This window comes from Rutidosis leptorrhynchoides, chromosome 11, assembly GCF_046630445.1.
Source record: "Rutidosis leptorrhynchoides isolate AG116_Rl617_1_P2 chromosome 11, CSIRO_AGI_Rlap_v1, whole genome shotgun sequence".
Classification (NCBI taxonomy): domain Eukaryota; kingdom Viridiplantae; phylum Streptophyta; class Magnoliopsida; order Asterales; family Asteraceae; genus Rutidosis; species Rutidosis leptorrhynchoides.
This window is the reverse complement of record NC_092343.1, coordinates 172515553-172587641: the sequence shown is the minus strand read 5'-3', so window position 1 is coordinate 172587641 and position 72089 is coordinate 172515553. Positions and strand designations below refer to the sequence as shown.

At 32.8% G+C, this 72089-nt stretch overlaps 2 protein-coding genes and 1 pseudogene across 2 annotated transcripts; 1 reads left to right on the top strand and 2 right to left on the bottom strand.

Annotated features, from left to right (window-relative positions):
* Positions 1 to 9722: 9722 nt before the first annotated feature.
* LOC139876721 (uncharacterized) lies at positions 9723 to 11563 on the bottom strand. Its single transcript, XM_071864096.1, has 2 exons — positions 11403 to 11563; positions 9723 to 11091 (listed from the first exon to the last, which is right to left on the bottom strand). The coding sequence occupies exon 2, from the start codon at positions 11084 to 11086 to the stop codon at positions 9785 to 9787; it is 1302 nt and encodes a 433-aa protein (XP_071720197.1). The 5' UTR covers positions 11087 to 11091; positions 11403 to 11563; the 3' UTR covers positions 9723 to 9784.
* Positions 11564 to 35806: 24243 nt separating this feature from the next.
* LOC139875250 (probable protein phosphatase 2C 43) lies at positions 35807 to 36963 on the bottom strand. The gene is made up of 4 exons (XM_071862593.1): positions 36586 to 36963; positions 36483 to 36539; positions 35937 to 36155; positions 35807 to 35836 (listed from the first exon to the last, which is right to left on the bottom strand). The coding sequence occupies exons 1-4, from the start codon at positions 36961 to 36963 to the stop codon at positions 35807 to 35809; spliced, it is 684 nt and encodes a 227-aa protein (XP_071718694.1).
* A 464-nt stretch (positions 36964 to 37427) lies between these two features.
* On the top strand, positions 37428 to 44596 carry LOC139876415 (uncharacterized; annotated as a pseudogene).
* Positions 44597 to 72089: the final 27493 nt, after the last annotated feature.

Here is a 72089-nt window from a genome sequence, read left to right as displayed (position 1 = left end):
GCTAATATAGCTGTGTCGAGTGTTTAGTATGCTGCCTAGTCTATCAGCACAAGGTAGAAATGTATTCTTCGAATCAGCACAGGATGTGCACCCAGCAAATCAAGAATATCAAGTGACTCAGCATATGAAGGACCAGTAAGTCTGGATATTAGCATACAACACAAGACAGCCATGCTCCATTACAAGCATGGTAGTTTCCCAGAGTGGTCTACATCAACGCACTATTCAACAGAAGTCGAAGACAAAGTTGAACAGAAAAGGACAGGAGTCGGCGGTTGACAAGTGACCTTACAAGACCACGTGGGAATGCAGAAGTGGAACGCATGTGCAGACATGTGTTATACTTTATTCATACCTAGGGAACACAACATTCCATTTGTTTAAATCAAATGGTAGTGCCAAACCGAATGGGTGTGTTCCAGCAAATAGCTACCTAAGAGGAAAGAAGGAAAGCACGCCTTCTGACACAATTGTCCCCACAAGTACAAGGCATCCAATGTACTAGTGGACAATAGACTAATTACACAGTTAATAGAACTACTATATATATTGTTGTATCCACTATTGTAAAAAGTAGTGGTGTGGGTTTATCTGTTAGAGTCAAAACCGTGTAATAGCTTTAGTTTATCTCTTAGCTATAATCTAGGTAATCTGTATCAACCAACTATCATTTCCGCCAAGGATAGTTGTGATTCTTTCTGATTTAATCAATAAAGAATAACAGTTGAAAATTACCTGTGACTCTATCTTATTTACTACAGAATACTAAACGTGATTAACTGACTAGTTAATTAAGAAAAGAATTGTATTCACCCCCCCTCTACAATACTCCTGTTGTTATTAAGGGACCAACAGTTTTACTACTTTATTAACAATTACACCAATTACCCTTGAATGTAATCCACCCCTGTTTCAACAAGTCTATTAACTATTAATCCAATCCCGTGTCCGGTATAATGAACAATTATTGGTATTTATAGATATCCCGCCCACCGTACCCAGTCAAGCGTATGTGGTTATATATAAATACGTCAAATTATAAGTCTATATATTAAATTAACGAGGTATCATTTAGTTAATATAAAACCCATTAATAGCCCATAGTCTAATTTCCACAAGTGTCGTTCTTTTGTCCAAACTCCAATTATGGTCCAAAGCCCAATTACCCAATTTTAATATTTAGTCCAACATCACGATTAATTCGGCATTAAATAAGCATAATAATATCTTAGCTACGAGACATTAATTTAAAAATAACATTAACCATAACTTACAGTGATTAAAAATAGCGTAGCGTTACACGGACAGAATTTCGACTTACACCCTTACAACATTCGCTAACATACCCTTATTATTAGAATTTAAAATTAAAATTAAAATTAAAATATATATATATATATATATATATATATATATATATATATATATATATATATATATATATATATATATACGTTTGATAGATAGAGAGATAGGATGGATATATGATAAAAATTGAGCCAAAACACGCGAATTTATAGCATGTGGCATGGATTTCAGGGCCATGCGATCGCATGGAAAATAAGCCTACAGGCCATGCGATCGCATGGTGGTAGGTATCAGCTCACACTCCTTTGTTTTCTTGTTTGCCGACGTTTATAATATATAATATAATATATAAATAATTTATATAAATATTTAAATATTATATTATATTCTTGTGCATAGTTGACTCATAATTTTTAGTCCGTTGCGTCAAGCGTTGAGAGTTGACTTTGGTCCCAGTTCCGGATTTTCGAACGTCCTTGCGTACAATTTAATATCTTGTACTTTGCTTTTCGCGTCTTGTACTCTTGTAATTTTGAGACGTTTCTCATCAATAATTGGAACCACTTTGATTGTATTTTGTACTTTTGAGATTTTTGGTCGTTTGCGTCTTCAATTCGTCGAATCTGTCTTTTGTCTTCACCTTTTATTATTTAAACGAATATCACTTGTAAATAGAACAATTGCAACTAAAAGCTTGTCTTTCTTGAGGGATAATGCTATGAAATATATGATCATTTTTAGCATTATCAAATATTCCCATACTTGAGCGTTGCTTGTCCTCAAGCAATATAGTTTTGAAATAAAAATACTAGAATCACTTCTTTATTCTTCACACTTTGTACATCAGTGATTTCTATACGGTGGTATGAACAATGGTAGTAACGATGTGGTTTACAGTCCCACATAACTATAAAAATTTAGATCCTTAAGGAAATTGGATCTTTATGAAAACATTTGATCTTTTAAAAATTCAATCTAGTTTTTACCCTAGATAAGTTTTCCGGAATAACCCTTCACCGGTGTTTTGCTAATTGTTTGGTGGGTTTCATATTTGAAAATTTTAGCTCAAAACTTGCGGTTTTGTGTCACCCACTTGCTAACCTTGTATTAGGAAAGCAACACGTCCAGTATACTTGCTCCGTATATTACCTTTCGGTAAACTACCGTCCAGTTGTAAAGGAAAGCGTTGAACAAGCAACTGTTAAGGCAATGTCCCCTGACATGCTTTTAATTATGGTCTATAACGTGTCGGATGCAATTACTATCCTTTGTAAGAGCAATAGTAAAGTTCACCCTATAATTTTTCGGTCTTGCACAAGGTCCTGTCTTTGACCATCCTATGCAACCACCGTTCTTACGGTTGACACCCGATTTGGTTCAGGTGACCTAATGAATTCCAGGTGAATTCCTAGGATTTTACGTTCAATGGTAATGAACGCTTTGAAAATGGGTTTTCAGAAAACAAATCGGTTTGTAATTTTGATCAAAATATTTTCTCGTTCAAGCTCGAGTTTAGATATCATCGAATTCCATGAGTTTGTAATTCTCAATCTTTAAGGTCAATCTCAAGGATTGAGTAATATCAGTCTTAAAAGCTGATTTTTGATCTTTTAAGGAGATTATCCTTTCTGGGGATCTGATTCATTAGTCTTATTAAGCTAATTTGCACGGTGCCCTCCCCATTTTACGAGACAGATCCTCTCATGGTTAGGATAAGTCTGACCCTTCTTTCATCTGTGCTATGCAAGCTGCATTATCTTCATAGATAATTGTTGGACTTTTATCGCGTTCTAGTCCACAAGAATCAGTAATGATTTGTGTCATTGATCTCAACCAAAAACATTCCCGAGTAGCTTCATGTAATGCAATCACTTCGGCATGATTTGATGATGTAGCAACAAGTGTTTGTTTTTGAGAACGCCATGATATTGCAGTACCTCCATTTAGGAATACATATCCAGTTTGAGATTTAGCTTTATGTGGATCAGATAAATAACCTGCATCAGCATAACCAACCAAATCTTGTTTTGATTCGTTAGAATAAAATAATCCTAAATCAGTAGTTCCTCGAAGGTATCGAAATATGTGTTTGATCCCATTCCAGTGTCTTTTGGTAGGAGCAGAGCTGAACCTTGCCAACAAATTAACTGCAAAAGAAATGTCAGGTCTTGTACAATTTGTAAGATACATAAGAGCTCCAATTACACTAAGATATGGTACTTCTGGTCCAAGAATATCTTCATGATCTTCACATGGACGAAATGGATCAGTTTCAACATTGAGTGATCTAACAACCATAGGAGTACTTAATGGTTTTGCCTTGTCCATATTGAAACGTTTCAGAATCTTTTCAGTATATGTTGTTTGATGTACAAGTAAACCATTAGGCATATGCTCAATTTGTAAACCAAGGCAATACTTGATTTTTCCGAGATCTTTCATTTCAAATTCTTTCTTTAGAAGTTGAATGGCTTCATGGATCTCTTTATTTGTACCTATGATGTTAAGATCATCAACATAAACAGCTATGATCACATATCCGGATGTTGTTTTCTTAATGAAAACACAAGGACAAGTAAGGTTATTTGTATACCCTTTGCTTATCAAGTAATCACTTAATCGGTTATACCACATACGTCCCGATTGTTTTAACCCATATAAAGATCTTTGTAATTTAATCGAATACATTTCTTTGGGTTTTGCATTTGATGCTTCTGGTACCTTAAATCCTTCAGGTATCTTCATATATATATCATTATCAAGTGATCAATATAGATAAGCAGTCACAACATCCATGAGATGCATTTCTAAATTTTTAGAAACTGCCAGGCTGATTAAGTACCTAAAAGTAATTGCATCCATAACAGGGGAATAAGTTTCTTCATAATCAATTCCCGGTCTTTGAGAAAAACCTTGAGCTACAAGTCTAGCTTTATACCTTGTAACTTCATTTTTCTCATTTCTTTTTCGGACAAAAATCCATCTGTATCCTACAGGTTTCACATCTTTAGGAGTGAGAATGATGGATCCGAAAACTTTTCTTTTATTGAGTGATTCTAATTCAGCTCGTATTGCTTCTTTCCATTGAGCCCAATCATGTCTATTTTGACATTCAACCATAGATGTTGGTTCTGGATCATCATCATTATTCATGATGTCATATGCAACATTAAATGAAAATTTCTCATCAAGATTTTTCATTTCATTTCGATTCCATAATATTTTTGAATATGCATAATTGATTGCAATTTCTGTATTGACATCATCAATCTCCTCTGCAGTAGGAGTACTGATTTGTGGTTCTTCTTGAACACTTTCTTTTACTTCATTATCAGCTGATTTTCTTTTTCGAGGATTTTTATCCTTTGAACCAATTGGTCTTCCACGTTTCTGACGTGGCAAAGATTCATGAGTGACGTTATTGCCAGCTTTTGGAATTTCAATTCGAGCTGGAGTATTTACTGCTGGTATATATGATTTTGTCACCGTTTTTGTATCTGTAAATGCATCAGGCAATTGATTTGCAAGTTCTTGTATATGCATTATCTTTTGAACTTTTGTCTCGCATTCTTTTGTGCGAGGATCAAGATACTTTAATTGAGGTTCACACCATGAAACATCATTTTCTTTATTTTTTATTTCTCCCCCTAATCTAGGGAACAATGTTTCATTAAAATGACAATCAGCAAAACGTGCTGTAAAAACGTCACCTGTCATAGGTTCAATATACCTTAATATTGAAGATGTTTCATATCCAACATATATTCCCAACCTCCTTTGAGGACCCATTTTTGTACGTTGTGGTGTCGCAATTGGAACATACACTGCACAACCAAATGTTCTAAGATGGGAAATATTTGGCTCTTGACCAAAAGCAAGTTGTAGGGGGGAATATTTATGACTTGCACTTGGTCTGATGCGAATCAATGCAGCAGCATGTAAAATTGCATGACCCCATATAGATACAGGGAGTTTTGTTCTCATTATCAATTGTCTAGCGATTAACTTTAAACGTTTAATCAATGACTCGGCTAAACCATTTTGTGTATGCACATGAGCAACAGAATGTTCAACAACAATTCCTATAGACATGCAATAGTCATTAAATGCTTGAGATGTAAATTCACCAGCATTATCAAGTCTCACCCTTTTAATGGTGTAATCAGGAAAATGAGCTCTCAATTTAATAATTTGGGCAAGAAATTTTTGCAAATGCCACATTACGGCTTGATAACAGACAAACATGAGACCATCTGCTAGATGCGTCTATTAGAACCATGAAATATCTAAATGGTCCACATGGTGGATGAATTGGTCCACATATATCACCTTGAATTCTTTCAAGAAACATTGGTGATTCTTTCTCAACCTTAAGTGGTGAGGGTCTAGTTATCAATTTTCCAAGAGAGCAAGATGTACATGGAACCATTGTATCATGATGGATTTTTCTATCCTTTAGTGGATGTCCATGAGTACATTCAATAATCCTTTTCATCATTGTTGATCCTGGATGGCCTAATCTGTTATGCCATAAACTGAATACACCAGGATCAATATATTTTTCGTTAACTACCATATGTATTTCTGGTACATTTATATGTGTATAATGTAATCCAGAACTAAGTCTTGGCAGTTTTTCAACCACATGACTCTTGTCAGTGATACTTAAATATTTCTCATTTTCTGTTGTCACTGACTGATAATCATACCCGTTAAGGTATATGTCGGAGAAACTCAATAAATTTCTGCTTGACTTGGGAGAAAATAAGGCATCATTTATTAAAAATTTTGTACCATTTGATAGTATGAAATTTGCCTTTCCTATCCCTTTTATCAAGTTAGCAGGTCCTGATATTGTATGTATAGTTCCTTCCGTTGGTTTTAGATCAATAAAATATTTCTCGGATTTAAGTATAGTGTGTGCAGTTCCACTGTCTGCTATACAGAGATCTCCACCACTTGATTGATGTTGTATTCCAGCAAAATTCATATTGAACTTCATATATAAGAAATAAATAGTGAGTACATTAATATTACACAATGTTTTACACGCAAATAGATAGTACTGAAACATTTAGCAAACATAATGACAAAGACAGACGATATTAAATCGTTTATTTTTCGAAAGACACACAACTTAAACATTCAAGAAATCTTCATATAAATCAGATGGTTTCTCAGTGACTGTTGGATCGACGTTATCCACAAAGTTTACTTCCTTTTCTTTATCTTTCAGCGAATCCTGATACATCTTAACAAGATGTTTAGATGTTCGGCAAGTATTAGCCCAGTGGCCCATTCTACCACATCTGTAGCAAGATTCTTGAGAATTTTTAGAAGAATTTTCTTCAACATCTTGTTTAATGGGCTTGTTTTGTGGTTGATATTTATATTTTTGTGGATTATTATTTCTTTGACCACCACGGCCACGACCACGGCCACGTCCACGCCCATTCCCATTACCATAAGGATGGTTTCTACCATAGTTATGGCTTTTGGCATGATGATGGCGATGGTTATTATAACCACGACCTTGCCCGCGTCCTTGTCCCTGTTTATAATTATTTGCAGTATTTGCTTCAGGGATTGCAAGTGTACCAGTAGGACGGGATTGCTGATTTTTCATTAATAGCTCATCATTTTGCTCTGCAACTAAGAGATATGAATTAAGTTCAGGATATGTTTTGAACTTTAGCATTCTCAAATTTCTTTGCACTGTGATGTTTGCAGCATTCATTGTGGAGAAAGTTTTCTCCATCATGTCTGCATCACTTATTTCATGTCCACAGAATTTAAGTTGTGAACATGTATTATACAGAGCTGAGCTATATTCATTTACTTTCTTAAAGTCTTGGAACCTTAATGTTCTCCATTGTTCCATAGCAGCTGGAAGTAAAATTTCTCTTTGATTATTGAATCTGCTTTTGAGACCTTCCCATAAAACATGGGGATCTTCTACAGTCACATAATTATTTTGTAAGCATTCATCAATATGTTGATGAATAAAGTAACATGCCGTTGCTTGTTCTTTTTCAGAACAAGTGTTGTTTTCATTTATGGCTTCAAAAATGCCCATTGATTTAAGATGCATTTTTACTTTTATAACCCATGGCATGTAGTTGTTTCCAGTTGATTCTAAAGGAGTAAATTTAAGCTTTTCCAGATTCGACATTTTCTATTAAAACAAACAACATGATAAATTATAGTCACTTTATATTCATAAGTATATAAACATTAAACATAAATTTAATATAACATAAATGATAAGTAGGTGACAGTGTCGACCATATGCAAGCAATCATTAATAAATGTTATATAACATAAATATAAATATTAGTAAACATAAATGATAATTAGGCGACAGTGTCGGCCATATAAATGTTAGATAATAGAAATATAAATGTTAGTAACATAAATGATAATTAGGCGACAGTGTCGGCCATATAAATGTTAGATAATTGAAATATAAATGTTAGTAACATAAATGATAATTAGACGACAGTGTCGACCATATATTATTCAGGTGGTATAACCGACCATATATCATTTAGGTGGCAGAGCCAACCATAATTAGTATTAAGATTATCGTGCTGATAACGTGTTATAATTCAGTAGGCTTATAACTACCTTTAGTGGTTTGATTCTTGATGTTATAATTCAGTAGGCTTATAACTACCTTTAGTGATTTGATTCTTGATTAAGAATACTAATAATGAAGTGTAAGAACAAAGATGATAATGGAGAGAAAGAAAGAAACACTTTGTAAGTGTGAGAAATGGTGCAAGTTTAATGCTTGCATTCATGGCTATTTATAGCAAAAATATCACAAGTTTAGGTAATACAATAATATTACTTTTGTGTATCAATAATTGACTATCCATTTATATATATATATATATATATATTTATATATTATAACAGGAGGAAATATTATTTCACTTTTGGTAGAAACTAGTTTGGTGCTCCGCGCGTTGTGGCGGATGTACTGACTTCCTTCCTGTTTATGCAAAGCGAGTCTTGAAACCGATACTATGCTACTAACATGCATATAGCATGGAATGAATCCAAGAAAAAGCTTACAATTGGTGTTGTATCTCCCTACGGTTTGAAGGTAGAAAAGACAACACCATCCAAAGTATCTTAAAGAGTAATCTGCTCCGTTGAACTGATGAGGTGGTCAATATTATTACTGCAAAATAAAAAGTGCAAAATAAAAAGCAACAATAAAAAATGAGTTCAAATACTTTTTAAAAGACAAATTGTAAATAGAAAATTTAGTCAATTAATGGACATATAAGTGTAACAAAAACATGCATACAGCTTGTGTGCAGGTATTAGCTTTATATGGACATATTAGCTTTATATGTTGGATATGTTATGGGTATTGTTCTCTAAAATGAATAAAGGATTATAGTGGATATGTAATATTGACATGAGAAATAGTAACATATGTGTTATCATGCGAGTGAAGTTATAACAACAATAGAAATTGTTATGTATATGTTCATGTTTATCTGTGTGTCATGATACAATCAGTAAATAAAACAGAAACAGTTAACAATGTCTGAACATTTAAAAACAATTGTTGCTTGTATACGTATACAACAAATAGGGGAACTCACCAATGGATCTTATGATTCAGTGTACACAAACAGAAAATGATGGGATATGTAGCAATACGTAAACAGATATAATAAACCTACATCTATAAGCAGAATGTATGAAACAAACGCAATAAGGATTATGGCATCCAATTAGACCATAGATAACGCAGGCGTTTGTCGCCCTAATCCGCCCACAAACGCCCCACAAACGCCCGGAATGGAGCGATTGTGGGCGTTTGTGTTGGGGCGTTTGTCAAGAAAGCACGGGCATTTTCATGTGCGTTTGTGATTTTTTTTTTTTTTTTTTTTAATTCCTTCCCACCTTTTTCACCACTTTTTAACCCAACCTCCAATTATATTTTAACACATCACCCACAAACGCCCTTACAAAAGACCCCCATTACAACTCCCCCCCAAAATGTCATGGCCCAGTCACAGTTTTTCCCCAAAAAGTGCACATCACCCACTCCACGTCACAATCACCAATATCTGTGGTCTTACAAAATATGAACACAAATTAGTTATTAGATAAAACAGTTACATGTTATTGTTGATTGCTAACAAATAGGTTATGCAAGGGTCACAAAACCTGATCAAACATCGGTTAGTCTCCATTTGAAAGATACTGGTACCTATGTTTGTATATATTCCATCCATGTCAATTCTAATATCCAGAACCCGAATATATGTGGAACCACAACTTGGTTTAGCAAGCATAATCATTGTCAACACCAACCCATTTTATTTGTTAAGAGGGTAAAGCAGAATAACACATTACGTAATAACATAATATGCAGAATAACACAAATTGCTTTTGTAAAAGACATAACATTAACATAGAGACCATTATTAAAAAAGCATACAACAACCTATTAACCTAGCTTCTTTCCATTCATTCTACTTGGAAGAATTAATCGTGGCTGAATGTTAATTGCCATACGGATACCAGTCTTAGGAGGAGTAAGATCTACTGCTCGTGAATGTAGATGAAGATACCTGCCATTTTCATGGAAACCGATTCTAGATGTGTCAACATGATCGTCTTCAAAAAAACGTACCGATCCATCTCTCATCATCTTATCTCTACAAATAACGTGAACTGAGTTACTTGAGGATAACGATATCCTGCAGTTGCAGTCAGACACATTTTTATTATCATCATTCACGTCAACTAGGTATGGTATCCATTTCTGATGCTCATCATCATCATCATCATCATCATCATCTTTCACTGATGATACCTTGAGCACATAGTATTGTATTTCAGAATCAACGTAGTAGAAGGTTTGAGTCTTGTGATCGAATATTGCTCCACTAATGGTGCAAAAACTCGCCCATAAATTATTACAAGGTGTACACACCTTATGCTGAGTCCACACCCTTTGCCCTTTACAAATCACGTTTACTTCAATTAACTCGTGTTCTGGGACTCGTTTAAAAATGGAGATGACACAATGAGGAGATGTAGGCACATCGGAAAAAGCTGCCACATGGCCATAGATATTATCATTATTTGGTAGATCGGGGAGTGTAATTTTGGCGAGAGTAAAGGGGGAAAGAAAAAAGAGCAAATCATCTTTGAATACAAGCAGCCACCCGTGATCTGATCCTAGGCAATATGAACCTTCCAGATCCGGAATGTTTCTACTGTATGTTTTGTCTTGGCGTTTGTCATAGAAAATGTATTCCCCAGAACAACTCCTCCTCCTCCTCCTCCTCCTAATCTTGGTTTTGTTATAGAAATTGTTGTTGCTGCTGCTGCTGCTTCTTATTTCTCTTCTGAAACCATTAGTTGTTTCGTGATACAGTAACCAGTTGTCGGTTTGTGAAACGCAAATCATGTTTGCTGCTACAGAGTGAAAATCTTTGCAGGTACTACGGAAACTTAAGAGGTCCATTACGGACAGTCGACCAGCAATGGAAGATAGGATATCCATGGGAAGATCAGCATATGATGATCTCTGCTCACTGATCATGTTTTCACCCTTGATCACTACATCATGTGTTACCCAACACTTGGAACATTGGTTGTCTTGAGTCATATGATCAGAATTATTGGAAAAGAAGAGCGAGGTTGTTGCTGTTGTTGTTGTTTGTTTTACGTGATTTGCATTCTTCAATTGCCGTATTCCATGCGAGACTTCATCTTTTTCCCGTGCAATCTTATTCCCCATGGTACCTAGCTACCAATAACTACTCACTGATCCACACATATAAGTTAATAATAATAATTTCAATTTCAATTTCAATTTAAATAATAATTATAAATTATAATTATAATTCAATAGCAACTGTATCTAATCTCGACGACAAATACAGGATATCGTGGATGAATAATAATTACTAGTAGTTGTTTTTAAATAAATAAATAAACAGAGTATCAATATCAAATAAACGATATACCTACAAGTTGTAACGAAATCAAAATCCATTATAGATACAACATCTCATACTTAATTTTAGGGTTTAATTTTTAGTTAAAAAACTAACCTGCGTCTCCATTGAGCCCCAGAAAATTAATAAGACAACGAAGAGGATGATGATGATTATGATGATAATGATGATGATGATAATGATAAACAATTATCAACGACAAAGGTAGGGACGAATGTTTGCAATTGTTTGGATACGAGATTGTGACGGTGGAAGTATAAATTAATGTAAAGGGATGTTTTAGGGTTGAAAAGATGCGGATCTTAATAGGTAAGTTGTACATCAATACGGAGTACTCTCTAATCCACATGTTTTTTTACAACCTTTTTTTTTTTTTTTTTTTTCTTTTTTCTTTTTTTTTTAAAAAAAAGGCAACCATATATATGTATATGTATAAATAATTAAATACTGTAGAAAATTATTACAAGGGGAGAATGAAAGGGCTGCATAAAGTAAACCGAACCGTAACCATATTAACCGAAAAACCCGCACCAAATTAACCAAACCAAATGGATAACCGCAGGGTTTGGTTAACATTTTTGAGTTAACCGCACTTTATGGGTCGGTTATGGAAATAATAGGTACCCGCAGCGAATTAACCGCATCCGCACCATTTAGTATTTTATATATAATCATTTTTATGGAAGATGGTCAACATATTAAAATATTAAATCTTTTAAATCAATGTATAACATTATTTTGACTTTTAAGTTGAGAAACGTTAACCATAGATATTAATTATACCAAAGGGAAACACACCAATGAAAGACACTTTGATCTATGACTCTCGGATGGAGGGAGAACCGGAGAATAAAGTTTGAAGGAAAGTTTAATTATTAAGAACTTTACGTGAACATATGTTTTGTCTAATTTATGGTCTTTTGCATTAATTTAGAGTGTAAAAACGACATTGATCTACTTTTATTTTCGATTAGAAATATGAGACAATGACCTAGTCTCATATTAAAATACTAGCCTTTAAGAGCCCGTGCGTTGCACGGATGACCCTATAAAATAGTATTCGAAAACGTTACTATTGGTACCGATTAGCTGTATAGTACAATCACAATGACGAAACTCTTCATTAATAATAGTTTTATACACCCGTGCGTTGCACGGAAGCTGTAAGTATAGATTTTGAAAATATCAAATATATAATAGTGTAGATGATTTTCAACCTACACTATACGTTGCAATCAGATACATGTCTAAGCTTTAGCCAAAACGAACAGATAAATAACAATCGGTGCAACACAATCCTTCTCAATATATTGATTCAGAATGAAATCCTACCCTTCAAATGGGACACGTTGGCAAAATAATATAATATTAAATTTTTTTAATATTAGATCGTTTTGATCCAAGCATGTGTCTGGCCAATCTGACCAGTTTTGACATGAACTAAACTCTACCAAGTAGATACCATTCCAATTTGCCCTGCTACCAAACCTATCCAACCTGCACATTTTGACACCTCAATACAAACAGTAACAACGTATTCAAAACTAAACAGTACAGGATAGTGTAGATATATATGGTTGTTTTAGCACATTATCTATAGGATTCATGCTCACCGATAAAAGTAATTCCATAATATATAGGATGATAATCAGTAAAATTACACATCCCATCGAAGTCGCTATAAATGCACAACGTAATAAGCCTAAAGTGGAGGAATAAAATTGCTGCAGGCATTTCTATTCGAACAAAGATTAAAAAAAGTACATCCAAGACATGACCAGAAGTAAATGGGTAAAATTGACACTTTTAATTTGAATCTTTATTTCAAGTGACTGCCACAACCAAATATGAATATTTACACAATCGGATAAAATATTTTCTCGTTCAAGCTCGAGTTTAGATATCATCGAATTCCATGAGTTTGTAATTCTCAATCTTTAAGGTCAATCTCAAGGATTGAGTAATATCAGTCTTAAAAGCTGATTTTTGATCTTTTAAGGAGATTATCCTTTCTGGGGATCTGATTAATTAGTCTTATTAAGCTAATTTGCACGGTGCCCTCCCCATTTTACGAGACAGATCCTCTCATGGTTAGGATAAGTCTGACCACTTGGCGACCCTGTTTGATGCTGAGGTCCGTGGATTTCCAGCTGATTTTCGAGAAAACTTTTCAAGGTTTTTCGTAGACTCTACAACTGGTCTGGACGACAACTTCCTGACCTAAATCGAGAAGCGCGTTTCTTTTTCGGAAGACTTTACTTCCTTTTAATGATGGAATTGATTCATCGTGTAGATCCATCTTTCTTTCAAATATATTGCAATAAATTGGGTAAAACTGATTAGTTTAGTCTAAAGCAAAAGTATCTTCAGTTATTTGTACAAAAATATGTGATATATGTTTTAAATAACTTGGTAAATTTTTCCCACACTTGACTTTTATTTTCCTTTCTTTGCCTTTTTATTGTCCTCTATTCCATTTTAAATGAATTCTAACATTTTGGTTCGTTTCTCAATTTATGTCCTTTCCGAGGTAACAATAATTTCGGTATTAACACCTATTTTTATCGTTCATAAATATGTATAAACATGATTTTGAATTCATTTAATTGAAAATTTTACTAGAATTGGGTAGTCAGTATATAAGACTAGGGCTGTTCTTTATCATCAGAGAGCACTAGATTCTAATACAACTACTGCGTTACTAGTATTTCTAATGGTAACCAAGTGTTTAAATTTAAAATTTTAAAAATCCGAAAGAATTTAATCCCTTCCCATACTTAAGATCTTGCAATGCCCTCATTTGCAAGAAATCGGTAACAATTTAAATTATTGATGGTGGTTAGCGTAGAAAAATGATTAAATTTTACCAAAGTTTTCAAACATATTGGCGTTTGTTTGCTGAATGATAAATGGTGCACATCATTTGTTCATTTCGTCTTGTTGTTACATCACATTTGTTTTGTCGTCAAAATTAGTAGCTTTTGCTGAACTTAATGCCAGTCTTTGAAAATGCGCTGTTTTACCCTGTTGTGTACAATTGACAATATACATACATACAAATATAAACATGCATGGTAATTTGAAATGGGACTTAAAATCCCACTTTCAAATCAAATATGAAATATTAGTACCAAATAATAAAAATATTAAACAATACATTAATGTATCACAATATTATATGTTTAAATATAAATAAAAATCATAAAAAGATAAAAATCATAGAAATCACCAACTGGAACTATGTCAATCTGGATAGGGGTTCCAGTTCATGTCGTCGTCCGGGTTCCAGGCTTGGTGATAGGTGTACTGGTAGGCCTGGTTAGGGCCGTAGAGAGTATATGGTGGTCTCATCTCGGGCTGGTGTGGAGGATAGTAAGCGGGTCGGGTCGGGACGTAGTGATCCTGAGGTGACAGCCGGCTCATAATCTGACGCTGATGATAGTCTCATCTATCATGCTGTCGTTGCCTGAAATGCTCATAATCATTCCGGGCTTGCCACTGCTCCATCTGACGAAATCTCTCCGCGTTTGTCATATCTACCTCATCTATATGCTGGTAGACGTCAGTCATAGCCTCCCAAATGACATCCCTAATGTCATCTGCTTCCTCCATTTTCTCATCTGAAACTCTCTCTACCTGAGGATGACTACCTTCATAGGGTATTGGCTGATTGCGTCTACTCTTTAACACCTTAGCACCCGCATAAACCTTCAAACCTAAAGGCTCAACCTGTTCCCTACATTCCAAAAGTGGACCCCCTTTGTCCTTATCTACACCTAAATACTCTCCAATGAGAGTAACAAAAATACCTCCTCCTATTATCCCCCCTTCCTGTATTCCTTCCACCATTTTTGATAAACAAAAACCAACACAGTAAGGGATATTAACAAAGCTTCTTGGGTCTCGAATACACTTTAGGTAAAATAAATCATGTAAGGTCATTTTCTCCTTATTGTGACCTCTCTGTGTAATCGAGTTAGCTAGAAATCTATGAATTATACGAAGTTCGGCTTTGTTAATATGTAAGTAGGAGTGTTTTCCTCCCAGTGTAAAAACATTATAGTTTGACATACGCCTCCAGACGGCGTTCGCGTCAAAATTCCTATCTACCCTTTCACCACGATAAATCAAATTCATACAATCGGGTAGTAGTAATTCACCAGGAGTATATATCTGTAAAGCCCTGGCCATGTCCAGCATGGACATCCTGTACATCCTACGGCCAAGTATAAATCTAAGAAAACTTCTATCATCTAATCTATCTACATCTACATTTAATGCTATAGTACTCATCAGCTCAACACACCATTCCTTATATACAAGCCTACGAATGGTGAAAATACGTTCCCAATCGGTAAAAGAAGACTGTCATACCTTTGGATCAGATGCTCCCTAACTGAGTTAGCTAGTTGGACCCTTTCCAAAGGATCCCAATCGATTACTCTTGGCACCTCTATATTTTTTGGTAGCAGTTTGAATTTGTTACTTTGATATGCCGGGTAATCCCTCCAGCTTCTATCGAATCTCATATTAGGATGCAACGTGTGTTCAGGAATCGTTGGGTATTCTACTGGTGGATGTATCGGAAATACTATAAAGGCATTAACAAATTGTAGTGGATCATAATAAGGTACCTGTTGATCAGGTTGTTGTTGTGGTTCATGTTGTTGCTCCGGTTCAGGTTCATATTGCATTTCTGGTTCAGGTTCTGGTTGTGGTTGTCTAGATGATGATGATGTTGCACCATTAGTATCTGTAAATCTCTGCAAAACACATTAAACACAAAATTTGTGCATCCAAATATGCATTAGTGTTAGCAAAATAATAAATTGAAACAATTACAATAACATGTTAAATCAAAATTAAACTTATACACATTTTCACAATTTTTACAATTCTACACTTTTTCAAATAAGCCTATATGAAAATGTATACAAAGTTCATAAGCATTTAACTCAAATAACATGTCAAAATAGTCATTACTAGCAATGAAACAAGTCTCAAAAGGCAATTATATCAAATTAATCAAATTCATGAATTTTAGACCTAAAAAGTCCACTTTAATTCTCAAAAATCATGTTTAGGATCAAAGTTTGGATCATTTAACTACCTAAACATGTTATACTACTTAATTTAGCAATAATTCATGACAAAAATCGGCAATAACCTGTTTATATCAAAAAGCCCCAAATTACTCAAGAACACAAACCCTAGATTTCTAAAATTTTTGAAGTTTTTGGCTTCAAATCATGTTAAATAGCATCAATCTAGGTTATACATGCATAAAATACTAACAATTTAACTCTAATTGCACTAGAAATTAACAAAATCAAATTAAAAAAAATTTAGCTCAAGAACTCTAAAAATCAAATTTAAAGAGGTTTAGGGATGTAATTGTTACCTTTCTTGATAAACTTCTGAACAATTTCATGTTTAGAGCGGATTGTAGCAAGAAATTTGGTTGAATTTGGAGAAAATTTGATGAAAATTGAGAGGTTTTGGGAGTGTGGTTCGTATATGTGTGTGTGTTGTGGTGAAGAGCAGAACTCGCTGCCTTTTTGTTTCTGGCCTGGATTCCAGCTCCATGCGATCACATGGAGTTGCAGTGCAAACCCCATGCGATCGCATGGGGTCCGGGTACAGTAACATTTTGCCCTTTTTTTTATTTATAAAAACCTTATAACTTTTAAAACATATGATTAACTTAAATTTTAAAATTTTGTTTCTTTTTAGGATGAGGGTGTTTCGGATCGTTGTCCTAGTCCGTCCCTCGACAAAATTTTAAAATTTGTCAATTCAAAGCGCGGTTTTAAAAGTACAGATTTTTGAGTTTTTTAATGTTTTTGGCATACTTTAATTCAATAAGATTAAAAATAATGATAATAAAAGTTCTCGTCCCTCCCTCGGGTAAAGCAATTTCAGTTCAATGACCTAGTCTTCAACTTACGATGAATTTTAAAAATCATATTTTTAACTTAGCGAAATAAAGTAAATTTTTGTTTTTAAATTCACACCAAACTTAAATTTAAAATGCATAAAATTAAAAATTCATATTAATAATAATTAAAAATTCACATCAAACTTATATTATATTTTTGTTTTTATACAACAAACTTATATTAAAAATATTAATTTTTCAAATATTTACAAACTTAAATATATTGATTTTTAAAAAGTTACATTAATAATTTAATATTAATATATTAATTTTAAAAACAAAGTAAAATTAAAAATTAAAAATCTTTTTGGTCTTTTATCCCACTTTAATCAATCAAATATTATCAAAAATATACGCCCCTCTTTTCGGTAAAGTAATTTCGGCTATATTACCTAGTTTTACTCCTGACGAATTTCTGAAATATTATGGGTTGATTGATTAAAGATATTTATACCTTAAGAATAAACGGTAAATTTCGCAGTGATGTAATAAATTTTTGTATGATATCAATAATTTCGGTCGCAAAACCTAATTTTATTGAATATCAATTTAATACTCTATAACGAACGATTTAGCGTTTATTATCAAAAGGCTAGAAGCAATAAAATAAAAATAATAACTGTACAAACTTACCTGTGAGAAAGAATTCTCAGTGACCTGCTTTAGTCCACTCATAAGATAGTCGGACTAATTGGTTTTCCATAGCTACATAGGCATAACCTCGAGCATTCAACATTTTTTCTTCGAAACATATGAACGGTCCATCTCTGCATAAAATAACAAATTCGGTATTTGAATATGTTTGATTATTTGAACATTTACCTTCGTGTGACCATTTTCCGCATTTGTGACATCTTTCAAGATGTCGTGCTCTTCTTTTCGCTGCGGATTTTGATTTTCCTTTACCAAACTGTAACTTATTATTTTCGTTCCTGAATTCTTTTCTTACTCCGTCCAATTTACCTCTGATTAATGATACCAATTCACTTGGAAGGGTGTCATTATTACGTTTAGTGATCAAAGCGTGTAGCACTAGACCATGGTTTAGTTCACAGGAAGTCTTCATCTCGTAAAACCTAAAAAAAAATAAAAATTCAGAATGGGGGGAGAAGACTAGTTCTTTAGGGTCTGCTAGGGAAAGACCATTCGGATTCCATTCTCGAGAACTACACGAAAACAGAATATCTAACTCTAACAGAAATACATATTATTCTTAAAAGATTCGAACTTCCCCACACTTAGTTAGATATGGTATCGAAATTGTGATTAACTTCGTTTTTAATTGGACTATCAACAATTTGTATATCTTTGACTTTTGCTTCAAGCCAATTGTTGATTTCCTCCGTAACTTTCACAAATTCAACTAACATTGCCTTTTCTTTTAGCGATAAATTGGATACTAATCTGTTACATAACTTAAATTTTCCTTTAATCTTAGCATCGTGAATCCGTTTATAAAGTTTCTTCGTTGAACTGTTAAAAACGGGTTCATCTAATTTCGTATCATCAACGGGGTTCTTTGTGATTGGTTCATCATTAAGTGTTTCTTCATCTTCCCCACACTTATGTATTTTTATTGGTCTAACAGTTTTGGTTGGTGGAGATCTAAACTTTCGGTTCGCAAAGGTGATTGATTTATCACCATCCCTAAGTGTCATTCTACCTTCTCTTACATCAATGAATGCCTCGGTGGTTGCTAAAAATGGGCGACCTAAAATTAGAGGAATATCAAGGTTTTTCTCCATATTAATCACTATGAAGTTTGCAACAAAGGTCAAACTTCCCACGTTAACAAGTAAATTATTTGTTATTACAACCGTATGTTTAATGGTTAGGTCAAATGATTGAACGCCTATTTTGGTTGGTTTTAATTTACCCATAACTAATCTTTTGTATAAGGAAAGAGGCATAATATTTGCACTTGCTCCTATATCTGCGAGTCCATTATATACAGCACCATCATTAAGCAAGCAAGAAATGATAAATTCACCCGGGTCTCCTGCTTTAGTAAGTCGAGTAGGTTTGTAAACCTTTTTCGGGTGTTCTTTTCTTGGTTCTTTCACTTCTATTTGAACTTCTTGTTCACATTTTTCTTCGTTTCTTGGAATGGGAGGTTTGTATAAGAATTCTTCTTCATCACTCCAATTTGAATCCTTCCTATTTTCCAATTTTGATTTTTCATATGTTGTTGATAACATATTTATGTTTTCATTTTGAAGGTTTTCTTAGGTGGTGAAATTATGATTGACTTCATTGTCAACTTCCATCGGACCATGTATGTAATATTTAACTCTGTGACCATTAACTTTAAATTCAATCCCATTTGAATTTATTAACTCTATTGTTCCGTATGGGAAAACTCTTTTGACTATGAATGGTCCAGACCATCTTGATTTCAATTTTCCAGGAAATAGCTTGAATCGTGAATTGAAAAGAAGAACTATGTCTCCTTCTTTAAATTCTTTTGAACTTTTGATTCTTTTATCATGCCATTTCTTCGTTCTTTCCTTATAGATTAACGAATTTTCATATGCCTTAAGTCTTAATTCTTCTAATTCGTTTAGTTGACTTAATCGTAGATGTCCGGCTTCATGTAAATCAAGATTACATGTCTTCAAAGCTCAAAATGCTTTGTGTTCAATTTCTACTGGAAGATGACATGCTTTTCCGTAAACGAGTTTAAAAGGTGTGGTTCCAATTGGAGTTTTGTAGGCTGTTCTAAAAGCCCAGAGTGCATCCTCCAATTTCATGGACCATTCCTTCGGATTTGATCCTACGGTTTTCTCTAGAATACGTTTTAAAGCTCGGTTGGTATTTTCAACTTGTCCACTTGTTTGTGAATGATAAGCAGTTGAGATTTTATGAGTTACTCCATATCTTTTGAGAACTTTCTCAAGTTGATTGTTACAAAAATGAGTACCCCGATCACTTATTAAAGCTTTCGATGTTCCAAACCTAGCAAAAAGATGTTTAAAAAAGTTGACTACAACTCGTGCATCATTAGTTGGGAGAGCTTGTGCTTTCACCCATTTAGATACATAATCAATGGCAACGAGAATGTATAGATTATTATGAGATTTTAGAAATGGACCCATAAAGTCAATACCCCAAATGTCAAATACTTCACATACTTGAATGACATTTTGTGGCATTTCATCACGTTGACTTATTTTTCCGGCCCTTTGACAAGCATCACAAGATTTGCAAAGAAGGTGTGCGTCTTTGAAAATTGTAGGCCAATAGAATCCAGCATCGTAAACTTTTCTTGCTGTGAGTTGAGGCCCATAATGCCCTCCTGTTGGTCATGTGTGACAATGGTTTAAGATTTGACTAGCTTCCTCCCCGAATACACATCGGCGTATTATTCCATCGGGACAACTTTTAAACAAATGTGGATCTTCCCAGAAATAGTGTTTTATATCACTAAAGAATTTCTTTCGTTTTTGGTACTATAATCCTTTTTCAAGGAATCCACATACTAAGTAGTTTGCATAGTCTGCAAACCATGGAATTTCACTAAAATCTATCTTCAATAGATATTCATCAGGAAAGTTGTCTTGTATGGCCGATTCATTTAGAACTTCTAATTCGGGATTTTCAAGACGAGAAAGATGATCAGCGGCGAGATTTTCTGCTCCCTTTTTGTCTTGGATCTCAATATCGAACTCTTGTAAGAGTAAGATCCAACGGATTAATCGTGGTTTAGCATCTTGTTTCGAAAATAGGTATCTAAGAGCAGAATGGTCAGTATAGACCACCGTTTTTGCTAGAACGAGATATGAACGAAATTTGTCAAAAGCAAAGACAATAGCAAGGAGTTATTTTTCAGTAGTTGTGTAATTTGTTTGTACTCCTTGTAACGTCTTACTAGCATAATAAATAGGTTGAAATTATTTTTCAATCCTTTGTCCTAAAACGGCTCCCATTGCAAAATCACTTGCATCGCACATAAGTTCAAACGGTAGATTCCAATTTGGAGTTATCATGATCGGCGCATTAGTGAGTTTTTCTTTAAGTATATTAAAAGATTTGATGCATTCATCTGAAAAGATGAATGGAGCATCTTTTTCTAGGAGTTTATTCATAGGAGTGGCAATTTTAGAAAAATCTTTTATGAAACGTCGATAAAAACAGGCATGCCCTAGAAAACTCCTAACTCCTCTAACATTGGTGGGATGTGGAAGTTTAGCAATTACATCTACTTTAGCTCTATCCACTTCAATTCCTTCCTTTGAAATTTTATGACCCAGAACGATGCCTTCTTTAACCATGAAATGACATTTCTCCCAATTAAGAACTAGATTTGATTATTCGCATCTAATAAGCATTCGTTCAAGATTAACTAGACATGTTTCAAAAGTATCACCGAAGACTGAAAAGTCATCCATGAAAACTTCCATGCATTCTTCTATCATGTCGTGAAAAATCACCATCATGCACCTTTGAAAGATTGCAGGGGCGTTGCAAAGTCCAAATGGCATGCGTTTGTAAGCAAAAGTACCATAAGGGCACGTGAATGTGGTTTTCTCTTGGTCCTCGGGTGCTATTGGAATTTGAAAGTATCCGGAAAAACCATCAAGAAAACAATAGTAACTATTTCCGGCTAATCTTTCCAACATTTGATCAATGAAAGATAAGGGAAAATGATCTTTTCTGGTGGCGTCATTTAATTTTCTATAATCAATATAAACACGACATCCTGTTACAGTCCTAGTAGGAATAAGCTCATTTTTCTCATTTGTGATGACAGTCATGCCACCCTTCTTAGGTACGCATTGAACTGGGCTTACCCATGGACTATCAGAAATTGGATAAATTAAACCTGCATCTAGCAGTTTAATAATTTCTTTCTTAACAACATCTTGCATATTAGGATTTAGTCTTCGTTGGCGTTGCACATACATTTTATGACCTTCTTCCATAAGGATTTTATGTGTGCAATACGAAGGACTTATGCCTTTAATATCATGAATCTTCCATGCAATAGCTGATTTATGAGCTTTTAGCACAGAAATGAGTTGAGATTTTTCATTTTCAGTAAGAGAAGACGATATTATTACAGATAATTCAGATTCACCATGTAAATAAGCATATTCCAAATGGTTTGGAAGTGGCTTTAACTCTAATGTCGGTGGTTCTTCTATCGATGATTTATATCGATATCTGTCTTCTTCTTTTAGCATTTGAATTTCTTCTGTTGTTGGTTCATATCCATTAGCCATAAGTGTAGCTAACATTTCAGTTTCATCAATTGGTTCAGTTCCTTCTCCTAAAGAACATTCTCCTGTTCCTTGTAATTCTGGAAATTCTTCTAACAATTCTGCATGTGAATCTATAGTTTGAATATAATAACATGTATCATCTATAGATTGCGGTTGTTGCATTGCTCTATCAACAGAAAAAGTAACACTCTCGTCCTCTATACTTAGGGTCAGTTTCTTATCGAACACGTCTATTATTGCTTTAGCCGTGTTTAAGAATGGTCTTCCTAATATGAGAGGAACTCGAGAATCTTCTTCCATGTCCAGAATAACAAAATCTACTGGAAATACTAAAGTTCCAACTTTAACTAGCATATTTTCCATTATCCCTCTAGGATATTTTACTGATCGATCGGCTAGTTGTATACTTATTCTTGTTGGTTTCAATTCTCCAAGGTCTAGTTTAGCGTATAGCGAATACGGCATTAAATTTATACTAGCACCTAAGTCTGCCAATGCTTTTATTGAACTAAGACTACCCAGAAAACATGGAATTGTGAAACTTCCTGGATCAGATAATTTTTCTGGTATCTTATTCAACAGCACTGCAGAACAATTAGCATTCATAGTAACAACCAAGAGTTCTTCCATTTTCTTTCTATTTGTGATTAGATCTTTCAGAAATTTAGCATATCTAGGCATTCCTGAAATTACATCAATGAAAGAAAGATTAACATTTATCTGTTTAAACATATCCAAGAATTTGGACTGCTCGGCTTCAAGTCTTTCTTTTCTCATTTTACTCGGGTAAGGAAGTGGTGATTGGTATGGTTTAACATAAGGTTTAGCCTTAACTGTGTTATCTTCATTAACCTTTTCAACTACCGGTTCTGTTTCCTTATCTTGTTCAGACTGTGGTTCTTGTGGAGTAGGAATAACTTCATCAGAAATTACAGGCATTTCAGGTGGTTTAAGTGTAACACCATTTCTTGTGGTAATGGCTTTAGCTGTTTAATTTCGGGGGTTAGCATTTGTATTGCTAGGGAGACTTCCCGGTTTTCTTTCACCTATTAATCTTGCTAGGTTGCTCACTTCTTGTTCCAAATTTTGAATAGAAGCTTGTTGATTTCTAAATGTTTGAGCATTTTGTTCATTGGTTTGTTTCTGAGATGTGAAAAACTGAGTTTGAGATTCAACTAGCTTTGATATCATATCTTCTAAATTTGGCTTTTTATCATCAGTTTGTGGTGGTTTGTTTTGAAAAATAGGTCTTTGCTGATTGTAAGTATTGTTAGATACTTGTTGATTACTTGGACCTTGTTGTTGTTGTATGGAAAATTTCGGTTATAATTCTGGTTTTGATTGTAGATCGGTCTCGGTGGTTGATAATTATTCTGATAATTATTTCCAGGCCTTTGGTTTATGTATGAAACATTCTCTCTTTGTTCCATTGTTAGTTCAATACTGAGACAATCTTTTGTCAAATGTGGTCCTCCACACTGCTCACAACTAATTCGTATTGAGTGAATATCTTTAGTCATCTTTTCCATTCGTCTCTCGACAGCATCTATCTTTGCGGAAATGGAATCTAAATCATGGCTAGAATCGGCTCTAGCTGCTTTAGATGATCTAACGATATCTTTTTCTTGATGCCACTCATGTGAGTGGGAAGCAGTGTTATCAATAATTTTGTAAGCGTCAGTTGCTGTTTTCTTCATAATGGAACCACCAGCTGCTATATCGATGTCTTTTCTTGTAGTGATGTCACATCCTTGGTAGAATATTTGTACTATTTAATAGGTGTCTAAACCATGTTGCGGACATCCTCTTAACAACTTTCCAAATCTTGTCCACGCCTCATATAGAGTTTCATTTAGCTTTTGTGTGAACGTAACAATTTCTCCTTAAAGTCTCACGGCTTTAGATGCCGGAAAGAATTGTTTAAGAAATTTTTCAACTAAAACGTCCCATGTATCAATCGCCCCTTCAGGTAATGATTCTAACCAATCTTTAGCTTCTCCCTTTAAAGTCCAGGAAAATAACATGAGATATATCTGTTCATCCTCAACTTCTCGAATTTTAAATAGAGTGCAGATCCTATTAAATGTACGAAGATGTTCATTTGGATCTTCCTTCGGCGCACCACTAAATTGGCATTGATTAGTCACCATGTGTAGAATTTGTCCTTTGATTTCATAATTTGGCGCATTAATGTCCGGTTGAGTAATTGCGTGACCTTGGCCAGTGCGTTTAGCTCTCATTCGGTCTTCCATACTTAGAGGTTCCAGATTCTCCATGATTAAATTTGTTGAATCTGAATCACTAGAGTATTCTGATTTAATGGTTGATTCCTCAACAATCTGTGTTTGAATGATTGGTGGTTCCGGAGGAAAGATTAATGGTTCATGATCTCTGAATTGTCCCTGAAGATCCTCCGGATTCTCAATTGTGAAGTCGGGTTCAAAAAATGGATTATCGGAAATTTGAATTGGAGTACTTGGTCGACTGGATGACGATTTTAAAGAAAAAACAACGGCGACAATATTGGCTAGATGTCTTGATCTGGTTACAGGTGGTGAACGTACAAAAGGTGGTGAACGTTTTGCTCGGTGCATTCACTGAATATCCTATTAGTTATAAAAGATAAAAATTATTTAAGTTATCAAATTAATAGACTTTCCTGCTTTTGCCCACGTTTCGAATAGCCAATAGATGCAGCAGGGAGCCAGAACCCTTTAAATCGGAAGCTCACAACTCAGCCACTAACAAATCCAACTATTACTACGAAACAGAAAATTTGGATGTCTATCAATTTGACCACTTAAAATAATTTTTCGTTGAAATTTAAAGAAATTTTAGAGAAGAAATAGTAAATTCTATGTCCTAAAAGTAGATCGGTGAGAAATAAGAAAGAAAAAGAGCGCGTCGAAAAACGTCGAAAAATAAAAATAAGAAGTAGCGCGTCGAAACTAAAAAGGAACTAAAAACTAAGAATTAAAAGTTGCGTCTAAAAATATTAAAGCTTAAAAGGAATACTATATTCAAAATGGCAAAAACTTAAAAAGGTACTAAATTTTATAAAACGGCGTCGCAAAATTCTAAAGCACCTAAATCTTAGTCTAAAGAAAAAGCACTTAAGGGATTTTACGGAAAAGCCTAAAAAATCTAGAAATAAAAATAAAAATGGCAAAAACTATGTCTTAAAACTAAATACGAGCGAAAAATATAAAAATTACGCTAAAACGAATAAAAAGATACAAAATATAAAAATAAACTTAAAGTTGTAAAAAGTACAATTTTTATAAAAATATTATTTTTATATTATTATTTTATAAAACTATTAATTTTATAAATTAATAAAAACTAATTAAACTTAAAATACAAATTAATAATAAAAACTAAACAAATAATTAAAAACTAAACCCTAATTAGGGTTTTTAATTAATTAATAATAATAATTATTAACCCTAATTTCGTACAGCTAAGGTATCAGGCGAGTCAAATCACTCCATGCGATCGCATGGAGTGTATGTTATATATTCATGCGATCGCATGAAGTAGAAAATCGGGCCAGATGGGTTAGGCTGCTACAGTTCGGGCCGTATACTTATTTATTTTATTTTTTTCTGTTTTCTGTTTTAATAAATAATTATATAAATAAATAAAAACTTGTATTTTAAAAACTAAAATAAAAATAAAGAAACTTTATAATTTTATATATATATAACAAACTTATTAAAAATATATAAATATTTTGTTTTTCTTTTTATATTTTCGTATATTTAAAACGTATTTTTATAAAAGCGTATTTTTATAAAAGTAAACTAAAAATTAATAAAAATCTTTTTTTTATAGCGTTGCGCTTCCGGCGTTTAAGCAAGAATTTCCCCGGCAGCGGCGCCAAAAATACTTGATGTGTGCGAGGTGGTGTATAAAATAGTTATATTTTTACAAGGAAATACTATTAAATACAATACAATTTTACATAAGTGATTTATTTATTTATAGAATGGATATACCTAAACCTTGCTACAACACTTATAGGCAGTGTACCTAATCGTACAGTAGTGTAGTTTTTAGTAAGTCCGGTTTGTTCCACATGGATCTTTTAAACAAGCTTAACGCTATATTTTTAACTTATAATTGTAAAAATAAAAAAATATATATAAATAGTATTATTGTTATAAAAGGGGGTTTTTACCGTTTAATGACCGGTTTGTCGATTTTAAAACTTTAGTCGCAGTTAAAACCTAATTAAAAATAAATATAACTTAATTTAAAGCGTAAAGTAAATAACGATAATGAAATTGCGATAAATAAAAGTGCGATAAAATAAAATTGCGATAATTAAAGATAACGATAATTAAAAGTGCAATTAAATAAAATGACAATAAATAAAAGTGCGATAATTAAAAGTGCAATTAAATATGAAATATATAAATTATGGTTATTTAAACTTCCGTAATCATGATGTTCGACGTGTTGATTTTAGTTTTATTACCATGGGTTAATTGTCCTTTGTCCTGGATTATTCGATATGTCCATACGGATTTGTCCATAATAGTCCATCAGTCATAAATATAAAGTGCGAAAGTCTTCGTCGAATTATTCTTATTCCCAAAGTCAAATATTCCAACTAATTGGGGATTCGAATTGTAACAAGGTCTTAATACTTTGTTTAATGAATACACCAGGTTATCGACTGCGTGTAAACCAAGGTTTTACTACTTTGTTAACAATTACACCAATTACCCTTGAATGTAATTCACCCCTGTTTCAACAAGTCTATTAACTATTAATCCAATCCCGTGTCCGGTATAATGAACAATTATTGGTATTTATAGATATCCCTCCCACCGTACCCAGTCAAGCATATGTGGTTATATATAAATACGTCAAATTATAAGTCTATATATTAAATTAACGAGGTATCATTTAGTTAATATAAAACCCATTAATAGCCCATAGTCTAATTTCCACAAGTGTCGTTCTTTTGTCCAAATCTCAATTATGGTCCAAAGCCCAATTACCCAATTTTAATATTTAGTCCAACATCACGATTACTTCGGCATTAAATAAGCATAATAATAACTTAGCTACGAGACATTAATTTAAAAATAACATTAACCATAACTTACAGTGATTAAAAATAGTGTAGCGTTACACGGACATAATTTTGACTTACACCCTTACAACATTCGCTAGCATACCCTTATTATTAGAATTTAAAATTAAAATTAAAATTAAAATTAAAATATATATATATATATATATATATATATATATATATATATATATATATATATATATATATATATATATACGTTTGATAGATAGAGAGATAGGATGGATATATGATAAAAACTGAGCCAAAACACGCGAATTTTAAACATGTGGCATGGATTTCAGGGCCATGCGATCGCATGGAAAATAAGCCTACAGGCCATGCGATCGCATGGTGGTAGGTATCAGCTCACACTCCTTTGTTTTCTTGTTTGTCGACGTTTATAATATATAATATAATATATAAATAATTTATATAATTATTTAAATATTATATTATATTCTTGTGCATAGTTGACTCATAATTTTTAGTCCGTTGCGTCGAGCGTTGAGAGTTGACTTTGGTCCCGGTTCCGGATTTTCGAACGTCCTTGCGTACAATTTAATATCTTGTACTTTGCGTTTCGCGTCTTGTACTCTTGTAATTTTGAGACGTTTCTCATCAATAATTGGAACCACTTTGATTGTATTTTGTACTTTTGAGATTTTTGGTCGTTTGCGTTTTTAATTTTTCGAATCTGTCTTTTGTCTTCACCTTTTATTATTTAAACGAATATCACTTGTAAATAGAACAATTGCAACTAAAAGCTTGTCTTTCTTGAGGGATAATGCTATGAAATATATGTTCGTTTTTAGCATTATCATGGGTCGAAATTGCCACCTTGACTTTTAGCACATGTGAATGCGTATGCGTACATTTTATGTGCGTGTGTAGAAAGTTACCCATTCAGCTGTTTGAAGCATGTCATGATGACCTCTTTTGCTAAGAGCTCGGTAGATAACATCGGACTCTTTAAAAGCGTCTGCCTCTATTACAACCGCACATGCTGATGCTCCAGCCCAAAATGGTCTGCATACATTCGATAAATATTTTTAACTAAAAGCTGGCATGCATCAAATGGGTCTACGTCTAATGCATCAAACAACTTGAAAATCATCAAGTCAATTGTTTTTTTTCCAGAGATTTAGATTATTAGGGTAACAGTAACGTTTCTGTAAACATCACAGAGACTATAATTTAAGAAAAAAAAGTACAAAATATATTCCTTACTCTTTAAGAATGTCCTTAAGGGATGTACTCTTTCCGACACCCATACCACCACCCATGAATAGTAGCACCAGGCTTCGATCTTTGTGGACCATCGGAACCATAACAAATTTCCGGTAGATGAATGGTTGTAATGGGAACTGTTTGAATAACAAATTTCCTTATTCATCATATGGATCAATTTAAGACCATAATTAAATTAAGACCATGATCAATTTACCTAAAATCAAATACACCAACCCTACTAACTATTATACATCAACTATGAGATAAACCACATTTTATAAGAATATATATTTCAATCGGCAAGAAATCAAGATCCAAGAAAAGAACCTAATAAGAAACAATAAACTCATAATTTTCAGATTAGATTAACAGATTAGAAAGCATAAAAGATTAAATAAAATAGATAAAACAAAGAAAAACACATAATACAATTTTAATTATTGTTATTATTATTATTATTATTATTATTATTATTATTATTATTATTATTATTATTATTATTATTATTATTATTATTATTATTATTATTTATTACTCATTATATACATGAATAAAAGATTGATGATTGTACCTTTCGCAGGTTAATGGTGAAGCAAAAAATAAACACAATTCATTTTCCTCCGCTGTAATTGCCGGAGAATCCAATTGAGTAGCACCACGAATCATAGCTAGAAAATAGAATTATATAAAATTGAGGATTTTTAGTAATATTAATAACGCCTCAAACCCTAATTTATATCCTAAATCTTCAATCGATTCAAACAACTGGAAAAATGAAAGGCATTCAAACCATAAACAATAGAAGAGGCGGAAGGAGGCGGTAGAGGAATCCGCCAAAATAAAGCATCTGCTATACCTCTAAGAAATTGATCGAAGACGGCTCATATACCTCTAAGATGAAAACCATGATATCAAAATTGATAAATCGAATTTGCAGTGATGATATATGCATCATGATGAAAGAGAAAGGGTGAAAACCCAAACTGATAACTACTATGTGCGTTTCAAATAGATGGATGAAACTGATGCGATGATTTTTGTAAGTAAATGATGATGAAGAATTAATGGATGGAGATGAATCAAAATATATCAGAATGCATGAGGAAGTCATCTGGTAGCGCATTGGGTTTGATATGAGATTGTTGAGTGAAACCCTAATATTAAGAAGCATGAATATCTGTAATGTGTGTTTTTCTTTTTTTTGCATTAGCGATGTTTTTTTTTTTTTTGTTTCTTTATTCGGACACGTGTTAATTAGAAGGGGTGGGACAGGTGTTATAAGGTGACCAATAAGAATATGGCATTTGGCTAGTTAGATACTGATTCATTGGATGGGTGCCATGTGGCAATAAGCCACATGGTTTGTAAAGGGTAGAGATTATTTATGTAGTATAGAAACAAACTTATTAAATTAATTTTTTTTTCCGTAAATGGTTAACCAAATTAACCATTTTATAATTAATCGTTAAACAATTTAACCATATTAACCAAACCGCTTTTAACCGCACCCAATGGTTAAGAAAATTAGTTAACCGCAATAATGGTTATGGGTGTGGTTTTGACCTAAAACCGCCCCAACATGCACCATGCTCACCCCTAGCATAAAGGCAAAAATCCAACCATTCAAGAGACCAACACAAGCTATACACAATGAGACCGAAACACAATATATACACATATCTATTTTTTGTACAATTTCCGGCGAAACTTATCGAAGCAACAAGTGAGTTTATACCAAGTCATGAAAATGTTGAATATGGGTGAGTGTGGGGTGTTTAGCCTTTCGTTGGCGATTATCCGAAGGTAACAATCGAGTGTATCTTTTACACCACCGAAATGTTGTTGTGAGTATATGAATGTATCATATTGTAGTCTGATTCCAGACTCAATTTCATCTCTAATTTATAGGAAGATCATCTCTCCCCTTGGGTTGCTAGTTCCCCGTGTATTTTGAAAAGATTAGTTGACTTTTCTAGAATGTCTTCTTACAAAGGAAAAGTGACCTTGTCTCTTTCCTTGACCATTTGAGGGGGCGGCCAAGCTAGTAACAGTCTCTCATCCTTGACTTTTATCCGATCGAGGTTCAGTGCGTGATACCCAATGTCACTGCTCCGTAGAAGGACGTCTTTGTGCATCCGTCTTCGCTAAACTCTTTGTAAGTGCATTCTGACGGAGCCATTGATATTATATGGGGTACATTATCAAGCCCCCCATTTTAAATTTATGAAACGTAGTTCGAAGTAGGCTTGGTGAAATTAAACTCTAATTAATTTTTACGGTGATTTGATGGTTTATCATCATTGCAAAAAGATCATTTTCATCGAAATACTTTTATGACCTTATTTTTCGTTGTTGGGTCTTTGTTTGTGAAGGGTATTATCGTGCTTTCCATTTTTGTTTACCGAGGGGTTTTGATTTGATTTGACGGTTGCTGTTTTGAATAATAAGTGGTGTTACTTGGTTAATTAACCCTTCTTTCTCCTTTGTTCTCTACTTTGATCAACTCCATCTTCAACCATCATTATCGAAGGTACTATGCAACTCTTTCTTCTTCTTCTTTCTCTTTTATTTTTATTATGTCTAAATATTGGATCAATCGTTGTACTAGCGATGTTACCCCTTTGGTGTTGTCTGGTCTGTTAAAGACTTTATCTTTATCTGAGGGAGATATGATAATTCCTTTCGCAGGTCAAACGATTTTGCAATTCCCTGATAACTTGTTGGAATGTATACCCATGTGTTCTCCGATTGTAATGTCAGATTTCTGATCCCCAACTTTTAGTTGAGTGTTCTTCACTGTTTTAAAGTACATGTCTCTCTATTGCACCTTTTGGCAACGAAAAAGATCATGTCTTTTGAAGTAATGTGTAGGGCTTATGACGGTCAGCCCCTGTTGATTTGTTCCGTTGCTTTTTTTTCAAAGTGGTGCTTTTTTTACAAACCGTCGGTGGCCGTTTGCCAACGGAGAGATATCGAAGAAATACACCATTTAAAAAAATGGTGCCTAAATTGGAGATACGAGTCAAAAGATACGATGTTTCAAAGTTTAAGGCTCGCAAGCCCTAGTCGCAAGTCACCTTGCGAGGTAATTTTGATAATTTTCTTTTATTCAGGGTGAATCATTATAATTGGTTGATAATATGAGAATTTTGGTCAATAGTCATTATTACTTGGGTTATCTTATGTTGACGGTATCCATCATTAGTTTCCTTATCAATTGTGGTCCACTGTGGTCCACTCATTGTGTTTAGATTTGTAATTAAGTTGTTTGTTTGTTTGTCTTGATTTGGATTTTTTTTTCCGGCGAAAAAGAAATATATTTATTAACTTTCATCGGAAAGATGAAGTAAAACAACATATTACATTGAAAGAGGCTTTCGAGCCTAACGAAATGACAGAAATTGAAAGACAATGAAAAAACAAACCAAAATACTAAAAAGACATAAAGCCCATAAAAACTTGACACAATTGGTAGAATTGTTGAGGCAGGCCCGTAAATGCCTAAGATCAAGCCCAAAGCATAAAGGGCTCGTGAGCCCAAACCAAGAAGTAAGCAAATCGGCGGTCTAAAAGCTACGGAGAGAACAATGAAGAGTCGATTAACCAAAAGGGATTAGGTCAATAGAAGAAGAACAGTAGCAATCGACAGAGCCATTACACTTGAATCAATTGCTTGAACCTTGACATTGAACAATTGAAATCTTGAAGAATTGTTCTCAAACGGAATTGAAAACCCACTGCTAAAGATCGATACCACCACACGGAGCATGAACCGAATCTTTGAAAGAAAATATGCACTCTTGTCTGCAATTGCTTGAAAAGAATCCAGGTAAAAATTACCCTCGTGATTTAGATTTATTGATAGGAGTATCATCATCCTCGGCCATGTTTTGCATTAGCACAGAAAAGTTGGCTAATTCTTCTTTGTAAGTTAACTTTTTAACATTAAATTGGGAACGAATTGACACTCCACTTTTTAGAGATGATACGTTTCCAACAACATGATTAATATCATTAGAAGTGTCAAACAAACCCGATAGATTAGGGACGTCATCGACCCAAATTGAAGCTTTATCTTTGGATTTTTTTGTCTTTTCCCTTATTGTTGACATGATTGGGTAAAAGGTTGTTGTTATCAGAAGGAACACAACGAGCTTTGATTTTGTCACATGATTCTTTACAGTTTATTCCACAACACTGATCAGATTGAGGCATTGTGACAGGAACAGAAGAATTGAGCTTAGAAACAAAGGAATTTTCACAATTAAATAAAGAAGAAACACCTGCTGTTTGTAAGGAGGGAGAAGTGACAAGTGAAGACTTGTGGACAAGAGGAGGATAGTCATTTAAATTGATATTGAAGGGAACACCATGAACAGAGGAAGCCGAAAGCAACACATCCTTGCTACCACTCATGTCAGGTACTTTCTCCATGCTTTTTGCTTTAAACAAAGCACCTTTAATCTCTTTTTCAGAATTTTTTAACACTTCAAAATTAGTCATTTGGATTTTAACTGCTTTTGAGGCCTTTTCCATAGAATAATGAATTTCTTTTGGAAAAACATCTTCATTGGGAAAAATTGACTTTTTTGGTGTGTGAAAATTTGAAAGTTTATCCAAAACAGTAACTTCACCCTCCTCCGGTAGAAACTCAGCTGCCGGAGATAAAGATTCCGGTACCTGAGCAGTCTCTTGCTCAGTAAGATTCTGTTCAGCTGATAGTTTTAGTGATTCAAGCAGCACCTCATTGTATTCTTTAATAATATTGTCGTCAACAGTTTCAATTAACTCGTCTTCGATGACCTCTTCAACCCACAATTTGCACTTATAAGTATTAGCAACATTAGCTTCAACATATTGCTTGATGGTACCTGGTTCACTTGTTTCAATAAGAGCAAACAAAACATCGGGACGAGTAAGGTTGTGGGACAAGGAATCAATATGCATTACTCTTCCAAAAGAGCTAGCTGCTTCAATTGTGCAGTTTGAAGAAACACATTCGAAAGGAATCCCTTTAAAAGCCAATTTTGTTATTCTAGAGAATTTATTTTTGTATTTCACCATCGGAATAACCTCTGTAAATTCCAACTAATTAAGAGTAGGACCCATTGTCATTCTTTTGAAACTTTCTTCGTCTTGACATCGGATAATATAGCCATATGAACCCCATGTAGAAACAGCCTCGATAGCAATAAACCTACTTTTAAGCCACTTAAATAACTTCAATGCTTTGATAGGTTCTTTATCAACAACCAAAGCTGTTAAATTAAGTCTATCATAAAGTTCAAGGTTGATTGACAGGTTAATCACATGTTGTGTTGCAGGTGAAGCAGGATTGAACAATACAGAATTTAATTCTGCAATATTAGGAGCAATTTTGGAGTTTAATTCTCTTTTGGCATAATCAATGAAAAGAGGTCTATCGTTAATAACTTTGCCATTTAAATTTTGAATAACTCTTGCAGCTTGATCCGCTGTTTCGAATTTGACGAAAGCAAAAGACCTATTTTGTTTCCAAGACAAGCCTTCAATAGACCCATATCCGCACATTACATTATTGATGGTGGTAGGGTTTGTATATCTTGATAAACCACCCAAAAACAATGTACATTTTTTCGTGTTAGAATTATTGGCTTTGGATTGATGTGCTACGAATCTTTGTTTGGTTTTGGTAAAAGGGACATGTTGTTTGAGTGAAATTGAATTAGGGAAAGTTGGTTGAAATTTAGGATTTGAAAGTGGGTTTGAAGGTTGGGGGAATTGAGAGAGATTGGAAGCCATAAGCTAGATGTGTTTTAAAGAGAAACAGTATGTAATAGAGGCTTTTAATAATAATAGAACTTATTAACTGCAGGAAGTTAATGGAAAATTGTAGGAAATTGATTGCTAGTTGAAGTTGAAAAAGGACAAGATGAAGGAGGTGGATGGAAAAACGAACAAGACGGTGGTTTTGGGTGGAGAGGTGGTGGCTACTGGTGGAAAAGGGTGGAATCCGGCATGGCACAAGCTCCAAGGTTGAGAGAAAAGAAAAATAGCCGTTATGTGTTCAAAAATAGCCGTTTTGGGTGGAGAGGTGGTGGCTAATGGATTTTTTTAATAAGGATTGTACTTGTTGATCATAAGATATATTTTTTTGGGGGGAAATCTGAAAAATTAAGTGGTCACGTGAAAGAGGTCATATCTGTTGAATGCCCTATATTTCCCCTTAGAAGCCTAATTACAACATACCCTAAATTCCCAAACAAATACTTCAACTTCAAATCCATGTTCGTTCCCGGCTATCTTAGAAATCAAAAGTAGGTACCTTTCTACCTCAGAAGCGCTATTTCTATTCTGAATTTTAACTTGAACATTCGATTTTTGATTTCGATTTTTCTTTATGTATGTATGATGGGACCATTAGCTGTGTCAATAGATGAGAACTAGAGAAATTTGAAGAAAGTGAGATAGCACACAAGGTGTTTGATGATATGCATGTTCGAATTTTGAAATTTTGTTACTGTAAGGTTTATTACATGGTTACAGATACTGTTTTTGCGTGAATACCCTTTATAAACACTAAGAACATAGGTGACTGTTATGGACTAAAATCCATATCGTTAAGAATATGTAACTGGGTCAGTAGGCTGTAGGCAAGTAAAAATCTTCAAAATGGATATTGCATATTGTTCTTATATGCACTGTAATGCAAGTAAACACTAATAAGCGTCTTTGACTCTAATACTAATACTGTCATATTTGCTAGTACTTCTTCAGAGTCGAATACGTCCTTCTCGAAGGAGCTAGTACAACTTTCTGTTGCAACTCGTTAACCAGAAACTTTACACAACACGAAACCTCACCTGTCTCAATTGTGATGGTGTCGTGTTATCACTTTGTCCCTTCATAGAAACCTCAGCAAACTCGTTGTTAGGATTTACAGTTGGGAAAATTTGCCAACGGTTTTTTGGTCTCTCGTTGTCAAAAAACACAACTATTACCGCCATGTCATTGTGGAGTAACTGCACTGAGTTCACACGTCTTTTTATTTTCGCTTCAAAGTCTTAGCAATCCCCTGAAATTTTTATTTAAACATAAAGCAAGTTAGTCGACATGTTTATTAATGGTTATAATTCGACATTTAAATAAAAAAGAAAAAGAAGAAAAAAACTCACTTCTCGGGGATATCTTTTAACAAGGTCAACTGCGTCCTGATTTGTGATGTATTCCCAGAAAGAGTGTGAAGCAAAGATGACAAATTTGTCACTAAATCGTATCCGTGTAGTCCGTAAATATGGCATGTTACTTAATAATGGCCTTAAAAAAGGTCCTGTCAGGTTTTCATCAGCAAATCTTGGCAGCTTGAGATATAGGTCGCCAATGCTTTTCCACACCTGTAAAATAATAATAGCTTTTGTTATGACGTTTTGAGTATAACTACTTTTGAAAAATGTTATATATTTCCAAAAAAAAAATTAAGTGTGACCCCAAAACTTTTATACCCTCATGGCTTGCCTTTAAGGGAATGCTATTTGCCAAGAAAAATAAAAATAATCAGTAACTTTCTTATTTCAAAATTTGACCAATCTCATTCTCCAGCACTTAATCTTAATAATGAAAGAATTATTATTATGTTCATGTTTTCAATCAATGTAGAAGTTTTTTTTTTCTTTTTTTTCTTTTTTTGGAAAGCAATATTTTATTAAAACACCTCAACTTACAGTGCAAACCAAAGATGGCCAAAACAAGCCTACAAGCTGTAAGCTGTTGACCAAAAGCTACATCAATCAAAAGTAGAAGTTGACAAAAGAAATGAAATGATACCTCTATCATTCCTTTCACTTTCCATCTGCCATTTTCTTTAACGACACATGCGGGATCATCTGTATTCTGTTGCATCACTTCCATTCGAGTATCGGCCACATTGACATTATGGTCTTTTGTTAATTGCTCAGCAACTAATTTCTTACCTATAAACTGTCCTAAAACGGCTTTTGAATCACCTAAACTGCCAATGTAAAGCCATCTGTCTAATATAAGGCACCCTAGACAAGATGATCCTACTTTATTCATATTAGGTTCCATATCAACAACGTTGACCCATTCACTTTCGGTGTCAGCAATAGCAAGTTCAAGAAGTTGCTCAGATACCGTTCCATTTCCTTGAAGTCGACCTGTAAAACAATGTTTCACCAAAAACATGCTTCAGTTTCTTTATTGATTTGAATTCTAGTAGTAATATAATAAATATTTGTTTGCATGTGTTTGATTAATATTTTAAAGAAGCTAGAAATTTGATCTTGGTGTTTGATAAAGTCTCAAACTTTGATGGGCTAAAATCAGATTGTTGTTTGTTTGTATGTGTATGTGATGCGTGATATTTTGCACCTCAAAAGAGGAAGCCGAAACATTACCAACAGGAAGGCCAACATCAGAATGTAGTGGCCTCGATACTCCGTAAATAAAATACAGTAATAAATAAATAAATAAATAAAATATAAAAGTAATAAAATATAAATTACATGAAAATTATAAAAATAAATAACTAAATAAATACGGGTCAACTTTATCTACATCCAAACCCGAACCCACTTCATCGAATTCCTTTCAACATGAACCTAGGGTTAAGAACATAAAAGTAACATCTAGCTAGGGTTCCATCACTTAAATATCTTTTCTATCCATCCATCTATGTATACAAAATACAATAATTTATTTATCTTACATTCGCCAGTCAATATCAAGAATTTTGAATCATCCGATCAGTTATACACATTGCGATGCCTCCGAAAAGCGCAAGGAAGTCTGTCGGACCGGGTCGGCGAAGGGGCAGAAGGCATCGGCGGTGCAGCCTGATCCGATACCGGAACCCTGAAGAATCTGTGAAGCCGTTGGAAGAAAAGGTGGAACCAATTGAGGATAAGAAAGAGGAAGCTAAGAAGCTCGAAGATGTTCATGTAGAATAAAAAACTGAGGAGAATTTAACAGCTGATAATGGAATTGATCGATCAAAGCGTAAGTCTGAGTACATGATATAATCGAATTTGTTTGATTTAATGATTAGATTTGATTATATATGATTTTGTGATCCGGTATTGGTCAAAGTCTGAATGTATGACCTTGAATTAGGTTTGATGGATGGTCTATTTAAATCAATCAATGAAATGTTAATGGTTTACATTGGATATTAATCTGAAAAGTATAAAGCTTGATATTAAAACTTTGATATGCAGTTTGTTTCGTATTTTTGGAATGGAATGGAATGGAATTTAGTGGTAGGAAGATGACTAAGTCCCACATATGTCTTAAAGGGAATAGATATAATCAGATAGCACAACATATGTTGGCTCAATTTGGCTTTTCTGTCATGTTCTTATTAAAGAAAACGGCTTTTTAGAACATGAGGGCGGCTGCTAGGTCCCGTTTTTGAATTTTGTTATGATTTTAAGATGAGAAGCAAATAAATATAATTAGTCTCATCAGGTAACGACGGCGTTAAAGGCAAATTGTCACACTTAATCTTCAAGAGACGTATACAAATCACAAGCTTTTTGCAGCAAGACTGTAAAATCTTAAAGTTGACTGGCATTTAATTTAAGGTTATCTAACATTCAGTAAATCCAAAGAGATGCCTTTTTTCAGATTGTAGTAGTATATACTAGGGTTTATATTTGTTTCTTGAAGTATTGATGTAGTAGGTATTTACTATTTAGGCTGCTAAGTGATATGAGAAGAATAAAGTTTACATCTTTGATAACTATATTAAGACCATATGGTATAAAATCATAGATTGATGAGAAGGAAATATAAGGACACATTTTACAGAGGTGGAACAATACTCCAGAGCTGTGTGTTTGTTCTTTTATGTTACTGGTTTACGTGTATGCATAGCTGCTGCACATATAAGGCGAACACAGAGGAAAAGCTAATGTTATTATGTTGCTTTCAGCTAATACTACATGTAGTTAAGTGGTCAAAAAATAAACCTACTTGTTTGTGGACTAGTTCCATAAATATTGAAGTTTCTGGATAACTGAAGTTTCACCAAGTGACATTTAAGTGTTCTTATAACTGTTTATGCCTGACAGGAGAAGATAATGAGGTGAAAGTTCCCGTTGAGGAATATGAAAATGGAGTAAGATTGGATTTGGAGGATAATGATCCAGAAGAATCTGAACCCGAGGAGTATGTTGGGGATGATGATGACATGGCAGAGGAAGTTCAAGAAGAGGTTCTTGATGACGTGGCAGAAGAAGTTGAGCAAGTGGAAGCTTGTGAGGAAGAAGATGGTGATATACACGAGGGAGAGATGGAACAAGCTAACAATGAGTTGGAGCCTGAGGAGGAGGAACATGATAATGAACATGGACATGAACATGAACATGTTGTTGAAGAACATGTTGAAATAGCGGATGCAGATGAACAGGAGCATCATGATGTTTTCAAAGAGAGACGTAAACGAAAGGAATTTGAAGTCTTTGTTGGTGGATTAGATAAAGATGCAACTGAGGAGGATCTTAGGAAGGTTTTTAGTGCAGTTGGAGATGTATCTGAAGTCAGACTTATGATGAATTCTTTAACAAAAAAGAACAAAGGATTTGCATTTATTCGTTTTGCAACTGTAGAACAGGCAAAACGAGCTTGTCCCGTGGTATTTTTTCTACTTAGTTGTAAAGGAACAACTTTATTATGATAATATGTTTTAGTTAAAGTGTTAAAGCACGTTTTTTTACCGCCAAATTCCAGGTTAATGGGAAAAAATGTGGTGTTACGCCAAGTCAAGACAGTGATACGTTATTTTTGGGTAATATATGCAAGACATGGACAAAGGAAGCTGTAAGTATTAAGTAAAGTAGATTCAGGAAATTTATGATTAGTTTAAGTTATTGATATTTGTTTGACTGATATTACATGTGGGTCCAGCTAAAGGAAAAGTTGAAAAAATATGGAATTGATACTGTGGAGGATTTGACTCTGGTTGAAGATAATAAAAGTGATGGAACGAATAAAGGCTTTGCGTTTTTGGAGTTTTCGTCCCGTTCGGATGCTATGGATGCTTATAAACGTCTGCAAAAAAGAGATGTGACTTTTGGTGTTGATAGACCTGCAAAGGTTTCTTTTGCAGATTCTTTCGTTGACCCTGGCGATGACATCATGTCCCAGGTAAAATGTTGGGATTTAATTACGGGTTCCATGTGCGCATGAAATTAGAAACCTTTGTTGAACATTTTGTTCTTCTCTAGTTTATTCATATTCGGGACATAAATAAATTTTTTTTTTTTTTTTTTTTTTTTCATTTTTTATATTTGGATTAGTATCTGATCCTCTTAATAAAGATTCAAACTTTATGCTATAGTGTTAGTGTATGTCCATTTATCTGCTTATGGTTGATACTTAAGAACAGATCTTTAAACACAATAGTATTTGGTTCTGTTTTTTTTTTTTTTTTTTTTTTTTTTTATGTGCAACATGTTTTGTGCTTATGTGTCATTAGGTTAAGACTGTTTTTGTTGATGGTCTGCCTGCTTCTTGGGACGAGGCACGAGTTCGGGAGCTTTTAAAGAAATATGGGAATGTACAAAAAGTTGAACTTGCTCGTAATATGCCTTCTGCTCGAAGAAAAGATTATGGCTTTATCACATTTGGGACACATGGTGCAGCTGTAATATGTGCTAAAGACATTAATAATGAGGAGATAGGTGAAGGTGATAAAAAGGTTTGTTTTTTAGTATGCCTGTTTACTTATAAACAAGGTTGCAAAACTCTGAATTACTTGCCCGGAGTATTCGAGGAGTACTCGGGTTTTGGAGAGCTCAGATGCCAGTAATCAAACTCGGTCATACTTGGTCAAATTCAGTCAAAAATGGCCAAACTCGGGAATACTCGGGAAATTAGTCAAAACTCAATCAAAACTGGGGAGTACTTCCAAAATCGGTAAAAATAGGTCAAAGTCAAACTTGGTCAAACTCAGTCAGAGTAAAACGTGATCAAAGCCTGTAAACTCAAACTTGGTCAAACTCAGTCAAAACTTAGTCAAACTCAGCCAAAAAACTCTGAGATTACCCGGAAATTCGGTCAAAAGTCAATCAAAATTTTGGGAATTACTTGGAAAATCGGTCAAAAATTGGTCAAAGTCAAACTAGGTCAACATATCCAAGTACTCCCCTGCCTGCAGAGTACTCCCAAAAAGGTATCGACCGAGTACTTGCCGAGTAGCGAGATTTGCAACCTTGCATATAAATTCCTAAATTAAGTAAATAATTATTACCTGCTATTTTCTCACCTACAATTGTTAAATATCAGGCTAAAGTTAGGGCCAGATTATCAAGACCACTTCAAAAAGGGTAAGGAAAACACATACCACATGGTGATTATCGATCTGGTCGCCCTCCAACGGGAGGATTTAGGAGTCCATGGGCCCGTGCTCGTCCTTTACCACGTAATTTACCTCCACGTAGTATAAGACAAGTCACTGGACGTCTGCCACCTGTCGTTGATCGTAGTGTTCGGAGGCCCGTTGCGTTAAGAGACAGACGGCCCGTTGTGCCTCTGCCACCAAGAAAGCCCGTGGCTCCGTTACCTAGGGCCTATGAAAGAAGGCCACCTGGTATACTTCAGTTAACATGTATTATATTATATACTGGATAAATCCTGTAGAACAGCAAACTACTCTTCGTTTTGTCCCAACCAGTGCTGCAATCGTTGGTCAAAATTGTTCAAAGTCAAACTTGGTCAAAGTCAAACTTGGTCAAACTCAAAATTGTCCAAAGTCAAAATTGTTCAAATTCAAAATTGGTCAAAATTAGTCAAATTCAAACTTGGTCAGAACAGGTCAAAGTCAAACTTGGTCAATATTGGTCAAGGTCAAACATGGTCAATAACATTTGAGTACTTCCCGAATACTCCTCGAGTTTCCCAGTACTCCCTTAAAAGTCTCGACTGAAGTACTCTCCAAGTAGCGATTTTTGCAACCTTGGTCCCAGCATATACAACTTGCCCATTTTATTAACAGATATAAGTAACGAACCCTTTAATTTTTGTGTCTATCTGTGCAACTTATAACCGTTAAAGCATAGAGTACATACAAGTTGCAAGTTGCACACACAAAGATTGAAAATTGGTTAGGTCAATAATTTACAACATTTACCCTTATAGAAATAAGTTTTCTTGGTTTTTTAAGTATTGAAATTTTAGTATTCTGCATTCAGCTCCTTCACACACAAAGAACAGCATGAAGCGTGCTTATAGCCAGCGCCGTGAGGAGCTACCACCTAGGAGCAGAGTGGTTACCGAGTATGGCCCACCTAGGACCAGAGTGGTTACTGACTATGGCCCGCCACCAAGGTCTACCTTAGAGAGAAGCTCCTCATCTTACAGAGAAAATTACCCTACTCGTGCGCCCACCTATTCCGATATTCCAAGAGGTTCCTCTCACCCTTCATCAAGGCGGGCCTACACAGAAAACGGTGATTATCCAACTAGGTTTGAGAGACCACCACCGAGTTACCGTGAGGGACGCCCACGTGATTATGACCACCCCGTTCCCGGGTCGAAACGTCCATATGCTGCAATGGTTGGTGTGAAAAATATATTTTTATTTTAATTTGATTGTTGAGTTATTAAGAATTATTTATACTGATAGTCTCTGTGGTTTGCCAAATATTACAAGTTGCACGATTTGCAAACACCAGGACTATCTGTGCAAGGAAAAAAGATTAAGGACAAAACTTTCAATTTTTGACAAACTACAGGGACTATTCATGTAATTATGTAAGATGCTAGTTAACATTTGTTTAAAATTTTGTAAGGATGATGTTAGACCCCGGTATGATGAAGCTGAAGTGCGTCATTCGCGTGCCCGCGTCGAGTATGACATGGGAGCTGGATCTTCACAATATGGAGAGGCGTATGGCGATAGGTATATGCTTTAGTATACCTTAATATTATTTATTTTTGGTGTAAAGTTTGGTTTAATATTTTATATATGGATAATGTGCAGAGTTGGAAGACCGAGCATAGGATATGGTAGTAACAGGAGTTCAATGTCTGGTCAGGATTCTCATGGTCTTTATAGTAACAGCCGTCAAGGCTCATCTTATGGTCGAGGTATATGTCATATAGTTGCTTTTGCAAAGTGTACAAATTTTATTTAATTTTTAATTTTTTAATTTTTTTAAGTTGTCATTTTTAGATTTTTTTTATGGTTCTTATGGTTCGACGAAGTTTTTCTGATTGTATAGGCCCGTACAATGGTAGTGATTCGGGTGGTATGTACTCACCAAGCTATGGCGGCGATTACGTTTCTCGTGGAAGTGATGTATGTTTTTACATGGGTTTTATACTTCATTTATTTAGTACACTGTTTTCCATTTCCATTTTTTGGATTAGTTTTTATATATGTTTCATATATAAAAACGACTAGATTGTTGGGTTGTGTGATTTTTTAGTACTGTTTACGAGAATGAACATGGACTTGATGTTGGTATGTGCAGGTTGGTGGTAGCTCTTACTCATCATCAATGTATTCTGGTCGTAGCATGGGTGGTGGTGGTGGTGGTGGTTATATGGGTAGTGGAAGCTCTGGGTCTTACTATTGAGGTGCACTTTAATTTCTTTTTTTGTTTTTTCCCCTTTGGGGCCCACTAATACGTTTGTGTAGTACAAAGGAGTATGGAGTGGAGCACTATTGTTAAAACCCTGATATTATTCCCCCATTACTCCTTTTTAAGAACAGACCGATCCGATTTTTCAAATCCCGTTTGATTAACCTAATCAGTCAACGTAGGTTAATGAGTCAAAATCGAATTTGTTGTTCAAAGTCAACTATGGTCAACATTTAATATGAATTTTAGATTTTTAACTAGAATTTTAAAGTTTTTAAACAAATGAACAATTATGTTAAAGTTTATGTTTATGGTTTTCTTCTATATTTACACATATAATTTTGAAATTTATTATTTAAATGTATAAAAATTCCAATCCGATCAATCTCGAGTTGCCGATTACTCCCTCTAAAGTCCTGATCGAGTACTCCTCGAGTAGCGCGTTTTGCAACTTTGGAATGGAGCATGTTGGTTACTAGTAATTTTATCTACAGATATAGTTGAATGAAGAGGAGGTTGCTGTAGAATGTGATTTTCAAAGGTGTCATTATGATGTTTACAGCTTCAGGAAGGATCATGTAATCTTGAAAAGCCGTCTTGTTTTGCATGGAGGAGCATGTTATCTTGAAAAGCTGTTTTGTTTTAATGAAGGAGAAGAATCAAAATGGTCTTTTGATTCTTGTTAGGTGGAATGAGTACATGCTAGGTTTTGATGGTTTTAAGTTTATGAATATGCAAGTTCTGATTTATATGCAGTAAGAGAAACAAACATGATACTGGTAATTATAAATGCAAGTTCCAATTTTAATCTATAATGATATGTTGCACAACCATTATAATGGACAAAACAAGCAAAAGTACTTGACATATGCTCAAGGATAGTTGATTATACGGAAGATAACAACATGAAAGTTCGACTCTTCACCAGCATGTTTTTGGAAATAAGCATGTTGTCGACAAGGTGCTTTTCTAATGTCTTTTTTCTCCGATCAGAAAAGGTTCAAATTGTATATTTGATTAAGCCGTGTGGATGCACGCACTTGCTCCAAAGGCTTTCAATTCTAAGATGTTTAAGCTATGGATTAAGTTGGTTAATGAATGTGAATTGTGCCTAATTTAATAATGTGGAGGTTTTGGATATCATTAATCATTAATCAAATCATTCATATTGAAGCTGCAACAGTGTTGGGCAGAATTGAAGTATTAGGTTTAATATAATTTCTACATGGAGTTAGGACATAGAAGGTTATAATCAATTCACTGAATTATACTATATGTTAAATCTCATTCCTTCAAAGTAGTTATATGCTGATTATACTCTTGCCTTCTCGATATTGCTTTTGACAAAAAGTGTAGACCGGTACGAACACTCATATCTCGTGTTTCCTTTGGAAACCACAACCCTCTCCGTAAGAGTTGTATGTTTGTAAAATACCTCCATCGAATGCCCCTCATGTCGCTTTGTCAAGGGTTGTAAATCAATTCCAAGAGTGGGACTCGAATCTGACGGGCCCCAGCTTCTAAGGCGACAGTTGGGCCCCAGCTTCTTAGGCGACTGGTACCACTGAGCTATTTAGCTCGTTGGTGGAAGTCATGGCTCACGAAGTATTAGATCCTATGTTAGTTTCTACAAGTGTATGTTACGACGTTTATTATGAATATGCTTCGTAAGTTAGTTACATAGTTTCTAATTGGCGGGTTGTTATGGATATCCATTGTACATCCATGAAATAAACCGTTTGTTTCAAGCTGCTGTTCTTCTTGCAAGAGCTTTGTTACTGAATTCTTCAGTAAGTTGCTTACTACTATCTTTTAGTATTAAGACATAATGTGCGGTTAGCTGTTAGCCCCTAGAGTGCAGATGCTGTTCTTTGAGTTGCATGTTTATTGGATATGACTTCTCTTGTATCAATGTAACACGCCAACATGTTTATAGTATCTATGTCATCTCTAACACATTGTTACTGGTTGTTGACTCTGGTATGTCAATGTAACATGCCAACATGTTTAATTAATGCTAATGGTAGATTGTACGGGCTTAGATAGGTTGATTTGTCAGCCCCTTTTTACTTCAGTGTCATCTCTAACACAGTTCTTAACTTGCTTTTTGAGGGGGCTCAAATGTTTTACAATGACCTATACGCCCTATTAAGCTTAAACAAATTACAGTACATGGTTCTCTGGCTCTTAGTAATATTTTAGGCAGCAATTTAATTTAGTAACATTGTTGTTTAATTTTTGCTTGCTCGTAGAGTAACGGTCAATGGTTTCTTTTTCTCTTTTTTTTTTTTTGGCAAAAAACGAAAACTATATTAAGAAAAAATCTCCACAAGAGAGACAACAATACAAAAGAACCACCACAAAAAGGCTCGAAGACAGAAAACAAGCAGCAACCTAGCCTACTCGATATGCTATCTAAAACCGAGCCTTAAAGTGAACGAAAAAAACATAAGAGAACACGTTATAAAACGAACTAAGAATCAAATGACAATCCAACCAAACCAAATCAAGAACCCAAGTTTGAAATGTTACCACCCTCGTCCGCAATAGCCTTAAACGAAAAGGAAGTCTCACTATCATCCCCGTCATCATCCAAGCCACCATTTCTAAACTCGTCGAAAAAGCCACCACCATCTAAAGGTTCATCCGCTTCCGTGCCAAAACGTGTTCCTTTAACACTCACAAAAGTATACCCACGATTAGTATTCCGCTTAGGAGTCACCTCAATCTTATCTTCGTCACTCGAGTTGTGTAACCGAAAATCGTTCGCCACAATCTTCTTCTTATCCTTCCCTTTTCTCTTGTACGACCCTCTCGAAACATTCTTCTTCCCCTCATTAAACTGAAACTTGTTAGCATGTACATGCCAACCTTTACAATGCTCTTTACAAGTCAAATCCGCACAAATACAATATTTACTACCCGCACTATTACCGGTAGCGACTTTAGCCAAGTTATCAAGAATACCACTAGTATTACGACCCCCACCATTATTACGTAGTACTATTATTTATTAACTTTGTTGCAAACAGTTGTACATTAAATACTGCATTTTCTTAGAACACTTTTTTTTTTGTGGCAAAAAAACGAAAACTTGCATAAAAACGGAAAACGTTTTCGAAAAGAAAACGCCTTCAACAAGAATACAACGTGATAACCCTGATGAGGCACGTACATAGAAAGCGGTTAACTTATAACCAAGCCTCATCCTGAACATACCGAACCAAAACCGGAACAATTAGGAATAACAACAAACCGGACAAAAGCCAACGCTATAAACAAACTACAAACGCACTAAACTCTAAACCGACAAAGACACAATCACCCACGAAACAGAGGACAACGAGCTCAAATATCATTGATAAAAACCCCAAATTCTTTCATCTAGGCGCCTTGAATCTGTTATAATCTAGAGAATGCAGTAGTTGTAGTATGAAATGTGCTAGTGTTGTTCCTCCCACAAGAATACAAGAGTAGCCATATATAAAGGCTAAGAAATGGAAACCCAGAAGACTAGGAGATCAAGAGCCCTTATAATAATGGGCATACATAAATGACAATCAAACACTAAATAATATGCTATGCTAACATCCCCCCGCAGTTGGAGCGGGATCGCTTCGGACGCTCAAACTGGACCGAAAGTCGTCGAAGAGGGCGTAAGGAAGGCCCTTGGTGAAAATGTCTGCAAACTGGTATCTAGAGGGAAAATGAAGAACGCGGACCTATCCCTGTGCAACCAAGTCTCTGAAAAAGTGAATATAAATCTCAATGTGCTTGGTTCGCTGATGTTGAACCGGGTTAGTGGCAAGGTAGACAGAGCTGACGTTATCACAGTACACAAGAGTGGCGGAAGAGAGAAGGCAATGCAACTCGCGGAGCAAGTTACGAATCCAACAAGTCTCGGCAACGGCGTTGGCAACACCGCAGTACTCGGCCTAAGCACTGGAGCGCGACTGAGTGACTAGACGCTCCACATGGAGAATTCCCCGTGAAGAGACGCAATGATTTGGTAAAGTAAGCTCGTAGAGGAGGCAGCCAACATGATGTCATCAACATATAGAAGAAGGTAGGCAATGTCGGGCCTCTGACGATAAATAAATAAAGATGTATCACATCGGCTATAATATATATATATAGAAGAAGAAAAAAAAGTTTTTGCTTCCCTCCGCTTCCCCCTGATTGATTATTTCCCCCTTGATCCTACCACTATATATATATATATATATATATATATATATATATATATATATATATATAGTGGTAGGATCAAGGGGAAAATAACCAATCAGGGGGAAGCGGTGGGAAGCAAAAACTTTTTTTTTTCTTCATTTTTTGAAAAAACTTTGTTCGCGGACATTATAGATTGGATGAAAATATGAACATTTAATAAAGACACTTTGTAATAAATGTTTTTATTTTGGCGGAAAACGCTTGAAGAACTAATATATAACAATTATCGTGTTTTTCGAGCGTATGTTGAGGTTTTAGATATTAGGGTTTAGATATTAGGGTTTAGAAATTTAGGGTTTAGGGTTTAGATTTAGGGTTTAGATTTAGGATTTAGATTGAGTTTTTAATACGAACAGTTTAGAGTTTAGGGTTTTGGGTTTTGGGTTTGGTGTTTTGGGTTTATGGAATAAACCCAAAACACCAAACCTTAAACCCTAAACCCTAAACTCTAAATCGGGCTAAATTTTTCTTCACAAAACATAAAAAAACGTTAACATTCTTCACGAACAATATTATCTTGAATGTTATTTTTGTCGATCGTTTTCCCACCTAAATAATAACATTCATCACGAAGTGTCTTTTCTAAATGTTCATATTTTCGTGTGATCTTGATGCCTGAAAAAAAAATTCAAAAAAAAAAAAAACGAATTTTTTTCCTTCCCCCCGCTTTCCCCCGATTGGTTACTTCCCCATTGATCCTGTATATATATATATATACACACACACACACACACACACTAGTGAAATGACCCGTGGAATCACGAGTTTGTTTAAACGAAACAGTTTAATGATATGTTTTAGTTATTAAGTGAATGTAAATGCTAAAGTCATTTAGTTTAATGACCCGTGGAATCACAGAGTCCGATTAAGAAACTCGTCAGTTGAACATTTCATCAAACACCATGCTTAGATTTTTTTTCTTTTGTTTCTTAATTTTTTTAATAAAGAAATTAGTTTAATAATGACATCATCATTATAGGATTTTAATAGAAACTATATATATATATATATATATATATATATATATATATATATATATATATATATATATATATATATATATATATATATATATATAAAGGGATCAAATGAGATTTTTTTTGACCCTGAGAACTCTAGAATACACTGAAATTCGAACAAAAAAAAAGACGGGCGAACAAAAAGGGTGAAATTCGAACAAAAATGGTGAAATTCGAACAAAAAAATGGCGGGCGAACAAAAATGTGAAATTCGAACAAGAATTTTGAAATTCGAACAATTTTATGTTCTACATTTTTGAAATTAAAAAAAAAACGAAAAAAATCTACTTCCCCCAGTTCCCCCCAAAAAAGTGCTTCCCTCTTGATTATGACCCTATATATAACATTCATCACAAAGTGTCTTTTTAGATGTTATTATTTAGGCGGAAAAACGATCGAAGAAATAATTGATAACATTCATCATCAGTAATGATATTCCTAATAATATTTTTGGAACGTTGTTTTCTTTCATCTATATGAAGTTTTTTTTTCAAAATTTTACCCGATTTAGAGTTTAGGGTTCCCTAAACCCAAAACCCTAAACCACTAAACCCTAACCCTAAACTCTAAACCGTTCGTGTTAAAAATTCAATCTAAACCCTAATTTCTAAACCCTAAACCATAATTTCTAAACCATAATAGCTGAACCATAATTTTTGAATCATAATTTCTAAACCCTTGATATCACTCTAATTATACATGTTTTATCTCGCGATATCTTCCTCACTTTGCTCGGTTTTTGATGATTATGGAGCCTATTTGGTATGCTTATGAGCTAAATGGCAATTTGGGGATTAAAAGCTTGATTTGGTGTAAAACTGACCAAGTCTTGATCAAAAGTGGCGAAGAAAATGAAAAGTGCAGAAATCAGTTCAAAAGCGCCACTCCTCAGATAAAAGCACCGCTCCTGATGGACAAAAGCGCCGCACCTCAATGAAAAACGACGTTCTTGTGCACGTTTTGGCACCATTTCCACCAGTAGCCAGAAGCGCCATTCCTCATTTCCAAAAGAGCCGCTCCTGATCAGAAAAAGCGTCGCTCTAAACAGCAAAAGCGGCGCTCCTGAAGGATTCCAAAAGCGCCGCTCCTGCTACAAAAGCAGCGCTCCTGTCGCTGATTCAGCCCAGAATTTTCAGCACTATAAATAGAAATAGATGAGGCCATTTTCAGGAGAGCTACAATTCTAAGTCTGATTTTCACCTACAAAACCCTAATTTCATCATTCATTGGTGTTTGAATGAGGCTAGCTCAAGATTCATCATAGTTTTAACTCTAGATATTCATCTCTTTGTATTTAGGTTGTAATCTCAACTTTTCTTTATCTACTTTGAATCTATTACTTGTAATAACTCTAAGATGATGATTATTGTGTTTCTATGCTTATTATTAGTATAATCTTAGCCATGATTGGCTAAATTTCTTGTGTTTGCTTATCTATGAATCTCTAATGCAATGATTTGCCCCCAAATCAATTGAATGATGTTGTTTGAATGAATTACATGATCAAGTGTTATTGTGTTAGCTATAGATCCATTGCTATGCATTTGTTTTAGAATTTACTTGGATTTACTTTGATTACATAGGTTGAGTAGCTCTCTTAGTGATTTGAGAAGTGAATCAATTTGTGCTTCAACACCTTGAGTGATTTAGACAACTAGATCAGGGATTTCAAGTGATTGTGTTCTTGATCTAAGTTGGTTTTCAATTGGCCTTTAGTCAACTTAGTGGTGTTCGATTATCTTAAGTGATTTCGATAGTTGAAGGGTTTTAAGTGATTTCAACTCAAGCATAATCTCAATAACCAATCAAGCTTAACTTGATCTTAGAATGCAATGCTTATGTGAATTCGCAAAGTGTTATTTGATTAAGGTTTGATAGTAATGCTAAACATTTAATAGTTCAACAACTATTGCGATAGCAATTTGGGTAAAACAGGGCAATCTAAGCATATAGAGGATTATGTAAGTGAACACTACTTAGTTAATTGATTTAAATTCTCAATATTTAGTTACTTGCTACTTGCAACTAGTTTTAATTGTTAAGTTTAAGTTTATTTACTCGTGCACATTTAGTAGTTAATTCAAATCAATCAAAACCCCCTAATCAAACAAATCCTAGGACAATTAATAGTTTCAATTATTCTACTTACATCGTTCTTTTGGGTCGAACTTGAAAAGAATGCTTACATTGAAGTGCTATAATAACCGGGTTCTAATTGCTTGTTAGTTGTGTGTGCTTGTTTGTAGTGTTTGATTCTTGTATAAATTTAGAGGGTAATGATGTATTGTTACACACGCTTCATCAATTTCTTGGTGCCCCCTTAATTTAATGTTTCTTTTAGTGTAGTGTAGTTTAGTTTAGTTTATGTATGTATCACCCAATTTATTTGTGTTTATCTCAATGTCATTATTTTTAAAAAAAATATTATTAAGATCTTATGTACTTAAGTACTTTCGTTGTTTCACTATCGCCCAAAGTAATGACTAACTAATTCGATTATAACATACAATAAATTAGTGTTATTAAATAGTCAACCCCCTTAACTTTAAATTCTTGCTCCGCCTCTACCCAATAATCCTATGAATTACGGTACGCTTGTTTTTTCTCGGTTAATTATATGATTTTTGGCCACCGTCTTCTGGTTTATCATAGACTATAGTTATCGTTGTTAAAAAAAATCTCCCCCAACGTCATAAATTTCTAGATTGGCCACTAGTTATATTAAATTGATAAATTTCTGGTTTATGATGGACTATAGTTATATGAATCTGAAAATTCATCAACCATACATTAGTCTTGATGAGGCCGTTATTTGAACAGGAAAAAGAAGATAGATCTCAAGACGCACTACAATAAAGTTGGCAATTTGTAACGCTTATTTAATCATTTGTTAACGTTAAAGCGACTGAAATTACATTCTTGACGCTTCACAGTTGTGACAACCCGGAAATTTTCAATCAAATTTAAACTTTATCTTTATATTATTCCAACACGATAAGCAAAGTTTGTTAAGTTAAATCTCAAGAATTTTAAATTGTGTTCATACATTCATTATAACCTCGACCAAATTCCAACTATTCACGAACCGTTATATATAAATAAATATGTATATATATGTATATATATTATAACTTGAGAATATTAATAAAGTATTAAACGTATAATACTTTACATGAACGTATTTGTTTCAATATGTTTATCGATGGAATTAGAAGATAATATCAAATGATTAATTTATCAGATACATTGTGATATGATTACGGGTCTATGTTATGAGGTCCACTGTGATTTAAGAAATCTATTCTTTTTTACAACATTTGGAAAATGGTAAAGTGATTTATAAGTAAGAACGTGAAGTGTAACTAACTTAGATGTTGGATATCGACAAGTAAGTAACTCGACATTTTTCATTAAGATGATTTCATACGTTTATTTAACCTTTGAACTTTATCCCATGCTTCACCAACAGACTGTAATTTAAAAACTTGAAACCTATTATGAATATATATGATTCTACTTTTCTAAAACGTTTTATGATATAATGATTTCCATTATTTTAACCTTTAAACAAAATGATTCTTAAAAATATATTTGGTTTTGGAAAACAAAATTATTATATTTATTTGATTTAGTTTCAAACGTAAAAAAAACGTTTTCAGTTTAAAAAGAACTTTATTATTAAAACGTATATAACTTTTATAAATATCTAGAATCACTTTTGACAACTCATTACTTAACCAATATGATAAAGATAACGATATTTATATTTTTTTTTATTAAATATATATAACGATTTAAATTAATATTACATATATTTATACGCGTATTATACGTACATAGTTTTATACTTTTACTATACTTAAACTTTACCTTTACTTTATTTTTACTTTACTTTAACTTTAATAATTCACTTTAATAATTCATACTTTAATAATTCACTTTAATAATTCATACTTTAATAATTCACTTTAATAATTCATACTTTAATAATTCACTTTAATATTTCATACTTTAATAATTCATACTTTAATAATTCACTTTAATAATTCATACTTTAATAATTCACTTTAATAATTCAAAAATCTATTATAAATAGAATTCAATAGGTTTCATTATTTCATAGAAACTTGAAAATATTTTTCTCTAAACTCTCTCAATCGATTTACATATATATATTTACTCCGTATTATTTCAAGATATTATTAGTATACATAAAATATTACGTCGGAGTGCGGTCCGAGTGATTTCAAAATTGTTTTTCGAGTGGGATTGGATTAAGGAAATTATGGGTTATAGCTATGGAGGTGATTGGGTATGGTTCATGGGTATGCTCATGAGGTCAATATAGTGTTTATCATCTCCGTTGCGTCTACGTACCTTTCCTGCAATATTGAATCTCAATATTGATACGTGAGTACTCATAATTTAACTTTTACATACTAATAGTGTATCCCTGACTAGTGCTCGAGTATATAGGATTATGCATGTTTGTACTTTTGATATTGCCTTTAGTTAGATTATGTTGAATCCTGAATTAGTTATATATGCGACTGAGATAAGGTGTAAGATATGCATGTCGTTGGAAAGCTAGCGAAAAATTAAGAACTTTTTATTTAGATATCGAATGATTTCGATGAAAGGATTTGAAGTTATAGTCCATCGAATTTTTGTATTATTATTAAAAATGATTATTATTATCGTCGTTATTATCGTCGTTCTAGTTTTATCTTATTATTATTATTATTATTATCTTTATCAATAAAAGGATTTATCATTAAAAATTGTTTTTTTTTATTATTATTACTATCGTTATTATCATTAAAGTTATAATTAGTATTATTATTATTATTATCTAATTATTATTATTATTATCTAATTATTATTATTATTATTATTATTATTATTATTATTATCATTATTAATATATATATCATTATTTAAAAATGATTATTGTTATTATTATTATTATATTATCATTATCGTTAATAATGTCATAGTAATTATCATTATTAGTATTATTGTAATTAAAACTAATATTAGTAACACCTAATTATTTTGATTACTATTATTATCATTATTATGAACACGATATAAAAAACGATTAAAAGCTATTAAACGAAACGATTAGGAAATAATGAGTAAGAGTATCATGATGAAATTAAAATATTATAAGATATTGATTTAGATAAAATTATCGTTCTTATTATTTTTATCATTACTATTATTATTAAAAGTATCGTTAGTATCAAAACTATCATTTTAACAAAAATTATCATTTAAACAAAAATTATCATTTTAATAGAAATGTCATTGTTACTATAAAATATCATTTTTATTATCATTTTAAATAGAATTATTATTTTAAAGATAATATTAAAAATTATCGTAAATATTAAAGTTATCATAATTAGAATTATCGTTTTATCATAATATCATCTTAGTAATTATAAATATTGATATTTTTATAATAATAATTATTATTACAAAATAATACAACTTTTACTTACTAACATTATAGATATTATTTTATCAAATAAATATGTAATACAAACATATTTTACTACGTGTAATAAATTACTTTAATAATACATATCATATTATCTTTATGATATTAAATGAACCCTATAAATTTTATTACTTAATATATATAAAAGTATATTTTATTATATAAATTTTAATATAAAATTTTATTTATTAATAAATGAATTATATTATTTACTCTAATAAATCTTTTAAAAATATTTAAAAATATAAAACGACGATATTTAAAATATATTATAATCATGTATAAATTTTGGAAATCATTTTGAGTCAAATTGACTTTTGTTGACTTTTGCATATTAGTCTCGAGCATTAGGATTGTGGTACACTATGACCTGACCTAATTGTTAGACAAATATTGACCAACATATAATTATATATAATTAATTTAGGTTCGTGAATCCGAGGCCAACCTTGCACTAGTTCAATGACGTTATATGTATTTTCACTACGAAATACAGTATGGTGAGTTTCATTTGCCTTTTTACCCTTTATATTTTTGGGCTGAGAATACATGAGCAATTTTTATAAATGTTTTACGAAATAGACACAAGTAATTGAAACTACATTATATGGTTGAATTATCAAAATCGAATATGCCCCTTTTTATTAAGTCTGGTAATCTAAGAATTAGGGAACAGACACCCTAATTGACGCGAATCCTAAAGATAGATCTATTGGGCCCAACAAGCCCCATCCAAAGTACCGGATGCTTTAGTACTTCGAAATTTATATCATGTCCGAAGGAGGATCCCGGAATGATGGGGATATTCTTATATGCATATTGTGAATGTCGGTTACCAGGTGTTCAATCCATATGAATGATTTTTGTCTCTATGCATGGGACGTATATTTATGAGAACTGGAAATGAAATTCTTGTGGTCTATTAAAATGATGAAAATGAATGATTATGATAAACTAATGAACTCACCAACCTTTTGGTTGACACTTTAAAGCATGTTTATTCTCAGGTATTAAAGAAATCTTCCGCTGTGCATTTGCTCATTTTAAAGATATTAATTGGAGTCTTTCATGGCATATTTCGAAGAACGTTGCATTCAAGTCATTGAGTTCATTAAAGATTATTATTATTAAGTCAATTTATAGTTGAATAGTGGATATTATGAAATGGTATACATGATAGTGCTCCAAATGAACATATATTTAGTAGCAATATCGTTCCAATATGTAAAGTTTTTAAATGTAATTTCCTTATTTTTAGTTGTAATAGTTAAATAAATAAGTGCGAAGACGAAAGACGCAAATCGCTCGAAAATGAAGATTTAAAGACAAAAACAAAGATTTGAAAGACCAAAACGTCCAAAAAGCTCAAATGTACAAGATACAATTAAAAAGGTTCAAATTATTGATGAGGAACGTCTAAAAATGACAAGAGTACAAGTTACAAAACGCAAAGTACAAGATATTAAATTGTACGAAAGGACGTTCGAAAATCCGGAACCGGGACATGAACCAACTTTCAGCGCTCGACGCAACGGTGTAAAAATTACGAGTCAACTATGCACAAGAATAAAATATAATATTTAAATAATTCATAATAAGAATAATATTAAATAATAAAAAGTTGTTAATTGAGCATAGTTCAGGGGTCGTAAATGAAAAATCAATTTCTAATTTCGCTATAAAAGGATGATTGACGATCGTAGCTAAGGGAGATATTTTTCGATCTTTTTTTCTTTCTATCTTTTTTTTCTTATTTTTCTATATCAAATATCAATATCTATATTTATAATTCTCTATCATAATGTTAATGTAATCAGATATAACAATAATCTTAATTTTAATTTTAAATTATGATAATAATAAGATTTATGATAGAGATCGTTTGAGTGTGTAAGTCGAAATTCTGTCCGTGTAACGCTACGCTATTTTTAATCATTGTAAGTTATGTTCAACCTTTTTACATTAATGTCTCGTAGCTAAGTCGTTATTATGCTTATTTAAAATGAAGTAATCATGATGTTGGGCTAATTACTAAAATTGGGTAATTGGGCTTTGTACCATAATTGGGGTTTGAACAAAAGAACGACACTTGTGGAAATTGAACTATGGGCTATTAATAGATGGGGGGTATTGTCTAATTGAGTGACAACTCATTGGAGTCTGTCGAACCTATCTTCAAATTAATTAACCTAATAATTAATAATGATTATGGTTGTCCTATTTAGTGATGTTCATATGGAATCTGTTATAATCATTTAATTAATCAATTGGGTTGGGTAATTGATTATTCATTCTGATCAAGTGGATGAATTAATATTCATAAACTAATTAAAACAGGGGTGAATTACATACAGTGATAACTGGTGTAATTGTTGACAGAAGTGATAACTGCGTCACAGTTTAAATCCTTAATCAGTTGGAATATTTGACTTCGGGTATAAGGGTAATTTGACGAGGATACTCGCACTTTATATTTATGACCGATGGACTATTATGGACAAAAACCAGATAAACGTATCAAATAAACCAGGACAAAGGACAATTAACCCATGGTAATAAATTAAAATCAACACGTCAAACATCATGATTACGGAAGTTTAAATAAGCATAATTCTTTTATTATATTTCTCATCGTATCTTTATTTATTGTCATTTTATTACTCGCAATTTTATTTTCTGTCATTTTATTTATCGCAATTTATTTTACGCACTTTAACTTTTGTCATTTATTTTTACGCTTAAAATCGACAAACCGGTCATTAAACGGTAAAACCCCCATTTTATAATAATACTACTACTTATTTATATATATATTTTTACAAATAAACTTAATAATATAGCGTTAACTTCACCAGCTCCCTGTGGAACGAACCGGACTTACTAAAAACTACACTACTCTACGATTAGGTACACTGCCTATAGTGTTGTAGCAAGGTTTAGGTATATCCCATCCGTAAATTAATAAAACTTGTGTCATATTTTGTAGTATTTTGTATTAAAAATAATACTATTTCGTACCCTCACGCTACACCATCAAGTTTTTGGCGCCGCTGCCGGGGAGCGCTAAAACGCTATATTTTTAATTATAATAATATTGAAATAAAATATAATAATATAATAATATTGAAATAGAATATAATAATATAATAATATTGAATTAGAATATAATAATATAAAAATTTTAAGAATCAAAAGTTTACGTAAATTTTAAAAACAAAAGTCGTATTTATTAAATACTTCAGGGGTATATTATGTAACTTATAATTAATAATTGCTATCATGTCGCTTTCATGTGAATAGTAAATTAATTAATTAATTTTCATTTACTATTCATGAATAGTAAATGAATTAAAAAAAAAAAAGTTTTAAAAAAAATTATAATTATAAAAAAAAATTATTAATTTGTAAAAAAAAATCGTTTTTAAAAAAAAAAAAAAAAAAAAAAAAATCGTTTTTAAAAAAAAAAAAAAAAAAAAAAAAAAATCGTTTTTAAAAAAAAAAAAAAAAAAAGAAAAAAATCGTTTTTTAAAAAAAAAAAAAAAAAAAATTTGTAAAAAAAAAAAAAAAAATCGTTTTTTTTTAAAAAAAAAAAAATTTAAAAAAAAAAAAAAAAAAAAAAAAAAAAAAAAAAACGTAAAAAAAAAAAAAAAAAAAAAAAAAAAAAAAAAAACGTAAAAAAAAAAAAAAAAAAAAAAAAAAAACGTAAAAAAAAAAAAAAAAAAAAAAAACAAAAACGTAAAAAAAAAAAAAAAAAAAAAAAAAAAAAAAAATTATTAAAAAAAAAAAATATATATATTTTTAAAATTTTGTCTATAAAAAAAAAAATGTTTTTTTAGTTTTATTACCTTTAGATTTTTAGACTATAGTCGCAACTTTTAGTATTAAGTTTAGTTTTGCCATAGTTATTTTTACTTCTAGAATTTTTAGGCTTTGCCGTAAAATCCCTTAAGTGTTTATTCCTTAGACTAAGTTTTAGGTGCTTTAGAATTTTACGACGCCGTATTTCGCACTACTTTCTTATTTTTATTTTTCGACGCCTATTTTTCGACCTTTTATTTTTCGACATTTTTCGACGCGCAATCTATCTCTTTCTTATTTCTCGCCATTCTAGTTTTTAGGACTTAGAATTTTTTTCTACTTCTTCTCTAAATTTCTTAAAATTACGAAAATTTATTTTAAGTGGTTAAATTGATAGACATCAAAATTTTCTGGTTCGTAGTAATAGTTGGATTTGTACGTGGACCGGGTTATTGGAGCCAAACAGTCCTCAATTATATTGAGACCAAACGAATCCTGCCCCTCTGCTGCATCTTTTGGCTATTCGAAACGTGGGCAAAATCAGAAAAGTCTATTGGTTGGATAACTTATTATAATTTTTCTTTCCTTTTTAAAACTAATAGGATATTCAGTGAATGCACCGAGCAAGACGTTCACCACCTTTTGTACGTTCACCACCTGTAACTCGATCAAGACATCGTTTAACGAATATCGCCGCCGTTGATTTTTCTTTAGAATCGTCATCAAGTCGACCAAATCCTCAAACTCAAATTTCCGATAATCCAGTTTTTGAAACAAACCTCACAATTGAGAATCCGGAGAATATTCAGGAACGGTTTGTAGATCCCGAACCATTAAACTTTCCTCCGGAACCACCAATCATTCAAACAGAGATTGTTGAGGAAAGAAACCATTAAATCAGAATCCTCTAGTGATTCGGATACAACAAATCCAATCATGGAAAATCTAGAACCTCTAAGTATGGAAGAACGAATGAGAGCTAAGCGCACTGGCCAAGGTCACGCCATTATTAAACCAGAAGTTAATGCTCCAGATTATGAAATTAAAGGACAAATTCTACACATGGTAACTAATCAGTGCCAATATAGTGGTACGCCGAATGAAGACCCAAACGAACATCTTCGTACGTTTAATAGGATCTGTACACTATTCAAAATCCGAGAAGTGAAAGACGAACAAATCTATCTCATGTTATTTCCCTGGACTTTAAAGGGAGAAGCCAAAGATTGGTTAGAATCGTTACCTGAAGGGGCGATTGACACATGGGATGTTTTAGTTGAAAAATTTCTTAAACGATTCTTTCCGGCATCCAAAGCCGTGAGACTTCAAGGAGAAATTGTTACGTTCGCGCAAAATCCAAATGAAACATTATATGAGGCGTGGACAAGATTCGGAAGGATGTTGAGAGGATGTCCTCAACACGGATTAGATACTTTTCAAATAGTACAAATCTTCTATAAAGGCGTAGACATCGCCACACGAAAAGACATCGACATAACCGCTGGTGGATCCATTATGAAGAAAACCGCAACTGAAGCTTACAAAATTATTGATAACACAGCCTCCCACTCGCATGAGTGGCACCAAGAAAAAGATATCTTTCGATCTTCTAAAGCGGCTAGAGCCGATTCTAGCCCTGACTTTGATTCCGTTTCCGCAAAAATAGATGCTTTCGAAAGACGAATGGAAAAGATGAATAAAGATATTCACGCAATACGAATCAGTTGTGAGCAATGCGGTGGACCACACTTATTGAAAGATTGTCACATTGAACCAACGATGGAACAACGAGAGAATGTTTCCTATATGAACCAAAGGCCGGGAAATAATTATCAAAATAATTATCAACCGCCAAGGCTAAACTTAAATCGAAATCAAAACATTCTTTACAATCCAAAAGGACCCGAAAATAACTGGTATAACCAACAAGGTCCGAATAACCAACCAACTCAAAACAACACTTTCAATCAACAAAGACCTAGCTTGTATAAACCACCACAACAACCCGAAGAGAAAAAGCCAAATCTAGAAGAAATGATGGCAAAGCTGATTGAATCTCAAACACAATTCATTACATCTCAAACCCAAACGAACGAGAGGTTTGATCAGTCATTAAGAACTCAACAAGCTTCCATTTTGAATCTAGAAAAACACGTAGGTACTCTTGCTAGCATGATGAGTGAGAGGGAACAAGGAAAGCTACCGAGTAATACTGAAGTAAATCCTCGGAATGAGAATGTTAATATGGTGTCAACGAATTCTGAAAAACCAGCATCAGAAGATGGGAAGGTTTTAGATGAGAGTAACAATGAAGAAGTTACACCACCACCACCCGAGTATGTAAAGCCAGTGGTGGCACCATACAAACCACCCATCCCGTTTCCAAGAAAAGGAGTTGAGTATGAGCAAGTGATAGGTAATAAAGATTGTGATACCTCTGGAAAGAAGAAGAAGAAAAAGAATAAGAAAGTGCAAGAAACAAAAGCCGTAAATATAAACCCGGTGAAGACAGTTCCACCAAAACCTCCACCTAGGGTAGGTGATCCGGGTGAATTTATTGTTCCTTGTCTACTTAGTGATTGTGTCATGTATGATGCACTAGCAGATTTAGGTGCGAGTGTAAGTGTTATGCCTCTTTCCTTATATAAGAGATTAGGTGTAGGTAAGTTAAGTCCAACGGATATGAGTGTTCGACTCTTTGATCAAACCATTAAACACCCAGTTGGAATTGCTGACAACCTACCCGTTCAAGTAGGCAATTTAACCTTTCTAGTCGAATTTATTGTCATTGACATAGAAGAGGACCCAAACGTTCCTCTAATTTTAGGTCGACCATTCTTTGCGTCCACCGGGGCGTTATTTGATGTAGGAAATGGAAGAATGACACTTAAAAGTGGTGACAAATCGATCACCTTTATGATTCGAAAATCTAAACCTCCACCAACCAAAACCGTTGAACCAATAAAAACGATTGGTAATAACCATGTTGTTTTACCAACTCCAACGGTAGTGCTTAATAATAATAAAACGCCTAAGTGTGGGGAAAATGAAGTAACACCTAATGATGACCTGATAACAAAGAACCCCGTTGTTGATACGAAATTAAATGACCCCGTTATTAACAGTTCAATGAAGAAACTTTTTAAACGGGCTATCGATGCTAGAAGTAAGGGGAACTTTAAGTTATGTAACCGGTTAGTATCCAATCTGTCGCCTAAAGAAAAGGCGAAACTAGTTGAATTTTGGGATATTACGGAAGAAGCCGGGCACTGGCTTAAAGAAAAAGTCACAGATAGGCAAGTTGATTATGGACCAAAAGAAATTGACGATGAAGTTAATCACAATTTCGACACCACAGCTACCTAAGTGTGGGGAGATTCAAATGTTCTAAGAAAATGTTATCTAGAGTTAGTTGTTCTGTTCTCGTGTAGTTCCGAGAATGGAATCCGATTGGTCTTTTCCGCTAGCAGACACTAAAGAACTAGTTTTCTCCCCCCATTCTGAATTTTTGTTTTTTTTAGGTTTTATATGAAATTAATATGCTTTTAAGTTTTGTGTGATATTTAAAAACAAAATTTACTTTATTTCATTAAGTTGAAAAAAAAAAAAAAATGATTTATAAAATTCGTCGTAAGTTGAAGACTAGGTCATAGAGCCGAAATTACTTTACCCGAGGGCGGGGCGACAAATTTTGTTATCATTATTTTTAATTTTATTGATATAAAGTATGCCAAAAATATTATATTTTATAAATTTTTGAACGTGGGGTTATATATCCAACTTCAAAAATATGTATATATGTTTGTTTTTTATCATGTAAAAAAACAGAGTAAAACAGCGCACTTTCAAAGACTGTCATTAAGTTCAGCAAAAGGTACTAATTTTGCCAACAAGACGCAAAATATCAAACTCGGTATTTTTAATCACTTTTCTACACTAATCACCCTCATGAATTTATAATTATAGTCTGATTTCATGCAAATGAGGGCATTGCATGATCTCAAGTGTGGGGAAGGGTTATAAATTCTCTCGGGTTTACACTTGGTTTAATTGCCAAATTTTGTGAAAATTTGAAAATTTTTCAACTAAATGAACTCAAAATCATGTTTATATATATTTATGAATGATGAAAACTAGGTGTTAATACCGAAATTATCGTTACCTCGAAAAGGACATAAATTGAGAAACACCCTAAAACGCTTGAATTCATTTAAAATGAAATAGAAGAAAATAAAAAGGCAAAGAAAGAAACTAAGTGTGGGAAGAATGTACCAAGTTATTCAATTTAAAACATATATCACATATTTTTGTACAAGATTATTGCAGGTACTTTTGCTTTGGACGATACTAATCAGTTTTACCCGGTTTACTGTAATACATTTGAAAGAAAGATGGATCTACACGATGAATCAATTCCATCATTAAAAGGAAGTAAAGTCTTCCGAAAAAGACACGCGCTTCTTGATTTAGGTCATGAAGTTGTCGTCCAGACCAGCTGTAGGTTGACGAAAAATCTAGAAAAGTCATCTCTAAAATCAGCAGGAAATCCACGGACCTCAGCATCAAACAGGGTCGCCAAGTGGTCAGATTTATCCTAACCATGAGAAGGATTTATCTCGTACAATGGGGAGGCACCGTGCAAATTAGCTTGATAAGACTAATGAATCAGATCCCCAGAAAAGGATAATCTCCTTAAAGATAATACTCAATCCTAGAGATTGACCTTAAAGATTGAGAATTCAAACTCATGGAATTCAATGATATCTAAACTCGAGCTTGAACGAGAAAATATTTTGATCAAAAATACAAACCGATTTGTTTTCTGAAAAACCATTTTCAATGCGTTCATTACCATTGAACGTAAAATCCTAAGAAATTCACCTGGAATTCATTAGGTCACCTGAACCAAATCAGGTGTCAACCGTAAGAACGGTGGTTGCATAGCATGGTCGGAGACAGGACCTTGTGCCAGACCGAAAGATTATAGGATGATCTTTACTATCGCTCCTACCAAGGATAGTTCTAGCATCCGACACGTTAAAAGACCATAACCAAAAGCATGTCATTAGACATTGCCTTAACAGTTTCTTGTTCATCGCTTTCCTTTACAACCGGACGGTAGTTTGCCGAAAGGTAATATACGGAACAAGTAAACTGGATGTGTGCTTTCCGATACCGGGATAGCAGTGGATTACACGAACCTAAATGTTTTTAGCCAAAATATTGATCCACAAATATATTTTGCAACACCAATGGTGGATCAAATCAGAAAACTTATCTAGGGTAAAAGCTAGATTGAATTTTCAAAAGATCAAATGTTTTCATAAAGATCCTATTTCCTAAAGGATCTAAATTTTTATAGTCATGTGGGACTGTAAACCGCCTTTCAAATGTGCACTTTGCTTTGGAAACCGAAAGTAAATCGGCTATTTGATTGCAAGTGTCGTTGACCTAAACCCAAGGCAACTGTGGATGACACACCCACCTTTAACCATCATTACTGTCATTGTTTATACCGCTATATCAAAATCACTGATGTACAAAATGTGATGAATAAAAAAGTGATTCATGTATGTTTTTATTTCAAGTTCTGTATTGCTTGAGGACAAGCAACGCTCAAGTGTGGGGATATTTGATAGTGCTCCAAATGAACATATATTTAGTAGCAATATCGTTCCAATATGTAAAGTTTTTAAATGTAATTTCCTTATTTTTAGTTGTAATAGTTAAATAAATAAGTGCGAAGACGAAAGACGCAAATCGCTCGAAAATGAAGATTTAAAGACAAAAACAAAGATTTGAAAGACCAAAACGTCCAAAAAGCTCAAATGTACAAGATACAATTAAAAAGGTTCAAATTATTGATGAGGAACGTCTAAAAATGACAAGAGTACAAGTTACAAAACGCAAAGTACAAGATATTAAATTGTACGAAAGGACGTTCGAAAATCCGGAACCGGGACATGAACCAACTTTCAGCGCTCGACGCAACGGTGTAAAAATTACGAGTCAACTATGCACAAGAATAAAATATAATATTTAAATAATTCATAATAAGAATAATATTAAATAATAAAAAGTTGTTAATTGAGCATAGTTCAGGGGTCGTAAATGAAAAATCAATTTCTAATTTCGCTATAAAAGGATGATTGACGATCGTAGCTAAGGGAGATATTTTTCGATCTTTTTTTCTTTCTATCTTTTTTTTCTTATTTTTCTATATCAAATATCAATATCTATATTTATAATTCTCTATCATAATGTTAATGTAATCAGATATAACAATAATCTTAATTTTAATTTTAAATTATGATAATAATAAGATTTATGATAGAGATCGTTTGAGTGTGTAAGTCGAAATTCTGTCCGTGTAACGCTACGCTATTTTTAATCATTGTAAGTTATGTTCAACCTTTTTACATTAATGTCTCGTAGCTAAGTCGTTATTATGCTTATTTAAAATGAAGTAATCATGATGTTGGGCTAATTACTAAAATTGGGTAATTGGGCTTTGTACCATAATTGGGGTTTGAACAAAAGAACGACACTTGTGGAAATTGAACTATGGGCTATTAATAGATGGGGGGTATTGTCTAATTGAGTGACAACTCATTGGAGTCTGTCGAACCTATCTTCAAATTAATTAACCTAATAATTAATAATGATTATGGTTGTCCTATTTAGTGATGTTCATATGGAATCTGTTATAATCATTTAATTAATCAATTGGGTTGGGTAATTGATTATTCATTCTGATCAAGTGGATGAATTAATATTCATAAACTAATTAAAACAGGGGTGAATTACATACAGTGATAACTGGTGTAATTGTTGACAGAAGTGATAACTGCGTCACAGTTTAAATCCTTAATCAGTTGGAATATTTGACTTCGGGTATAAGGGTAATTTGACGAGGATACTCGCACTTTATATTTATGACCGATGGACTATTATGGACAAAAACCAGATAAACGTATCAAATAAACCAGGACAAAGGACAATTAACCCATGGTAATAAATTAAAATCAACACGTCAAACATCATGATTACGGAAGTTTAAATAAGCATAATTCTTTTATTATATTTCTCATCGTATCTTTATTTATTGTCATTTTATTACTCGCAATTTTATTTTCTGTCATTTTATTTATCGCAATTTATTTTACGCACTTTAACTTTTGTCATTTATTTTTACGCTTAAAATCGACAAACCGGTCATTAAACGGTAAAACCCCCATTTTATAATAATACTACTACTTATTTATATATATATTTTTACAAATAAACTTAATAATATAGCGTTAACTTCACCAGCTCCCTGTGGAACGAACCGGACTTACTAAAAACTACACTACTCTACGATTAGGTACACTGCCTATAGTGTTGTAGCAAGGTTTAGGTATATCCCATCCGTAAATTAATAAAACTTGTGTCATATTTTGTAGTATTTTGTATTAAAAATAATACTATTTCGTACCCTCACGCTACACCATCAATACATAACTGTCAATTTTCGATGTAAAGAAAGTTTGTCTTTTAAAAACAAATGCAATGTTTGTAAAATGTATCATATAGAGGTCAAATACCTCGCGATGTAATCAACTATTGTGAATCGTTTATAATGTATATGAACGGGTCCTTTCAGTTGGTATCAGAGCCAGGTTCTTAGCGAACCAGGTCTGCATTAGTGTGTCTAACTGATAAGTCGTTAAGATGCATTAGTGAGTCTGGACTTCGACCGTGTCTGCATGTCAAAAGTTTTGCTTATCATTTCTAGTCGGAAATCATCTACTGATCATCCATAGGAAATTACCTACTTATCATTATTAGTCTAGACACGTCTTGCTACATTAATTACATGAGTAGTGTATAGACAAAATTCATATCTTAGCGTATCTGCTAAATCATATCTTATCGTATCTGTTACTTTAAACTTTGCCTGACATATCCCGCAAATTCCTCCGTAATCTATGAAATATTTTGATCTCTATATATAGATATCCTATGTAAATAGAATACCACCCGATAGCCGAAAAATCATTTTATATCGAAAAATCCTTTATCCAATCGTACGAAATGGAATTTGTCATCAGTTCAAGTCACTCGGATTCCGAAATAGAATCTCACTCAAGCTCCGAAAGCAGTGTGACCGGAATGGATCAACCAATCAGTCATCACCTATTCTGGATGAATTGGGGATGGGTTCGTAGCCTCCTCAATCATTGGAAACAAGAAGAAGGCGATCCTTTCCATCCACCACATTGCCCTCTTGGCGAAGAACCTGAAGCACTTACCGGCGAACCTGTTCGAGACACCATTTTCTCTCTCATTTCCAGGGTATCTCGTCACGATTATATACTACATCAAATTCTAGATTTTATTTATCCGCTCGTTCCGACCGACAATCATCCTGGAATAATAGAAGAAGTCAACGAACTTCGCGCTCGGGTAGTGGCTTTGGAGAATATGGTGCAGAGATTACAAACACCAGCAGCAGCATCAGCAACATAACCAGTACCACCATCATCAACGCCAACAGTACCATTACCACCTCCAACCACAACCGCGTTGTAAACCTCAACTTCACAATCTGTCCCACGATCATCAACGTCATACGCACCATAGATACCAAGGAGTACCAACAACAATAACTGACGAAGTATTAATTCATAAATTCATTGGAGAAACATTCCGCGGCGATTATATAATCTCTAAAGTCTTAGAGATTATCTAATCTAGCCCTAACCATAAATCAGTTAAGCGAACCAAAATGATAGAAGGAAGAGTAGAAACCCTGACAAAAATGGTGTGTGATTAACAAGTTAAACTTGTTTTACTAATAGCATCAACAGTACCGTCAGCGTCACCAGCATCGTCAGTACAGTCAACATCAGAATCAACAACACCTATAACATCACAAACTCTGTCAGTTCAAGAATCACTGTTTACATCATTACGAATCAATAACGTGTATATTGTATCAACAAGTTATGAAGAATTAACTCATTCCCTCTGAAGAAATTATATATATATATATTTTATATATATATATTTTGAAATAAAAAATAAATCTTTCCGTGCTAAGCTATTGTGTGTGAATCTTAACTACTCGGTTAATTCATATTACAAATATGCAATAATGTACGTCCTTCACCCGCGACTTAACCATCGTTAACTACAATCTCTGTCTCAATTCAACAAATTCCAATTCCTAATAAATCAAGTATATATTTGATTTTACACTTCATCATTGATGTAACCGAAACTTTTCAGATAACATCATTCGTACTTTGCGAAGTTCACAAGAATTTAACAAAAACCAGCATCACATCTCAACAAATAACGAAGTATTGATTCATAATTTCAATATTATTGAAGAAATACTTATGTAACCTCTAAAGCCTTCAAGGAATTATTCAATTCTAGTTCCAACCGTAAATCGAATGAGTTTAATTTAGTATTAACTCATTAAAATCTATGTTACATCTGAGAAGAATATATACATATATATTTTCATAAATACTGTAATAAAATTCTTATGTACAAAATATTAATTGTAAAATTTTTTTAACGGGTAGGTAATACCCGAGAGATATATATAAATTCACAATTAATATGTTACATTCTTCGAATCAGATTAAGCAAATTATCAATTATACTTCCTACTTTCACAATAATATACATTCTTTCATAAAAATCAAAACAACCATACTCATTCAAACCCAATTACATATTCTGATTTTAAAATCTCAGAATTCAATTTCAGATATAACCGGTACCATCACTTTTAGATTCCTACATCTTTCAAAGCTATACTTTGACTTCAAAAGTGTGTTAGAACATCAAATGTATACAAACGATTACAATCTGTGTTCAAACCCTTCGAAAATCTCTGAAGACACTTCAAATAATGAGCAATCGAGATGATGATCTAACCACATATTACCCACAGTTATGTACTTAAAAAGCTCTCGAAACCAAAGTCATAATTCAACACATATATGTGTCAGATCTTTTGGCATTTATTAGCAAAAATAACCTTGCAATTCCTTTGCAAAGTAGCAAATTATATCACAGCTCCAGCAAGACAACTTCAATTTTTTCATTCGGAGTAGCCTTATCATAATTTTGATATATGTGATTACCCTTTTGTTACAAGAGAATCAAATCTTATTACAAAGATTTTCTTCAAATCCCTTGAAATCTGGAAATCAATCATATCTACTTCAAATGATAAGATGAATCTACACTTACTCATTTCACTCTTCTATGTTAGCTTCATTCGTACTCTTCATATAAATGGATTGTTTATCTAAATTATTCGCTGATGATAAAACTCTAATTTTCAGCCTGTATGCATCATGAAAACATACTTATTATCATTCACGACCTTTCCACTCAAATTTCGGGACGAAATTTCTTTAACGGGTAGGTACTGTGACAACCCGGAAATTTTCAACCAAATTTAAACTTTATCTTTATATTATTCCAACACGATAAGCAAAGTTTGTTAAGTTAAATCTCAAGAATTTTAAATTGTGTTCATACATTCATTATAACCTCGACCAAATTCCAACTATTCATGAACCGTTATATATAAATAAATATGTATATATATGTATATATATTATAACTTGAGAATATTAATAAAGTATTAAACGTATAATACTTTACATGAACGTATTTGTTTCAATATGTTTATCGATGGAATTAGAAGATAATATCAAATGATTAATTTATCAGATACATTGTGATATGATTACGGGTCTATGTTATGAGGTCCACTGTGATTTAAGAAATCTATTCTTTTTTACAACATTTAGAAAATGGTAAAGTGATTTATAAGTAAGAACGTGAAGTGTAACTAACTTAGATGTTGGATATCGACAAGTAAGTAACTCGACATTTTTCATTAAGATGATTTCATACGTTTATTTAACCTTTGAACTTTATCCCATGCTTCACCAACAGACTGTAATTTAAAAACTTGAAACCTATTATGAATATATATGATTCTACTTTTCTAAAATGTTTTATGATATAATGATTTCCATTATTTTAACCTTTAAACAAAATGATTCTTAAAAATATATTTGGTTTTGGAAAACAAAATTATTATATTTATTTGATTTAGTTTCAAACGTACAAAAAACGTTTTCAGTTTAAAAAGAACTTTATTATTAAAACGTATATAACTTTTATAAATATCTAGAACCACTTTTGACAACTCATTACTTAACCAGTATGATAAAGATAACGATATTTATATTTTATTTTATTAAATATATATAACGATTTAAATTAATATTATATATATTTATACGCGTATTATACGTACATAGTTTTATACTTTTACTATACTTAAACTTTACCTTTACTTTATTTTTACTTTACTTTAACTTTAATAATTTACTTTAATAATTCATACTTTAATAATTCACTTTAATAATTCATACTTTAATAATTCACTTTAATAATTCATACTTTAATAATTCATACTTTAATAATTCACTTTAATAATTCATACTTTAATAATTCACTTTAATAATTTAAAAATCTATTATAAATAGAATTCAATAGGTTTCATTATTTCATAGAAACTTGAAAATATTTTTCTCTAAACTCTCTCAATCGATTTACATATATATATTTACTCCGTATTATTTCAAGATATTATTAGTATACATAAAATATTACGTCGGAGTGCGGTCCGAGTGATTTCGAAATTGTTTTTCGAGTGGGATTGGATTAAGGAAATTATGGGTTATAGCTATGGAGGTGATTGGGTATGGTTCATGGGTATGCTCATGAGGTCAATATAGTGTTTATCATCTCCGTTGCGTCTACGTACCTTTCCTGCAATATTGAATCTCAATATTGATACGTGAGTACTCATAATTTAACTTTTACATACTAATAGTGTATCCCTGACTAGTGCTCGAGTATATAGGATTATGCATGTTTGTACTTTTGATATTGCCTTTAGTTAGATTATGTTGAATCCTGAATTAGTTATATATGCGACTGAGATAAGGTGTAAGATATGCATGTCGTTGGAAAGCTAGCGAAAAATTAAGAACTTTTTATTTAGATATCGAATGATTTCGATGAAAGGATTTGAAGTTATAGTCCATCGAATTTTTGTATTATTATTAAAAATGATTATTATTATCGTCGTTATTATCGTCGTTCTAGTTTTATCTTATTATTATTATTATTATTATTATTATTATTATTATCTTTATCAATAAAAGGATTTATCATTAAAAATTGTTTTTTTTATTATTATTACTATCGTTATTATCATTAAAGTTATAATTAGTATTATTATTATTATTATTATCTAATTATTATTATTATTATCTAATTATTATTATTATTATTATTATTATTATTATTATTATTATTATTATTATTATTATTATTATTATTATTATTATTATTATTATTATTATTATCATTATTATTATTATCATTATTAATATATATATCATTATTTAAAAATGGTTATTGTTATTATTATTATTATATTATCATTATCGTTAATAATGTCATAGTAATTATCATTATTAGTATTATTGTAATTAAAACTAATATTAGTAACACCTAATTATTTTGATTACTATTATTATCATTATTATGAACACGATATAAAAGACGATTAAAAGCTATTAAACGAAACGATTAGGAAATAATGAGTAAGAGTATCATGATGAAATTAAAATATTATAAGATATTGATTTAGATAAAATTATCGTTCTAATTATTTTTATCATTACTATTATTATTAAAAGTATCGTTAGTATCAAAACTATCATTTTAACAAAAATTATCATTTTAATAGAAATGTCATTGTTACTATAAAATATCATTTTTATTATCATTTTAAATAGAATTATTATTTTAAAGATAATATTAAAAATTTTCGTAAATATTAAAGTTATCATAATTAGAATTATCGTTTTATCATAATATCATCTTAGTAATTATAAATATTGATATTTTTATAATAATAATTATTATTACAAAATAATATAACTTTTACTTACTAACATTATAGATATTATTTTATCAAATAAATATGTAATACAAACATATTTTACTACGTGTAATAAATTACTTTAATAATACCTATCATATTATCTTTATGATATTAAATGAACCCTATAAATTTTATTACTTAATATATATAAAAGTATATTTTATTATATAAATTTTAATATAAAATTTTATTTATTAATAAATGAATTATATTATTTACTCTAATAAATCTTTTAAAAATATTTAAAAATATAAAACGACGATATTTAAAATATATTATAATCATGTATAAATTTTGGAAATCATTTTGAGTCAAATTGACTTTTGTTGACTTTTGCATATTAGTCTCGAGCATTAGGATTGTGGTACACTATGACCTGACCTAATTGTTAGACGAATATTGACCAATATATAATTATATATAATTAATTTAGGTTCGTGAATCCGAGGCCAACCTTGCACTAGTTCAATGACGTTATATGTATTTTCACTACGAAATACAGTATGGTGAGTTTCATTTGCCTTTTTACCCTTTATATTTTTGGGCTGAGAATACATGCGCAATTTTTATAAATGTTTTACGAAATAGACACAAGTAATCGAAACTACATTATATGGTTGAATTATCAAAATCGAATATGCCCCTTTTTATTAAGTCTGGTAATCTAAGAATTAGGGAACAGACACCCTAATTGACGCGAATCCTAAAGATAGATCTATTGGGCCCAACAAGCCCCATCCAAAGTACCAGATGCTTTAGTACTTCGAAATTTATATCATGTCCGAAGGAGGATCCCGGAATGATAGGGATATTCTTATATGCATATTGTGAATGTCGGTTACCAGGTGTTCACTCCATATGAATGATTTTTGTCTCTATGCATGGGACGTATATTTATGAGAACTGGAAATGAAATTCTTGCGGTCTATTAAAATGATGAAAATGAATGATTATGATAAATTAATGAACTCACCAACCTTTTGGTTGACACTTTAAAGCATGTTTATTCTCAGGTATTAAAGAAATCTTCCGCTGTGCATTTGCTCATTTTAAAGATATTAATTGGAGTCTTTCATGGCATATTTCGAAGAACGTTGCATTCAAGTCATTGAGTTCATTAAAGATTCTTA

What these genes read in the sequence shown, in the direction of transcription:
- LOC139875250 (XM_071862593.1), bottom strand. Translation starts at nt 36,963, where the DNA reads ATGTTTTTGGTGAAACATTGTTTTACAGGTCGACTTCAAGGAAATGGA. An exon ending in AAGTGAAAGGAATGATAGAG is followed by an intron (nt 36,540 to 36,585) that starts GTATCATTTCAT and finishes TGATTGATGTAG; the next exon opens with CTTTTGGTCAACAGCTTACA. An exon ending in GGCCATCTTTGGTTTGCACT is followed by an intron (nt 36,156 to 36,482) that starts GTAAGTTGAGGT and finishes ATTATTTTACAG; the next exon opens with GTGTGGAAAAGCATTGGCGA.
- LOC139876721 (XM_071864096.1), bottom strand. Translation starts at nt 11,086, where the DNA reads ATGGGGAATAAGATTGCACGGGAAAAAGATGAAGTCTCGCATGGAATA.